Source organism: Elgaria multicarinata, chromosome 5 (genome assembly GCF_023053635.1).
Source record: "Elgaria multicarinata webbii isolate HBS135686 ecotype San Diego chromosome 5, rElgMul1.1.pri, whole genome shotgun sequence".
Classification (NCBI taxonomy): domain Eukaryota; kingdom Metazoa; phylum Chordata; class Lepidosauria; order Squamata; family Anguidae; genus Elgaria; species Elgaria multicarinata.
In genome coordinates, this window is record NC_086175.1 from 70,551,525 (window position 1) to 70,623,275 (window position 71,751).

Genomic DNA, 71,751 nt, shown 5'->3' on the forward strand with positions numbered 1-71,751 from the left:
CCTGGGTACATGTTGCTGACTCAGAAGGAAAGCATCTAGAAAGGTCTGGGTTTCAGCAAACAAACTCATGTGAAAAATGAATTCATGAGAAAGAAAATAGCAGTGTGTATTGTAAGATGAAAAGCTTTTTCTTTTTTTTAATAATTTATTGATTTTTTCTGTAGAACAGAACATTTGCCATTTGTATTGCTTTTTCTCTCTAGATATGTAATGTGTCATATCTAAGGTAAGAATAATACATAAACTTGGATCCAGACTAACAGTGCAATCTTATGCCTTTTCTATTCAGAAGGAAGTCCTATTGAGTTCAGTGGAACTTACTCCTGGGTAAAGTTGTGTAAGATTGCAGCCTAGTTATACTTGGGCCCTACTGATTTCAATGGAATCCAAGTTCAGCTAATTTAGGTTGCAATCTTCTAAACTAAGAACCATTGGACTCAGCAGGACTTCCTTTTGAGTAAACATAGTGTTGCCCAATTAGTCTGGCTCCAACCCATAGCATTTGTATTGTGCTATATAGTTTCATAGTACCACAGAAGGAAGTGTATGACTCTGACATTTTTATAAAACAAAACTTCAAAATACTGCAGTAAGCAAAACTGAATTCTATAACATGTGTAAATTATGTTTTTACATACATGTGTAAATTATGTTTTAGATAAACTTCCAGGTCAGCTTACAAACAGTATTTAAAATATAAAATAACGCAGCGGAGCTCAGACCAAATCACTATGGCATTGGTATGTAATAAACTCTCATTTAAATAGCATAAGCAAAATATTCTGCTAGCAAGTGATTGTAAAGATCTCTAAAGCCCTTGCCTGAGACCATTGGAAGTTCTATCCATATTCCTTATTTTGAAGATATCAGACTCTTTCAAGCTTGCCTTCATATTCAGTAAGGGCTAGAAACTTGTCTTTTCAAAGGAGACAAGGTATTCTCAGGCACATGGGAAAGCTTGTTATTCAACCCAGGACGTTTCAGAAAGAAATTTCCTTCCTTAGGGCTCCAAATATACCACAGAAAATCTTACCAATGCTTCCTCTCTTTCCATTTTTCACAGCAGCTGCACACTCAGTTGATAACTTCATTGAGTTGTCCACCACAATCCAAGATCTCTTTCTTGGCCAGTTACTGCTAGTTCAGTCCCATCAGCTTATAAGTTAATTAGGGATTTTTTGTCCCATATGCATCACTTTACACTTGCTTATGTTAAACTGTATTTCCCACTTCAATGCCTAGTCTCCCAGCTTGGAGGGATCCTATTGGAGTTCTTCACAATCTTTTTTGTTTTTACCACCCTAAATAATTTGGTGTCCTCACCAATATAATTGCTAAAGGTGTAAATGCTTGCATCTTTACATTGTTGACGTTTATCACAGCTGAACAAAGGGATCATTCTAGTAGTACAGCTAAATCAATGCCACATCACTAAAGCAGGCCTGTGGGTTCTTTTCGGTGCTATGGTATTATTGGATCTATTTGTATATGGTCTGCTACAGATTGCTCAAGTTATAAATCTGCCTTGGAACATATGCTGGCATTTGATAAGCATAAATATGCTAATTAAAAAATATCAGCACATTTGCATGGCTAACTGTGCCATAAACATATACAGATAAAAGCTAGGGCTGTGATCCACTTCTCCTCGGATTGGAGAAGCAGAAGCGGATCAGGGTGATCCACCTCCGCTACAGACGGAGGAGAAGTGAATCGGGGGGCTGGAGAAGCATGGCGAAAAGAAGCAACCATAAACTGATCACTCCTCTTTTTGCGGAGCGCTCCGCCCGTCATTTTGGATTTTTTTCGCCCATAGGATTGCATTGCAGAAAAGATTAGTGGATAACTTTTTTGTTTTTCAAGCTATCTATTTGAAACTCACAGTGCTTAGAGAGTCGTGGGTGGGGGTCATTTTGAGCCTATTTTCAGCACTTTGTGTGCTGCGGTTTGCTTGCAATATTTTTTTTTAAAATAGGGTAAAAACAGCGGGAGAGGTACCCTTTTGAAGTGCTGAGAGGCAGATTCAACTCCCAATCATGATCACCTGATGAAGCATCCTCCAATCCCAAAGTTGGAGGGGGGGATAAGCAAAATGGGATTCTTAGTAACTTGGGATACTGGGAAACCTTTCTTTCTTAGTCTCTGAACGGACTTTTCCCAGTGTTTTTTTAAATAGTAGCTCAACCAAACGCACAAACACTAGGGGTGTGCACGGACCCCCCGATCCGTTTTCTTCCAGATTCACAACTTCCAGATTGGGTCCGCTCCGATTTACCTATAGTCCACTCTGGCTCACTGCGAAGCTCCAGATCCAGATCGGAGCTCTGCTTCCCCCCCCCCCCCCATAGACTTGCATTTAAATCCAAAAAAGCCTACAACTTTTTTTTTCTGTTAAAGTTAGAAACCTCAAACTCAGCACCATGATAGCTTATCCATGTATACATATGCATGCCAAGCCTCAAGCAAATCCAAGCATACCCTGATTTTCGGGGAATTTTTGAAAATCTGACACCCCATTTTCAGACATGGGATTTACTCCAACATTTTGAAAGATAAAAACTTGAAAGCAGGCACCCTCACAGATGCCATCTAGATCCACGTTCATGGCAAGTTTCAAGCAAATCCCATCATCCCCTGATTTTTGGCGGGGCTTTAAGCTTTTAACTCACCCCATATCAAGTCCCATGCTAGAACTCCGTCACTTTTCACGTTAGAAATATCAAATTAGGCACCGTGACACCTGATGCATGTATACACATGCATGCCAAGCCTCAAGCAAATCCAAGCGTCCCCTGATTTTTGGGGAATTTTTGAAAATCGGACACCCAGTATCTCAGGGATTTAAAGCTGCAGACAGCTCAATGGGGCCGTTTCAAAGGAAATCCCAACATGCCATGAATTGGGGAGTAGATAAACCTAAATATGAATCTTCTTCCACACTTCCCTTGCTTGGCTTCGCCCATTTTCTTCTGCTGCCCCTTACGCCTGGAATGCTCTTCCAGAACATCTGAGATCCGCAAGTTCAATCGCAGCTTTTAAAGCTCAGCTAAAAACTTTTCTTTTTCCTAAAGCTTTTACAACTTGATGCTGTTTGGACTTTATACTGTTATACTGTTAGTTTTACCCTACCCTGCGCCTGTTTACCCTACCCAGTGCCTGTTTGCATTCTCTTCCCCTCCTTATCACTCTACTATGATTTTAATAGAATGTAAGCCTATGCGGCAGGGTCTTGCTATTTACTGTTTTACGCTGTACAGCACCATGTACATAGATGGTGCTAAATAAATAAATAATAATAATAATAAGTGAGCGCAGGAAGGACTTAGCCCCTGAGTCAAAGCAAGACACACACAAACCATCCCTGTGACGGGGGGAAAAAAGGAGGAGGACTGGGAGCAAGCATGCCGGAGGCTGGTGGGCACAAACCACAAAGCCCATCATGTAGTGCAGCTACCAGGCAGAGATGCAGGCAGAGATATGCCATAGATCTATGGGGGAGTCAGTCCCAGCAGATGCCCCTCCACAGCAGCACCCCGGGGGGAAGGCAGGCAGGCAGGCAGCAGACATTTCTGGGGGCACAAGGAAGTGAGCCAAGGATTGTTTGTTTCAAAGCCAGCAGTAATGCATTGCAAACCAACCCTGCGAGGCAGGAGCAGCACAGAGAGATGCCTTTTCTTTTGCATCCCAGAACAAGGAGGCTAGGAGGATAAGAGTAAAGCTTTGTGATCCTTTCTTCAGAGTTGATTGACTGCATTGTCATCACAGCCATTATTAAACAACAACAAAATAATAACGTTAATAATAGCAGTACTAATTAATATTAATAGCAATAATAATAACAAAAAGAATAAGGAGTTGAACCACAATGAAAGCCTGCCTGACTTCACTGAAGAGGAAAAGCCAGGAGAGCTTGGGCTATGGGGTGTATAAATATAAAATGTAATAAATAAATAAATAAACAAAGGAGGGGTGGAATTAAAAGCAGCAGTGTTGCTGAATAAACAAGAATTTTTTTTTAAAAAAGGCTATGTCTGTCTTTTACCAGTAAGAGGAAAGTGGACGTACCCAGGGGGTGGGGGATATGCCAATTTGACTGGCCCTAAGTAAGTACCAGTCTTTAAGAAGTTAGCTATCATTTCAACTCATGACAGGCATTAGCTTCTAGAAGTTCTAGACTGTTTGTTTAAGCTTTGGAGTGTTTGGATGACCGTCCAAGGGCAGGACAGTGTGTGCACTGGGCACGTCCACATACCCTAGGGGACTTCATCCCCTTGCACCGCATCTATTCAGTTGTTCACCAAGGTTAGGGTGGGTAGCAGTGCTGTGTTTCCTATCTGTTATTTATTTGCTTAGTATATGATTTCAGGTTGTGTTTGTGCATTTGGTGGGGCTACTGTTTAAAAAAAACACTGGGGAAAGTACGTTCAGAGACTAAGAAAGAAAAGTTTCCCGGTATCTCAAGTTACGAAGTATCCCGTTTTGCCTATCCCCCCCTCCAACTTTGGGATTGGAGGATGCTTCATCAGATGATCATGACTGGGAGTTGAATCTGCCTCTCAGCACTTCAAAAAAGGTACCTCTCCCGCTTTTTTTACCCTATTTTTTAAAAATTATAGAAAGCAAACCACACCACGCAGAGTGCTGAAAATAGGCTCAAAATGACCCCCACCCACGACTCTTTAAGCACACCGAGTTTCAAATAGATAGCTGGAAAAAACAAAAAAGTTATCCACTAATCGTTTCCGCAATGCAATCCTATGGGCGAAAAAATCCAAAATGGTGGGCGAATCGCTCCGCGAAAGGAGGAGTGCTCCGCTTATGGTCGCCTCTCTTCGCCATGCTTCTCCAGCCCCCCTCAAGTGGAGGAGGATAACCCCACTTTGCTGTTGCTTCTCTGATCCTAAGCGAAGCGGATCATACCCCTAACAAACACAACCTGAAATCATATACTAAGCAAATAAATAACAGATAGGAAATACAGCACTGCTACCCACCCTAACCTTGGTGAATAACTGAATAGATGTGGTACAAGGGGATGAGGTCCCCTAGGGCATGTGGACGTGCCCAGTGCACACACTCCTGTCCTTGGAGGGTCATCAGAACCCTCCAAAGATTAACCAGTGGAGAAGCTATGCCTGTCATGAGTTGAAGTGTCAGGTAGCTTCTTAAAGACTGGTACTTAGGGCCAGTCAAATTGGCACAGCTCCCCCTCCCCCTGGGCACGTCCACTTTCCTCTTACTGGTAAAAGACAGACATAGCCTTTTTTAAAAAAAATCTTCTTGTTGTTTAGTCAGCAACACTCCTGCTTTTAATTCCACCCCTCCTTTGTTTATTTATTTATTACATTTTATACTTATACACCCCATAGCCCAAGCTCTCCTGGCTTTTCCTCTTCAGTGAAGTCAGGCAGGCTTTCATTGTGGTTCAACTCCTTATTCTTATTGTTGTTGTTTAGAATAATTTCAAGATTCCATGCAAGGCATGAAGGAGAATTTACATCTTTAACAGCCCAAACATGACTGAACAACTGGTATTTAGGGCAAATAAATTATGACTACATTCTTAAATCCAAGCTTCAAAAGAGAAAAAACAAGTTTTCTAAAATGTTACTCAACCAAGGTGTTGCTACTTCACCCACTTGACAAAATTCTAGAACTGTGCCAGTGAGTAAAAACAGATAGGGCAGAAAATGGAGGCTCATTGCATTTCATTGCATATTCTGTGGGAGGAGAAAGGGTGTTCACCCACCACCCTGTCACTGTGATGCCATAGTTCGAACAGACAAATGTAATGCAGCTGTAATACCTAGACAAAAGCTTTACCAAATAGCCATGATGCATATAAGAACAGCTGTAGTAATTTTAAAAAGGAGCCAGTTAAGCCCAATGTCAGTGGTTGCTATGCGTTGGCACCTATAACAACTTACAGACCTACCAGGGGTCAACCAGAGATTTGTCAATCAATGAAGGCCAAAGGCATATGGTAGTGGTGTCATTGCTGGATGTTATTCCCAGGCTGGAATTGGCACCATCCACATAGCTTTCTTTGTACCTAAACCACCACCCCTCATCAGAGACAACTTTATTAGGAAAATAAACCTCTGGAGCTAAAGGTGAGGGGATACACCAAATACTAGTGTTCCCTGTGGGGGGGGGGGTCTCACCTCTGCTTCCCCCATCTGAGTGGTGGCCAATGGGAAGGGATGCAATCCTGGCACAGGAGGTGTGAGTTAGTATTAGAGGCAGTAGGCTTAGATACACCAGTTGCTGGAGGGTGCTTTTGCACTCATGTCCTGCTTGTGAATTTCCTGTTGGCCTGGTTGGCCACTGTGTGAATAATATGTTTGGCTAAATGGATCCCTTGGTCTGATTGGGCAATTCATATGTAGGCAGGGAGTGTAAGTGTTTAATAATGGAACCAGAGTCCAGTTTGTGACACTAGTGAGTGGGCTGTGGCTGAGGGGAACATGGCTCAGCTCTGCAGCAGCTCGATATATTCCACTGCCTGAGCCAAGTGTGGTCAAAAGTCTTTGTGATGCTTAAGAAATGAGGAACAATTCCCCATATTCAATTATACAATTGTTCCCTGGCTTATCGAGAGAATGTCTTTCCCATGGGGATATGCCTAGATAAGCTCGCTTGGTGTACCTTGGTGTCATTTTATGCTAGGCGAATACCTTTTATTTTCCAAAACCTTTTAATCAGTCTTAGCTTTTTACTCCCTGTAACTATTTTGAAGCTGCATTTATACCTTGAAACTGTCTTTGTGCTATTGATGTTGAATGTTTATATTGTTTCTTGTTGTGAACTACTCTGAGAACTTTGTTATAGGACAGCTTACAAATACTCTAAACAAATATGTGTTGGTTTGCTTGGTCACATGTCAAAATATCCTCTGCAGGAGTGAAGTGTAAACCACGCATGCTTTGCTTTAAACTTCTCTCGCATTTATAGATGTGATAGTCATCAACATTCCCCCAGCCCCCCTGTGATAGTCATCCCCCTCTCCGGGCAATGATTGGGGTATTAAGCTATGCAGATTCTATTCGTGGATATGAAAAATACTCTTGTTAAAATAGTTATCAAAATTTTGTAAGTTTACCTTGTTTGGTAATTAAAAATGCATCTTATCTGTCCAAAGGTTTATCACAAACTTGCCAAAGGTGTATTGCTGAATATCAAGATGGCATCAGATGAAGTAAGTGAATGTGTTTCAAAGCTTAGTATACCATATCATGTTGTTTTGTAAATGCGTTTCAGCAGGGAGAAGAGAATCTTACCAAAAGCAAGCTTTAATTTATGCTTATTGAAACCAAAAACAAACCCTGAAAAACAAACCAAAAGGAAATTTTACATTGCATATAAATCTGCCCCAAATCTGCTTTGAGTCATAGTGGTGCAAGCAATTGCTTATGCTAATTCACCTAGAGTGGCAAAGTTGTCCTAGAAAGTGTGTGGTGAGCCACAAATTTTTGGCTGACCTTGCTGCCAGTGAAGTCCAGAAGTGTGTTTGCATTGCTATGGCTCAGGCAGTTCCTTGCCAGATGTACGTGCAATTTAGAATTTCCTTTTGGTTTTCTGAACTGATTTTTAAAGTTGGCTTGGCCCTGCACACCATCAGCCTACCAGTCTTTTTCTACAAGAAAACTTGTCACAGCTTGTGCCACTTTGGTCCAGTGCCACTGACTCCTGCCTTCCTCCCATCCTTGGAGCTGGAGAGCAGGTCGATATCAGCATCCATTTGTCGGTACAATTTCCACCCACCACTGCAGCTCCAATACAGGGAGAAAGGCATGTCATGACTAGCATGGTGGGTGAAAATATGGACGCCTGCAAGTGGGCTCTGGCAGAGGCAGCACGGTCCTAAGCACGTCTACTTAGAAATAAGTCCCACTAAGTTTAGTCACAGGGGCTAGAGGTAAGGGTTATAGGATTGTAGCTCAAGTGTGTGGATTTGTAAAAGTTTCTTTTTAATCTTAGTGGCAAAAACGTTGGTAGGATGCAGTCATGTGGTGTTGGAGCCCCAGCAACACAGTGCAAAAGTACAAAGCTCTACTGACATTGAGAGGCATTGCTAAGCATTACAGTGAAAATTTAAAGATAAATAACGTTTTGCTGTGCATTTTTAGAGCAACCCCCCAAGACAAAGCTTTTAAGATCTAGTAGTTAAAGTATTCTTCTCAAATTCCATGAACATGTGCTTCTGAAAATAATGACACCCATTTACTGTAGACCATTGGCTTCTAAAATGAACATGAGTTGTGTGAACAAAACTGTTTGTTGACATAATATATTAACCTGTTCTTATATACTTTGGAAACGCTGCATTCCTGGTGCATTAGAACCACCTTCTTTCACTTCAGCTGTCTACTGCAGAGTAAGAGATGTTGGGATTGCTGCTTTTTGGATGGTTACCTGTGATGACTGTCCACTTTTGTACTCTTTGTTTTTCATGCAATTATCATGTTTGTTTTTTAGAGGCCACCTCCGTATTATGAAAACTATGCCTATCAGCCAGAAAATGCTGCTCCTCCAGGGTACATCAGTGGCCATAACATGTATCCATATTACCCTTCATCAGTGCCACGTTATGTCCCAAGAGTTTCTACTCAACAGTCAAGTCCAGTGCCAACAACAGTGCAGCCAAAGTCGTCTTTTGCAACATGCAGACCAGGTAAGCTTTGCTTCCAATTTATAAAAAATGAAATTTTATCTAGTCAGTCCTGTTGTGAAGGGTTTTTTTTTTAAAAAAAATCTTTGCACTGATGCATATATATTTAAAAATCCTTCATTGCTGCAACTGCATGGGGAAAGGAATGTATGGGCTGGGGCAACCCCATTGATTCCTGATCTCCAGAATCCTCTTCTTGCAATTTCTCTCCTTGAAGGGAAGACGTTGTATGAGTGGTGCATCTCACACGGATGCTCCAGCTTATAGTTTGCGTCTCCTATGTAGCTGTGGAAAGAGAGCCATTTCTCATGGGGGATATTTAAGCATATGATTTGAGCCTTTTGAGGAGAGGTCCAAATACTTGGCCGGCTTAGTATCTAAGCCAGAAATTTGGTTGCAGCGTCTGTCCACCTCCATGTTGGTTTGGCCGCTGTGCAGCCAAGGAAGCCCCTTTTCTGCTCCTGCTTCAGAGTAGAAAAGGTTGGTGGTGCACTTATCAGTTTGACGCAGTGTGAGTGAGGCTCTCTGGATATCTCAGCAGCCTGCAAACAGTACCCAGCCTTCCTCCCAATAGCTGCTGTGAGAGTTCCTGGGCACCTTCACGGATTGGAAAGAAGGTGGGTTTTGGCAGCCTCACCAGAAGACAGCAGAATTCTTGCCGTGGCTAGCAAGGCAAGCAAACTCGTGGAAGCATGGCTTTGAAGCTTATTTGAAGGAGGTCTCTCAAATACTTCAATGTGCAGATATGGCTGGAGTTAGTTTAAGTTTTCTTGACGAAGGAAGTTCAATGAGTTGGGAATGCTGTGGGAATTTTTTTAAGGTAGCTTTCCTTTAATTTGCTACATATTTGAAGGTAAGGATAGACTTCTTAGTCTAACAGTGCTTTCACTGTCACTCCCCCCCTTTTTTTTTATAATTGCAGGTATCAGCAAAGCTTGGTGTCTCCTCCTGTCAATTGCAATAATACTTCTAGGAGCTGGAATTGCTTTTGTTCTCATCTGGTACTTTGGTAAGGATGCATTTGTGCCGACAGAAGTTTTAGTGAAGGATTATGTAACTTTTTTTTTTGCCTTGGAAAACCTGAGTGGTTTTCTACTCACTAATTTCATCATTCTTAAATTATGATTTGCTTAAATTCTTGTATTATGGTTATGGCCTTTAGCCTTTGATGCCATCGCTTCATCCTTCTTCTTTTTCTCACCACATGTCTTCTGACACATTATGGGTTTTGTGGTTAGAATAAGCTTAAATTTAATGGTACCACAACAGTAATTTTGGGGGGAAATGTTTGCCATTAGTGTACATTAGTCCATGCATTATGGACAAAATGTGGTTTGGGGATTATCTAAAACACAAAGCAGGTAGAACACCTTACTATTTATTTATTTATTTATTACATTTTTATACCGCCCAATAGCCGAAGCTCTCTGGGCGGTTCACAAAAATTAAAACCACAGTAAAACACCCAACAGGTTAAAACACAATTACGAAATACAGTATAAAAAGCGCAACCAGGATAAAACCACACAGCAAAGTTGATATAAGATTAAAATACAGAGTTAAAACAGTAAAATTTAAATTTAAGTTAAAATTAAGTGTTAAAATACTGAGTGAATAAAAAGGTCTTCAGCTGACGACGAAAGCAGTACAGTGTAGGTGCCAGGCGGACCTAATCGTCCTTTTACTAAAGAAACCACTAGATCATCTGGAACAGAATGACTACCAGCTTGGTTTTGGCAAAATTCAAAGTGTTGGCTCTATAAAGCCGTAAATCACTTGAATCCTGTTTAGCAGAGGGAACATCCCCTTCTGAACCAGCCTTTCTAGATGGAATTCCATCTCATATGGAGGTTGGTTGACCTCTAATGGGAATAGGGCCTTTGCAGTAGCAGAAATAATTATAATTTAAATAGAAATACAGCAAATCTCACCATATTGTGGAAGACTGTGTCCAGATTATCAGTGTGCTTGCTTTTTCAGACTGCTGCCCAGGTGCTGTTGATGGACCCCATTTTTAAATGGCTATTTATTTGTTAAGCAGAACTGGACAGGAGAATGATTCAGATAAAGGAGGCCATCACATAGAAGACTGTCTCTTGTAAAAGAGGGCACTTGGTCAACCTAAAGCAAATAAGCTATTTCTAATGAAGGTGTTATGCCTCCAATATTGAGTTTAGCTTATCAAATTTTAAAATCGTGGTAGTTTCTTTCATAGTATTCATACTGCAGATGCACTCCTTTTAAAATATACTTTGCAAGTTCTTCAGGTTAAAATATTTGAGCTCTTAATGTATTTTAAAGGGACTTGGCATTTGCCTTCATAACAGAAATTGCCTGCTTGAGTAAACTTTGCAGTGCTTAAGCTGTGCTTGCTTCACTTCATAGTTGTCCTTTTTAGTTAATGAATAAGCAGAGTCTGCAACAAAAATTTCCAGGATACTCCATTTCCACCACCCATATTACACCCAGTTTTCCTGTTTTTCTGTGCCCACTCAGTATGTTCCATCTTTATTGGGTTGTTTTGGTTCCCCACCTCCCAGGTTCTCCCCCCACCCTCTATTTTTCTTTGTATTACCAACTCTCTTGTGTGTGAATGCTACATAAGGATCTACGGTTCTCACAGTTCTCTATTAGTATGATAAAGGTTGCCTTTCATAAAATATGCTGTACAGTACAAAGTATTAAATCCTGTTGGTTATTGCTCTTTGCCTTCTAGTATTCTTCCCCTGTAAAACAATGTGTCTTGACTTAACTGGCAACATCAGTGATCATGTATGTTTTAATTCATTTTGACCTTATTAATTAAACTAATAGTTTTGTTGTAAAATGCATATTTATTATCTGTTTATTACATTTCTAATCCCCTTGCTTTAAGAACTGACCTAAAACCCAAGGGAGTTGACTGTACTGGAAATCTTAATGAGTATGTTTATGTCACTGTTTATATGATGCTATTGAAGATAGAATATTAAACATAAGTTTTGAGCTAGAACTACTGTGCCTTTTCACTGGTCTTGTAGTTTCCATTTGGTGTTCTCATTGGATTCCTAAATCTGTTTATTTCTCTACAGTGACAAACACTTGTTTTGGCTCCAAGATACCATGTGGTGCTACAAGTGTATGTGTGACACCATCTCAGTGGTGTGATGGAGTGAAAGATTGCCCTAATGGTGAAGATGAAACACGTTGTGGTGAGTATAGACAATTTTTTTTATAACTTGGAATGATTTCTTGTATTCTCCTGCTACCTTTCCCCATCTTAATCACCCTGTGTAGCTGATAGTTAATGCAGTATGCAGTCTGAACTACAATTTCATCCTCTGTGGCAGCTGCTGGAATCATGCACAGTAGTGGAATGTTAAGACCATAATCGTACGTATATTTATGATCATATGTGCAGGATTCACTTGCTAAGGGGCAAGAACCTCAAAGTCATGCCCTACTGGAAGGGATTAGAATGCTGCTTTATTGATAGCAGAAACCATCTCTTTGGTTTCTTTTTAGTTTCAGGCAGTTACAAAAAATCTGGAATGAAGTGACAACTTCCAGAGGGATAGCTGTGATAGACTACTATAGCAAAAAAAACTGAGCCTTGTGGCACCTTAGAAACTAATAGTTTTATTGTAGCATAAGCTTTTGTGGACTAAAGACCCTTCTTCACCTTTTATGCAGAGATATTTTATTGAAGTGAATCCTCTGCTTTGTGGAGAACAATCTTTTATCGTATTCCTCTGGGTAATTTTCAATCTACCATTAGTCAACAATTTTAAATGGATATTGGGTTTTTTTATGCTTTTGATAGTTTTAAATTTTTGTATATTTGTTTTTAATGTTCACTGTTTTTAACCTTTGTAAATTGCCCAGAGAGCTTCGGCTATGGGGCAGTATATAAATGTAATAAATAAATGAATTGCTCGGACAACATGCTGGTCAGAATTAGGCTGCTAACCCTTTTGCAGCAAATGGTTAGTAAGCTTGTTTAAATCGTGGTTATGTAGCCACCATGGTTAGGAATGGTTCACACGACATATTAAGCCATGTTGACATGTTCAGACAACACACTAAGCCATGGTGGTTAAGCATTTTGAACTTAAAATTGACCGTATTCAGACAATACGCTAATTCATGTTAGTTAAGCAGTTTGAGATAAACACTGGGCTATCAGCCACATAATTTGACCAAGTCCCTACCTAGTTACTACAGCCATCCACAGAGTGCTCCTTCTAATGCTGGCGGTACTATCAGCAGTGCCTTGATATTTTCCCACTTATCCTCTGGCAGCATTTTGGTTCCTTTTTGCAGAAAGGGACAACAAAGTTTCCACCACTTTTTTCTTCCTCTTTTTGATGATGCCAGAAAATGCTAGAGAGTGATAGGCAACTTATGGTGGTACTGCGGTGTCTTCACCTGCGAAAACATGGCTTTTACAGGTACACACAAACTTTTGAACATGTGAAAATTGCCTGAAAACTGCTATGTGTACCAGCCCTTGAACTTATAAAAGTTTCAGATTCATGAAAGTCATGGACTGCAAATGTCAATGTCATTTATACATTTCTTTTATTGCAGTTAGACTTTATGGACCAGAGTTTCTCCTGGAAGTCTATTCATCTGGAAACAAAGACTGGTACCCTGTATGCTTTGATAACTGGAATAAAGAACATGGGAAGACTGCCTGTGAAGACATGGGATATAACTCGTAAGTAAAGTATTTTCATGGGGCTGCATCTAATGTTAATCTCACTTAAAGTCCATTCATTTCAGTGGGCATACGCTAAGCAGGTCAAACATTGGATACCGCCTATAGAGTAATATGTGTTGACATTATTATCATTTTTCATTCTTTTGCAGTAATTTACTAAGAATGAATTGCTAATTTCCCCCCCCATATTTCTTAATATGCATGTGGAAACATCCATAGATAAAAATGGCTTAATTTTAATAGAAATAAAATACCAAGACATGTATCTGTTCTACTCCCCATTGCCTTGGTTTAGAGAGAAAAGCAAAACTTTTGCCAAGAGGAGAGATGTGGCTTGTTATTTTTTATTGCAGCTGATAGTAAAGCTGATTTTAGCAAAAGTATTGCCTCTAATGCACTGTTGAGACTGGAGACCTTTTAAGACAGCCATTCTCAACCTGTGGGTCGCGACCCCTTTGGGGGTCGAACGACCCTTTCACAGGGGTCGCCTAAGACCATCGGAAAACACATATTTCCAATGGTCTTAGGAACCGAGCTACATAATTTTGCTACATAACAGTAGCAAAATTACAGTTATGAAGTAGCAACGAAAATAATTTTATGGTTGGGGGTCACCACAACATGAGGAACTGTATTAAAGGGTTGCGGCATTAGGAAGGTTGAGAACCACTGTTTTTAGAGAAGGATAACCTAAGTATGGAATTTGGATAGAAGGTGCACTTAACAAATATAAGCTTAGGTAGTGGGGCAAAAACTGCCTAGTGATGTAACCTACTAATGTGTTATGCCTGCACTCTGATTTAACAGATGATCTTCTGCTAGTACAGCAGTGCATGTTTGTATTTCTACAAGGTCCATAACAAGCTTTGCTATCTCCACTGTTATGCAAAATTGTAGCATCAGACAGAATTGAGTGAAGAGGAATGAAGTGCAAAATCTTTAAGTTTTGTTATTTATTTATTTTATTTATTGCATTTTTATACTGCCCAATAGCCGAAGCTCTCTGGGCAGTTAACAAATCCAAATGCTGGGAATATAAAATTATATAGCCCTTGTATATCTTCTGTCTTGTGGCACCTTAAAGACTAACACTTTTTTTTTTTATGGAGTAAGCTTTTGTGGACACTTCATTAGATGCATTGATGAGGTGGATAGTGTCCATGGAAGTATATGCCATAATACATTTGTTGGTCTTTAAGATGGCACAAGACGCTTTTGTTGCTTTTGCTGCAAAAGTCATGGTCTCCCCTCTGAAAATCATAGCACAATGCATGCTGTCATGCAGATACTGCTGTATAGTAGCTAAAGTTGATAAAGAAGTTACTAGTGGCATTGTTAATAGATTTTCTGGTTAAAAGGTGGTGTGTGTTTTTCTTTCTTTCTGGGATTTGACTGTACATGTTTCACTGTTTTCATCTTTTGACAGGGACACATATGACAGCAGCCAACCAATGCCACTCCCTGCTGGATCTATGAGCTTTATGAGGCTGAATACAAGTGCTGGAAATATAGATTTGTATAAGAAATTGTATAACAGGTGGTTCTCTTATACTTTTTTTTGCCTAATTTCATGATGTATGGCTCCCAGAACTATTATAATGCACAACTCTTTCATAATAGAACTGAAGTGAATGATTGTTAGCATAAACGGTGCTTTTATTAAAACTATAAAATACTTCTGCCTCTGCCTTAAAAAGGGTTTTCAGCTTCTACTTAATAGAATTAAATGGAATTCTATTCGAATAGAATTTGAAGCCATTAAATTATTTTCTGGTGATTTCTGTTTTGTGCACCTGAACACAAATGTCTCTAGTTCAGGAATACTGTCCCTGAGTGTTAACACACCACTATATCCATAATAGTGCTTTAGCATAGCTCTGGCTCTAATAAAACAACCACCATTTGGAGGCTTCTTTAAAATGTGGTGCTTGGAATGAAGCAAACCTTAAATCTGCAACAGCTCACTATGTTAATTGGAGAATTATTATTATTATTATTATTATTATGTATTTATATAGCACCATCTATGTACATGGTGCTGTACAGAGTAAAACAGTAATGTTCTCCATGGCACAGCAAACATTTTAAAGACTTGCTCTACATCCAGTGGTTGTAGTGATAATTCTGCGCCTTTGTCTTTCCTTCTGTTAAGGGCATTACTTTCTCCACTGGCTATTCTGTGAATGGTATGATAGCAGAAAAACATATCCAGGGGAGAGTTGTGAGCAAAGATTCCTCAAAGTGGGAGGGAAGATCAGTTCTTGTACGTGGGATTCATGACCCTCTTTTACACATGCACCTAGTAGTGGGAGCCAATTCAGCATGATTAGATTCCATGATGCAGGAATATGCATGTGAATTTTTTAATTATTATTATTTGCCATCCCATGAGTGGGCATTGGTACTCTGCTAGGAATAATGCCATCCCATGAGTGGGGCATTGGTACTCTGCTAGGACGCAGACTTCTGATTTATGGGAAGGATCTGTAGGATTAACCACACTCACCTGGTTGCATTATTACTCATCCACTATTGTAACATAGGATTGTACCATGCTGCAGTGGCTCCTACCCTGCTGATTCCGCATCTTCATACATAGTATAAGTCACATTCTGTTTCTTTGTGTTTCAGCTACTTGTGTCCATCAAAAAGTGTGGTATCTCTGCGATGTATAGGTAAGTGTTGTAATACTATTTTGCTCTTAATTAACCTTTCTCTTTTCTTTATTTGGATTGATGTTATGACCTTGTGTGCACATGATGACAACCCATTTGTTTAGTTCCTAAACAACCCATTGGTCTAGGATCACATGTTATGCTGCACAACCTACGAATGAGCCAAACACGGGTTATGAGCTAAAGTGGAAGAGGAGGATGCACAGCAGGCAGCACACCCTCTAGTGCATTGTTTTTTAATCCAATGGGTTGCTATTATGTGCAAACCATGTCTATCTATGTCATGGCCAACTTGCAATAATTACATTTTTCCAAAGCTGTAAATTACCATGATCAGGGTGTGTGTCTGTGTGTATAAGCTGACTATTACATTAATTCATTTGGAGATTCTGGGTTCCTATGTTATAGCCTCAATATAAAATCATGATTACTTTGAATAAGAACTAGCATCCTCTCTTCTGCTAAACTCTTTTTAAATGAAGAAACCCTCATTTCTAATGATCTGAGATCAAAAGTGAATCTGACTAGAGGCAGCATGGTTCTGATTTTAAAATAAGGGTACATATTCGATCTTTGGCTTCTAAAAGGAAGGGCAGGATATAAATATTGATGAGACTTGTCATCATGAGATAGTCTCAGCAATGACTACCACTAAAATATCCTCCTTAATTATGTTTTACAAGACTGTGGCAAGTCCAGTAAACGTATGAATCCTCGAAACAGAATTGTGGGTGGAAACGTTGCCTCCCTTGGAGACTGGCCGTGGCAAGTCAGTCTTCATGTCCGAAACACCCATCTATGTGGAGGGTCCATTATCACTCCTGAATGGGTAGTAACAGCAGCTCACTGTGTAGAAGGGTAAGTCCTGAACAATTTATGCCAGGGTGTTTTCCTAATATTTCATTAGTATTCTGCAAAAATGTTTCCCTTGGAATTTTGTATGTGTAGTGATTCTCATGGTGTCACTACACATTACCAGTTTAGGCAAGGGTAGGGAACATGGTGCCCATGGACACCATTCTTAGCACCTGGTAAGCACCTGCCCTACCCCTCCCATCTCTTAAAAAATTCAACTCATTTTATTACCGGTAGTGGGATTGCTATGAAATAAGCTTCTGTTGGTGCTAAAAATAGTGGGTTCAAAGGCATAGATAATTGGCTTGGGGCTCAGACCCCATCTCTGTCTTGTACTGCTTTTTGGGCAGGTTACTTATCCTTTGTCATACCTCTGATGGCGACCATTTTGTGGCAGTACCCAGGACTGTGCCCCTGTTTCTTTGTTTTTTGAGAGAGGGAGATATGTATAATATGCATTACTTGCTTATTTTTAGTCCTAGTGAAATGTAGTAGGTGTCCATCGAGAATGACAGAATCACAACTGGCTGATGTACCATGTAGAGTTCTTCCCTTTCGGTCAAATGTTCTCCATTTTTCTTTTGATGTTGCTGTTGCTCTTTCTCTTTCTGGGATCCTAACAAAGGCAACCACTCCCTCAAAATGTTTAATCTCTTTGGCACTTGCACATAGTTCCTTTGCTATCTATGTAGTGTTCTAAGCCAGGTATATTAGTTTCTGATAACAGACCTTGTCTATAGCAGACTCTGTTGATGCTGCAGTAACATGAGTTGTACTGAAGAAGAAACGACAATTGCTTCATTCTGTTTTGTAGGAAATATTCTCAGTCTCCCTACTGGAGAGTTTATGCTGGGATTCTGACACAGCCAGAAATGGTTGCTCGAAAGGGACGCAGAGTAGCCAAAATAATTCCTCATCCAAATTATGATCCAACTACTAAAAATAATGATGTTGCTCTTATGAAGCTACAGTCTCCTCTACTTTTTAATGGTATGTATTTACCTATTTATAAAAGTATAACTTGTCTTACTATTGACATGTTCAATTCTGCTAACAAAATCAACATTGCATAAAATGGTGCAATGAATCATAAAATGAATCATACTGAAGTAATAGAACAGAGATTATAATAAGATATGAATTGTATGACAAGAGTCACAATAACTTAATAGAAAATCCAGGATTCAGTTTGTCTTTCTTGTGCTGGCTGTTGACATTCATAACAGACATAATGATGGATTGGATAGACAGGTTTCCTCCAACAAACATAATACAGGCACTTTACATGACACATCAATTCATGTGATATGCTAGAAAATGAGCTTGAATTAAATGATGCCAATTCTGCCTTTAGTGGGCAGTATTGAACAGTCCCTGCTTTGTTACTTTTCAATCGTTGTTGCATAGTCATATACTGCTAGGGTAACATTCTGCTACTATCTAAAATGTTAGAGCTTCATCCAGTTGCATTAGCTGGCTTGAGACCTTGGACAGGTGTGTTAGATCAATGTTCTTTTCACCCAAGGACGAGATCCAAACAGCCCTTAAGCACGACTCCACCATTCCAGCGACAGAGGGTTCAAAAGCGCTTTATTGATTAGTAATCAAGGCCTGGTCTCTTCAAAGGGAGCAATCAGACAAAAGACATAGGGAATATGGTACAGTATTAAAGCTTTCAAGGGGCAGGGCCCAGTAGCAGCATTAACCAATCAGAACATAACACTGAGGCATAGCTAATTATGCTAAACAGTCCTGTAAACAATACCTTTGGCCTGACAGTAAGTTATAGAAGTTAACTTCGACACAGACAGCTGGAGCCAGAGCTCTTGTTTATATTAGTAATCAAGGATGCAAGGACGCACACAAGGAGACATTCTCATACAGGGCATTATGACATTTTGCTTGGTGTGCAATGGGGATTTTACAGTTTCCTGTTAAAAATGGAGGTGGTTATGCTAACATTCGGATGTAACAAAATGTAGAATTTTTTATCAACCTCAAATGACAACAGTGGTAACATTGAAAGTACACTCCAGCTCCCTTTATAATTGGGGAAATCTTTTCTACTTCATTTCTAGACCTTAACCTACAGCTGCTTCCCATATAGGAACCCATACCTAATTGGAGGTAGAGGTCACTTCCTGATTTAATTTGTATTTCTGATCGACTGTGGCCTTGCCTACACCAGCCATTTATTCTAGGGTAAGATTGTGGTTGTCCCTACCAGGTCACATGACATTCACCTACTGCTGCAGTGATCTTGGGTCGATCCCTCAGTTATATCAGGAATATCACTGACTGCTTTTGTCATGGGTTTTTTTTTTTTTTTTGGCTCTTTCGCTACAATCCTGATGTCTACAGCTGGTGTGTTCCCCCCTTCCCGAAGCTGTTACTGTTTAGCGCAAGCTCCCAAGTCAGCAAACAGCCAATCCGTTGTCAGGGTCATGTTCAGCGCTTTTGAAGGTCTGCGGGAATGGGTATCTGCCATTTTTGGCACATTTTGTGATTGGTTATTGGCATGTTTTGGTGCAACTCTGTGTGTGTGTGTGTGTGTGTGTGTGTGTGTGCTCTGCACAGCAGCACATTTTCAATACAGTACCTATCCCCCCTTTGTTGCCGTGTATTTGCACTGCTGTGCATCTCGGAGGACTTATTAAAAAACAAAAAATTCCTTGCCCCCTACCCACCTGTCCAGTCCTGCCCCTTCTGCCAATACACCTTCAGAACTGCCGTCATGAGGCACACGTGCTTCCCACAACGGCTCTCTTTACTTGCAGGAAACTTCCTTTGCGTGTGCCCCATGAGGGATGATCACTGAAGCAGAAAAAATTGCTATCATCCCTCCCCAGTCTCGAAAGGGCTCTAGGGGTAGATGAGCCCTATACGACTTGTGGACAGATCAAGAAAATGAACAGAAATTGGTAACAACCCCATGCTATGTGAAAAGAGTTGAAGTGGCCTCTTCCATTTCCAACTGTTATCTAGCCAAAGGCTATCCAGGAGGCTTAGAAATTTTAGCTAGCCTTGCATTGATTGAAGGTCTGTTTTCAGTTTCTAAAATGTAAGAGGATACATGAGACTCTTATGCTAGGAGAAGATCTTAAGGCAGTGACGTATGAAGCCCGAAATCTGTAACTGATTGTGAACAATCAATTGAAATTGAAATAAACCACTTCCGTCGGGCCAGCCCCTGTGTATAGGGAAAAGAAAAGAGAGATGAGCATCCATCGGTGATAGCTGTGACTTCATTTGCAAACAGGTTGCCCTTCAAACAGGTACAACTTTGAGGCTGCAACCTAATGGGCACTTGCATCTGACTAAACATACATAGGATTGTGCTGCACATGTGGTAGCACCATGCTAAATTGCACTTTCATCAACTTCCAAGAGCAGGGTCAGGTGAGGATTGCTAGTGACTGATGCATGCTAAACTACTAGTGTAGACAAGGGCTCTTTAAATAGTCTGGTGGCACTGTCCTAAAATAATTTCTGCTGATGGAAAGTAACATCTTTTGAGTCAGTTGATTTTAACTGGTGTACTAGAGAAAGACATTTGAAAAGCCTTTTCCCCTAAGGAAGATGATCAGTTAAATGACACTGGGCAGTCTTGTAGATTGCTACTTCCAATCACCAACTTGAGGCTTGCCTTTCTCCTTGCTCTTCCTGCTGGAATGGACATATCTATTCCATAAGTATCTCTGCGCTGCATTGCTTAGGGTTTAAGATGTGGTGCCCTATTTAGTAAATATTCTGAGCCCACTTGGAAAAGTCACATTCTAGGCAAAACACTATTGAAATTAAAGTGCCAGTACTCCGTATGAAGTAAAAATTTGCATGCCCTCTGCAGTGCAGCATCCCTCTCCCTGCTCTTTATGTGTGGGGTGGAGGAGAAATCTTGTAAACACAGTTTGAAGGGTAGCAACTGCTTTTATTACAGCCATCTTCATGACAGCTTTAGTCACAATTGCACTTCTGTCAAAAGTATGTACCTGGTGGATAAAAGTTTCTTGTCTTATCAGCTCTTGCACTGCAGCTTTTTGTATCCCAAACCTTTGGTTATCCTCTAGGAAATGAGTGGGCTGGAAATCAGCACTATATCTAAAAGACCTTAGGCTGTCCTTGAATTTTTTTATTTTTTTTTTCATGTTTAGAGTACCGAGACTGCTGTTCTGGGAACTTCCTACCAAACTCTCTGTTCTGATGTAGTTACTGATTAATATGTTCTTGCTTCATAGAATTTATAGGGCCAGTTTGTTTGCCCAATCCTGGAATGATGTTCCAGCCCAATCAACAGGCTTTGATATCTGGATGGGGAGCAAGAAGCCAAGGAGGTAAAATTGGTTCCTGTCAATTAAATCAAAAGATTGTGTATAGTAGATACCCAGTGGAAAATGTGTGCTTTTGGAATTGCTGCTAAATACTTTAAAAAGTTGATTTTGCTGATGTTGGCTCAAGGACTACCTTGTGTTGGAACTAGATGACTTAGCTAATCACAATCTTAACTCCCATCCATTAAAAAAAAGGATATAGAATGTGGGAACTGAAAAGTACTTTACAAATCATAACACACTGAACTTTGTGAAAAGTGTTAGCTGTATTCACCTGCTATAGCAAAAATAATTAAGAGTCTTGAGTGTCACAGTACTCTGTGTTGTATTATTTTATTATTATAGTTTATTGCATTTTCATACTGCCGTGTTCTATAGGTAATATTTTTATATTGTTATGGATACTGGCCTGACCCAAACGTTTTGACAGGAAAATTGATTGGCTAAGAATTTCTTTTTATGGGCGTTGCGATTGTTAAAAGGTGTTTTAATATATATTGAGATCAATATTTATTTATTTGATATTGACATATTGAGATTTGGAATCTTCTGAATGGGAAAAAAAAGCAAAACTTTGATTTCCCGAGATGTCCTGACTGAAGGGATGGAGGTGTGTGTGTGTGTGTGTGTGTGTGTGTGTGTGTGTGTGTGTGTTATATGAAGGATTAAAGAAAATGCCATTTCAGACCAACCCAGAAGGGAGAGGCAGAGAATTAGCTAAAGCCTCGAAGGCATCATGAGGTGGGGAAGGAGCTTCTCTCTCCTTTTTTTCAAGGCAAAAGATTATTGGTGGCACCTTGCAGTGTTGCTTTTTTTTTAAAAAAAAAAAATTAAATTTCTCAAACATATTGTATAGGTCTAAATATTGTTGGAACTTTTTAGTAGCTGCTATTTGAATTGCTTATAATGTGTCAGTTTTGTGCTTCCCCCTCAACCTCAGGTAACACTTCAAAAGAACTGAATGAAGCAGTTGTACAAATAATACCATCAGATACATGTAATGCAAGATTTATATATAACGGACACATCTTGCCTACTATGATTTGTGCTGGCTATCTATCAGGAGTTGTGGATTCTTGTCAGGTAATGTTTCTTTCTTTAAGCTGTGAAGTGTGAAGCACTTGGATTCTAGCTAACAGCTGTGGCCGATGTCTGTTGGGAATGGTGGGGTGGAGGGCAGGGCATCCAACAGTAAGTGGAGCCAGGGGTAATAGGTAAGCGTAATTGAAGGAGTCAGAGACAAGAACAGGCAGGCACATTCTCATGTGTACACACGGCTGAGGAGCATCTGAGATTGGCGCAATGTTATATTTAAACTTAAAAGGAAGCTCTTTGAACTTAATGACAAGCAAACATTGTTCTGGTCTCGGCTGCTCTGTAGCTGTTTTTGAAGTCATCAGCTGATATGGGGGGTGGGATTGAGAAGGATATCATAGGGAAAACTAGAAAAACTGCTGAGCAGTATGGAAAATGGGACACCTTCCCCTTCCTCCTGCTGCCTTCAGGAACTGTTACTTCGAGGCACCCCATATCCCTTCTGCCAACAATCTTGCTGCTTCGCTGCCTCAATGGGTGGCTTTAGGGGCCTTCCCCTCCTCAAAGCGGCTTCCAGTGCTTCCAGGGGGATGCAACATTTGGAAGACCCTCAAAGCCTGAGGTAAAGACTTCCTCCCTGCTCTTTCCCAGTCTGTTTCGCTCCTTCATTATTGCTTCTCTAGCCTTAAGGAGAGTGACTGAGTGGAGTGAAGCAGGGAATTGCTAAGCAAGCAGCACCAAGATTGGCTGGGGCATCCCTCTAGGAACAAAGGTGGGCCACTTGTAGCCTCCAGATGTTTTGGCCTACAACTGCCATCTGCCCAAGCCAGTATAGCCAATGGTGAGGGACGATGTGAGTTATAGGCCAAAACATCTGAATTAAATATTCCTACATATTTTCCTTTTCTAAAACTCTGACTAAAAGCTAGAGAGGGAAGCTGCGAGAAATCATTTTAATAGAGTTTAAAAGAGTTGGGAATTTGCAGAGCTCTTGCAAGACTACATTGACACCACAACTAGGAAGATCCTACTCTATATCTTGACAGGTTATTATTATTCCTAAAAAAGAAAGATTAGAAAATAATTCACAACATAGAAGACACAACCCAAAAGGAAACAGTTATTGGGAGAGAAGAGGGAAACAAACTAATTCAAATACTAAAACTCCAGTTACATAATGACCAAATTGAATGGGCTACTGAGGAGACAGTTCTGGGGTAAGAGAAGCTAAATAGCAATTGATTCCAGCCAAGCCAATGGAAGGGAATTATGTGGCATAAATGGAATTTTAAGCACAGCCTCCATTCCTGTCCTTTAGTGTTAGAGAGAACACAAAAAGGGTGTGTTTGGATGACAATTTAGAATAGTTCACTCCATGGATGACCATTTACATGCCACACTTGGGCAACATGGAAGTAGTCATGCATGGAGTAGAGTATTCACACTTCATTGACTAATTGTCTCTCTCTCACACATACACTGTGCACCCCACCCACCCACCGAATGGCATCGCTGGTTCCTGTTTACTTGATCAGGGTGCCGCCATTCCATGGGTAGGAGTGTAGGGAGGGGAGAGACGCAGCATGAAGGGAGAGACGCAGCATGCAGAGATGTGCCATGGCTGATGCACCCGCTGGTGTTCGCTGCATCAGCCGTGGAGGGAAAGGCAATGTGGGCCATGATGCATCCTTCCATCTCCTCAAGCTGATCTCCAGGTGAATTGCAGGATGGGGTGGGGGAAGGGACATGCATGTCCCTGGGAATGCGTGGGGCACTGCAGTTAGTGCACCCCATGCAGAGACAGCATGTGCCCATCCTCGGAAGTACATGAGCCTCTGATCGTGCCACCACTCCAAGGGACAGGATTGGTAGCTCCCCATGCCCTTCCCAGGATGAGATTATTTCCCATGCCATTAGAGCTCCACTGGGCAAGAGCAGCAGGGGGTTCTGCTGCTCTTGCCTCATAACTCTGTAAGCATGGGAAATAATCCACGGAGCCTGCCACATGACACGATAATCAACAGTTGTGCAGATAATCAACTCTGCATACCATTGGTTGTCTCCATTGGTTATTTCTAGAAAATAACTAACTGTGTTGTGGTTTCCCCCCAACAGATGACACATCAGTCAACAGGGGACTATTTAAGCAACAGTTGCTTAAATAGTCCACTGTTGACTAATGTGTTGTCCAAACCTACTCACAGAGAGAATTTCAGGAAAGTGGGATCTAGAGATGAGGTTGGCAACCTGGTACCTTCCGGATATTTTGGACTTCAATTCCCATCAGACACATCCAGCATGGTAAGTTATGGGAATAGTAATCCAAAACATCTGAAAGGCACCAGGTTGTTTACATCTAATCTATAGACTGCTAGAGCTTTTACAGTCAAAACAAGCAGCTAGAAGATAGCAGATTGCTAGTGTAAATGCCATAAATCTCTTTAAATATGTTCACACTGTTTTGCCCCTTTAGTAGGCAAGATGTTTCACTCTATACTAGCTAAAACAATTTTTTTTAAAGCAGGTAGTAAATCATTTGCCAGATCTCTCTGCTCCAGAAAAAGCTGTAACTGATTAACTGGATGTAACTGTAGAATAGGGGTGTTCAAAATGGGTCTTCTCTGCCTCAAAATCCTATCTGGAGCTCCATAGAGGTGATTCTCTGCCTCTTTTGGAGCCCATCCCATCTCTCTGCCTAGTCGAATTACCCTTGAAGAACCATTCAGGTAACTGGTATTAACAGAAATGCTTACAGCTCCCTCATTTTTAAAGATAAAGAGATAAAACTTGGGACAGTGATAGCTCTTAAGGGGAGCTTTAGCTCGTCCAAGTTTTAACCAAATCGGTTCATGCTTTGATTTTTTAGAAATTTTTAAATGGAAATTAACAAAATGCTTCCATCTGCGTAATTTTTATAGATAAAGAGATGAAACATGGCAAGGTGATAGCTCTTAAGGTGGGCTTTAGCTCCACCAAGTTTGAATTAGATCGGTTTATGCCTTGAGTTTTTAGGATTTTTTTTTTTAAAAAATCCCCACTCCAGCCTTCTCTAACTGTTGGATGGACCCCCACCCCTTACACCCAGCCACTGAAATAAAGAGCCTGCTAACCCTTCTCACTCACCAGCCAGCCCAGCAGCACTTTCACACTGTGGAAATGTGGATGATTGACTTCTAGGAGTCCAAGCAGAAACACCCTCCCTCTCTCCCTTCCCCCACCCTCAGTATCAGCAGCCACCAGTTAGTGTTTCCCACTTTGACTGCGACTGGAGGAGAACACCGCTGTGGCCATTCCTATTGGTTAGCCACAGGAGTCAATATCAAAGCTACCCCTCACCCCACTCAGCGTCTTCCAAATACACAGAGAGAGAGAGAGAGAGCAGGATAATTCCGGAGACTTTAGAAGTTCCAATTGGGCATGTCTCCACTCTGATATTAATCGATGGGTTTGGAAGCAGCCTCCCCAATCTACAGCCTCCTCCTGATTTTAGATTGCAATCTCCTTTGGACGAAGGCTTCTCTTGCTTGTTGCTTTGTAAAATGCCTGGCACAAACCTGGTACTAGAGTAAAAAGTCAATTGTTTTAATGAATTCATGCTCTACCCTGTGATTTGACCATGAAAGAGAGTATGTAAATATTTTAAAATGCATGCATATATAATAAAGACATTTTAATAATAGATACTGCCTTCACCCGAGGTTGCATGCAGAGCATGTTGAGATTGGACACACGTTTTTAATCTGTAGGTCTGTTTAATTAGTGTGGATTAACCTCATTGATAACAGGGCTCCAATCCTTTCTGCTATTCCTGGTACCTTTCATCCTAAGGGGTAGCCTTTCATTGTACCATGCCTGCTTTCTTGTTAACATTTGATATCTTGGTTAGAGTCGCATCTGAAATGTTTGTATGTTTCCCCAAATTACTAGATGCTTTTTCCAAGTTAATTGTGACAAAATTGGAACAAATTAATGTCTTTCTCCCCCCACTTTTTATTTTTATTTTAGGGTGACAGTGGTGGTCCATTGGTAACTTTGAAAAACACTCTGTGGTGGTTAGTGGGTGACACCAGTTGGGGAACAGGCTGTGCTAGTCAATTTAAACCTGGAGTTTATGGTAACATGACTGTGTTCACAGACTGGATTTACCGAAATATGCAGGTAACTTTCTCTCTAATCTGTTTTTGATAGCACTTACTAAAGTTGGGTTCAATGGCTCATTGTCAAATGTAATAAATGTTTTGATAAAAGGAAAATGGCTGCTGCGCTGGTGGGCAAGAGGAAGGGAGGCGTAGAAGAAGAAGGGCTACCCTGCCTTATTATTTGTCCTCCAGCTTACTCCTAGGCAACAGATAAGCAAGTCAGCTGCCACAGGGAACACGAGGCTGGTCTGTGAGGCCAGAGGGTGCACTATGTGTGGGGATGGGTGGGTGAAATTCTTCTGGCCACTCTAGAACTTGACCAAAAGATGGAAGCTAGGAAGCGGCCCTATGCAGGCAAAGGCTATGAAACAGGAATGAAAACATCTTCTTCCACATCCCTTCTTTCCTATCACGCCATTTGTGGACTGGTGAAGTCCCAACGTGACTCTTGCGCCAAATGGCACCCAAGACAGTTGGGGAAAGTGAGTTGACACCGTGCATTCTGCAGAGCTGGGCTTTTCCCAGTGGCTCTCTCTCTCCCAGTTTGCCCCTACCCATGCCTTGCAGGAAAAGAGCTAGAGAATGTCACTTACTGAAATGTATTTTCATGTCTAGATATTAGTACTCTTTCTGTTTCCCATTGAGTGAAATAATAGGCAGTAGATACAGCGGTGGCATGGAGTATGATGATACAGCAGTGACATGGGGACCTAAGAGAAAGGAGGGAGGGAGCAGCTAGTTTTCTCCCCCACCGCCATGCAAGTTCTTGCTACGAGAAGCAAGCAATGAATTGAGTGCCTTGGCATGTCTCTCCCACCCTGGAATCGTTTGTCCACTTCTGTTATACTTGGATCTCGAGGCACGATATTGTTTAATTTGATTGCTCATACTAACTTACAGTTGGGGTGGATGTTTGCACAATTAAGATGCAGAGAAATTCTTGTGCAACAGTCCCTCTCTCTGTAGGGAAGGAATTCAATGGTGTACAGACACACCCTTTGCCACTGCCTTACGTTACCTACAGGTCATTATGTCTTGAGAATTTGTAGCTCAACTTTGCTATTGAGTATACCAGCCTTGCCCAACCTGATGCCCTCCAGATGTGTTGGACTACAACTCCCATCATCAGGTTGGAGAAGGCTGGTGTATATTATCATATCCCCAGGTATGAAGAAACAGTAGTTACCTCTGATCCTGCTGGGGTTTATTAATGCTACTTGATTCAGCCTCTGGTTTTCCTCTTGAATATGTTGCCAATCTTGAAATAGTTTTTGGGGCTATATGTTAAGTAATCATGCAAACACTCTCTATAAAAACACACAAATGCAGTACTTTGGGGTAGGGGATGCTGAAACTTTGTGTCTTTTTTCTAACAGGCAAATCGATGACGATGATATTCTGCCATGTATCACCCCTGTAGAATGATTGGTGCCTCAGTGATGTATTGGATTACTTCAATCAGTGGTGGATCAAATGGATTTTTTGGTCTTCCTAATTTTTGTATTAAGTACCTTTTAAAAATGACTTCTAGGTCCTCAACACTTCATTTAATGACTATAACCCGAATGTTTGCACCAAGCAAATGGCTTGGTGCCATTGCACTGACTGGCTTCTTACCAAGTGCAGTTTAGGTTTCACAAGATTCTATCTTTCTTAATGTGACGCTAACAGTCATGTGGCCAACACTCCCTTTTACCAACTACTTGCTGACGTTTCCTTTATTCTTGAGGATTCCCAGCTAATTTTAGCTTTTTTAAAAGTTATAACCACATTTGTAAAGTGCTATTTCTATTTTTGGTATGCAAGCAAAACATCTTGTTACTTTTAGTGTTTAGAATTTAGTATTTTTTTAGTGTTTAATATTTAGTATATTAGTGATGTGAATATCTGGGCTGCTGGCTAGTCCAGTTTTTCAAGAATTGAAGGGAAAACAGGTTTCTCCAAACTTTTACTGACAGATGGAAAATGAATAGCATGTATTCAGGTACCCATAATTCTTCTTGATCTTTACAGGTGTTATTGATTCTAAAATCAAGTGTATATCCAATTTGAATTGAATTTGTTTCCTTTCCCCAATATGTACATGTAATCAAGATCAGTTGGGTTCAGCTTCATTTTTTTGAAGAGATTATTCCAGGATTGTATGGCTAATGCAGGAAGAATAAAGTAAGTAGGATTCTTAAGTCAGAGTAACAGTTTGGCTTGGCAGGTAAAAGTGTTCTAGATACATCTTTAGTTGTTGAAGCCAGAAGCAGTGAAAAATGAATAATTCAACACTTTCCTGCCATTTTTCTAAGCAAAGGATAAAGATTCTCTTGTGAAGCTATGCTACAAATATTCAGTACAAGAAAGTAAAAATAACTTAATCTTATGACTACCTCATTTTGTAAAGCGTTGACAAAATTGAGTGTATTAAGCAGGAAATTGCCCTACCCTTGTTCTTTAAATTAATACTTTATTTTAAGATTTATGGTTCTAATGAAGACAGAAGCAAAAACATAGGTATCTTGCTGTGTAGAAAAACTGGCTCCATATCTATAATGGCAGTGAAGTTTCTTCTCTTCCCTCTGATTCCCACGGACTGAAATAATATTGCTGCTATTGAAATGCACTTTTAAAAAATGTGCCTGTTGGTGAACGAACTTCCACTTCAGGTTTCAGAGATGCAATAAGTTCTGTAGTAAAGCGCCATTCACATTATTATTTATTTTAATACAGACATACTGATAAGAAAAATGAATTTAAATCATGCAGAATTGTTAACTATTTGTGTCACTACAATTTTAGGCAGGAAGTGTTTTGTTAGCTTCAGAAACACAATGTGTATCTTGTATACAAGTGACAAGGAATAAACTTTTTGCAATCTTTCCCTGCCTACAGCGAATAATTTTGTGCTTCCTTGAAAAGCACTCATGTTTTTTCCTGAAGTCTACTCAGGACTCAAATCTTATAAGAAGGGAGATAAAATTCTGTTTCTGTATACAATGCAGACTTTCTCAGAACAAGAGCAAAACATGAACAAAATGCTTTTCTTTATACAATCACTTTGTGTATTACTGAGAACATTTGATCTATTCATTTGGAATTTCTTTTAGAGACTTCTTGACTTCTTATGATCTAGCACTGCACCCTTTACATGGTTCAGGCTACGGTGAGGCAATGGTAGAATGTTTCCTGAAACTTGGATGTGATATTGACCCTGTTCAGACAACACATTAAGCCACAGTGGTTAAGCATGTCATGTGAATCATTCCTAACCATGGTGGCTACATAACCACGGTTTAAACATGTTCACTAACCAGTTACTGCAAAAGGGTTAGCAGCCTAACCATGAACAGACCCATTGGCTGCAGTCCTGTACACCAGGGTTGAAGCCAGTAGTGGGCTGGGCCAGAGCCTATAGTAAGAATGCTGGCAGCTGTAGTCCAAAATATCTGGAGGACACCAGGTTGGGAAAGGCTATGTAAGGTTTTAAAGGTAACCACTATTCCCCCTGCCTCCCACTGCCCTATATGTATCAAGTCAATCAGGTTGTTACAGTGTTAAAACCAGGCTGAAATGGATCAAGATAATTATGCCAACAATGACTGGAGGTGGGCAGCCACTACACATTTCAACATCTTGCCACCAAAAGGATATTTGCAACTTGTCATAACAATTCCAGAAGTCCAGGGGGTTTCATCAGGAGTATTCTCGTGCCTGCCTCTTTCAAAGCAACCAGGACAGCCTCTTCCCAAGGAGACATTCAGAGCCAGCTGGTCAAACCCTTCCTGCTAGGTATTATAAGGGCTGAGCAAACAGGAGGGTCAGCTGTATCTCACCAAGCCCGTCTTCCATATTTTCAGACCACCACAACATAAAATCACGCAATGAAACTGGACCAGACTACTTCCTGGACATAACCATAGAAGCGTTGCTCCATTAGTTTTAACAGTCCAAACTAGTGATATTTAAATCAAGATGAATGTGAGCAGGTTTTTCCTTGAGGTGCTTAGCAAATAAGGCACAGCGGGCCACTAAGGGCCCTTTTGAATAATTTTGTATGCCAAGCTGGGGAAGGCTGTGAAACACTCAGAAAAGCTCAGCATACAAAATAATTACAAGTAAAAAAATACAGCTTATTTTTAAACAGCTGAATGCGATCTGCAGCGATAACTGTCTAGCCAACTAGCTTTTCAGAAATGGTGCTTAGCCATACATCCTTTTTAATCAGAAAATGTTGCTAAGTGGTTCCGAGCTTCAGACAGACGATGAATGCGGTCGCTTAGCAACTGCCTCTGTTCAGCAGCATCTCTGCGCTCCTGGAGTAAAACTTCCAGCTTCTCTTTGTCTTGCAATAGGTGCAGCATTTCTTTCTGCAGCTCATCTCCATATTCCTTGAGGACGTTGTACTGGATTATCAGAGGAATTTGACATGAGAGACGGCCACCTGCACTCTGAAATGAAAAAGGTCACAAAATGGAATCAGTAACATTCATGTCAGTGTTTGAGGCTGAAGGGCCACTAGTGGCACTGTGCCGCTCTCACTCTATATGTTTTTTTTTTCTTACAGTAGCTGCTCGCTCTCTAATTTGACATCTTGTTTGCTTTGGTGCTGGGCTAGCTGCTATGATCTGGGCTACCAGAGGTGGCTACAGGTGTGGAGGAGTCAGGAGTTTTGTTGCTTGCCAATTACCAAGGCAGGTGGAGGAGCAATCAGCCAACTAGCTGCAAACAGGAAGGAGCCCAAGACCCATAGAGCAACGTGATTGGCTAGCTGCAGTGGGCACTGGAGGTGGAAGGGAAATTGAATGCATGCAAGAGAGGAAGAGCAATGTGGACCTGTGTTTGGAGATTTTCCAGTATTGAGTAGAACACAGTATCTGACAAGAAAAAGATCTATCCCAATCCAAGGACCAAGTTATCTTATCAGAATTGGCCTGCTTGGTGCCTGACTGATGAGACCTTGCATGTACGGTATATAATGTGTCCTGTACAATTCAAACAATAGTATGTTAAGATAATGCAGATGGCTTCACAGAAAAAAAGCTAACTCCCCACCCACTAGTTCTCTGTGTGTCTCATTCACTCTTTCCCAACCTGGTGCCGAGATGGGTCAGATCTGGAGGCTCGACTAGACCACCTGACCTGAGGGGGAATTCCTTTCTGCTTCCAAGAATAAGCATAGATTATTCCATTCAGGAAAGAACATCCTTAACTCTCTTTGTACAAATCTTCCAATATCTTATAGGAACCCTATAGAGAGTCTGTGTGCTTCCATGCTTGGACCCCCTTATAAGTCATTAGTAAGTAGGATTAGAATGGAGGTTAGTTTCTTGAACCTTAATGCTAAAACACTAAACCACACCATAAAACGTGGGCAAATGATACATATGTATTTACTTGTAGATCTCTGTGATTCACAGTAGATCAGCAAGGATTTCTAACTTCCAATGGTTTAGCAATAGCAGCAACAACCAAGCTCTAGGTAGTGGTTTTAATAATTAAAAAACAAGGTAAATCCTGCAAGCCTAAAGTCTGCTCACCCCTGCTGTAGATTGGTAACTGCTGCTGCCACTTAGGTTTCCTGCCTCAGTGATTCCTATGACCTGCCAGGCTGAAGCCAGCAGGGTGGGAAGAGCAGCAGAGGCGATCTTTGCCTCTCCGTTTTCCCACGGGTCAGGATTTTCAGCCTACTTAGTGAGGGTATTACGGAAGAGGAGGGTGGAGGAGGCACAACATAAATTGTATCCTGGTTTCTGGTCTCCATCACTCCTGCCCACAGGAATTTCCCTCCTCCCCCATTTCCCTCTCCAAGGTCATTTTTCCAACCTGGGAGAGCGACCATATTGGTTCTTTCTGTCCTGGCTGCAAGGGAGTGGTGTTGGATCTCAAACTTCCCCTTCCAAGTTGGACCACTATCTCTGATCTCATTGGGGGAATCTAAACCATCCTATGGTCCTTGGAAGACTCACCCAGGAACAATAGGCTTGCTCTTTTATTGTATCACAGAGCAGTAGGATTTAGAGATGTACTGAAGTGTCATAATTTTCCACTTCTGAATTTATTTATTTTACATATTTGCTATTGCAGATAAATGTGCCAAACAAATAGGTTGCAATTCTATGAATGCTTAGACAGAAAATAGACCTACTACACCCAGCATTCCCCAGTGAGTGATCAAGGCTAAAAGACTGTTCTAGGATGAATATTTTAACTGCCTTCCATTCTGTATTTAGGAATTTGTATTAACTATTAGCAAACTGTGACTAACAACAGGTTACCAGTCAAAAGACACACAGTAAAATTAGGTATTATGGCACACGTATTCTTAAACTATGCCAGTGGATATGGCAGAACATTCATCTAGGGATGTAAAAGATCATATTTTCAGGGGACTCAGTCTATCACCTTTGAAAGATAACAGAGATTACTAACTCACATTGTAGTATGTCTTCAAATGATGAGCTATTTCTGTGATTGAAGTGTCTTCAGCAAGAGTGGATCCAAGAGGAATTTGTAGTTTCAAGGGGGCAGGGACTATGGAGTCTGGATGACTTTTTGCTTTTTCATCTTTTTCCTTTTCATCACTTAAGTGTATCCTGTAGACATTGTCCTGGCAGAATAAGATCTGTTCCATTGCAAACTGGATTCTGATGATATCTTCCGCTTTATTTACACACTGCTCCTTAATACTTTCAATTCTATTCTGTGACAGGCAAAAACAGAATTTCCAAAATGTAGCAGGTCAGGATCACACCTGAGAGTACATACAGAAATATTGATACAAAAACCTTGTGTGTATTCTCTGCAAGTGGAAACGTGTGCACTTATTTATGGCTTTAAAATTATATATAGTCTTGTCTATAGCTTTGCATGTTCCAGCAGTCAAAGAACAAAGTTTACTAGGAAACATACAAAGTAACTGACAAGATAGGACTGCATCTAGGCTAGTTTGACAGCTGTTGACAGGTTGGGGAAAAGGGACCAGATCATGAGTTTTGAAGTGTAGAACTGAGCGTTGCTCCCCACCAGTTGCATTGCACATCTCTGTTTATCCAGCAAGTGGTTTTAAGGGTGATCTATGGTCCACCCAATTTTCGCAGCTCCCTTGTTACTGTGATTGGGAGTTGGAAAAACCCAACTTTGCAACAAAAGAAGCCAACTTCTTTGAACTGAATTCCTTTGTACATGATGGAAGGGCTGTGAGATGAGAGGATTGTTGCAGAAAGGAACACTATTACTAGCTGAGCCTTGAGTGTGTTTCTCTGCCTCACCTTCCACACAGATATTTGAGTTTGTATTGCTGGAGCCTTGAGTGAGAAGCACCTAAACAGAGGCTGCTACCATATTGGTTCATACTAAGCTACCTTTGTATTTAACAACTCACCTGATAGCCATAGGTTATTAGGCATTTCATGTAGGCAACTAAATACGCTGGTAAAAGGGGGTAAATCTCTCTGGCCCTCCTTTGCCAGTGCTAGCAGAGGAGAAAGAAAAGCCGCAGGGAAAGCCAATCAGGCTGCCCCAACCTTCCTCCCCTAGTCCACTTGATATGAGGCATTTTTTGTTGTTGCCTACTAAAAGGCTAGTAGCCTGCATTTCCATGTTGGCTTTGGAGGGGGCTTCCCTTCCTCTGCAACCAGGATGGGAATGAGGTGACCAGCCTCTTAGCAGGCAAGTAAATGGCTTGACAGGCTAGAAACTTTGGTGGACTTCTGTACGAGACTGTACTAAGCAATTCTGCTCTTTTTTTCTTTTTTTTTTGCATGACTCTGCATTGTACAGACTTTATTTTTTTGCTTTTGCTAGCTGCAAGGCACCGAAGCTCTACCCCCAAGAAGACTTTCTCCAGCCCCTCCTCTGATTTGTGATATTTTATCAGACACCTGACCATCCATTTCCAAAAAAATGCTAGAGTGAAAAGAAAGTAGAGATTTCTCAGATGCTGCATACAGCAATTGCAGACATGTGGGATATACACCACTCTGACTCCAGAGACTTCCTTCTTTTCCTCCTCTTAAGAGATTCTGAAAAATAACTGGAAGTGGCTTGGCAGGAGATAAAACAATCCTACTTAGATGAGATTTTGACAAAAAAAAAACCCTCTCTTCTATCTCCATCATGAAATTAAAAAGAAAAGCAACTTGGGCCAGTTTGGCATGTGTTACTGGAAGGTTACAATCCTAAGTATACTTACTTGAGAGTGAAAACTAAGGCCTGAAGAAAAAAACACAAAGTAACATGCCTTATATGAGCTGCCCCTCTCAGATTTGCTTGTGAAACTAGCCATTGTCTAATAATTCAACAAAAAGAAATGGTTGTGCATGACCAAAGCAGTCTCTGTCCCATAACCAGGCCTGAAGCCAGACTGCAATGGATCTAGATAATCAGCCTTATCTTTCTTGAGCTGAGAAGCCACTATGGGCTCCAGCACCTTGCCCAAGAATGGAATATTGGAGACTAGCTGGAAAGTATCCCATATAGTGGGGTTCAGAGAAATGGGGGGGCAGTTTGTCAACAATGGTCTTATGACCATCGCCTTTAGGCAAGATGGAATCGCACCTTGCCATAAACAGGTGTTCACCAGTACCCTTACCCACTCAGCCAGTCCCTGCTCCTGTTCCCCCCTCGAAGGGCAAGTGTCCAGCACACAAGTGGTTTCTTTGCATCATATAATGTGTCCTTACCTTAGCTTGTATATGAAGATGGGGGAAACCTTCAAAATTCTCTTTAGCAACCTCCATAAAAGCTTGACGAACTATTTCTGAGAGGATAACATAAAATGATCAGGATTAGTGAGATAAAATAAGCCCTTGTCTTTCCAGTACACCTATTGTCAGACTACCCCAAACCATCAGCAATTCCATTCATTTCCCCATAGTCCCTGATTTTTAAGATCTCATTGCCAAAGCATGAAACATAAATGCTGAACATCAGGACCTAAATACAACATTTCTTCCATTAGCAAGAAACCTGTTAATAAATAGACTTGCCTGTCACTTTATTCAGCATTTCAATAGAGGGCATTTCAAGTACCACAATATGCTTCCTCATAATACCCTCAAATGTTTTGTAATTGATGAACCCAGGAAGCTCTCGGCCACGATACTGATGTTCAAATTTCCACTCCTCAGGTTTTAGAGATTTTTGAACTGCAGAATGTAAAACAAACCAACCCACTGTCACATGGAATTATGGCAAACACAATAACATTGCAACCTTAGGTACGTCTACTCAGAAGTCACACTGAGTTCAATGGGGCTTGATCAGCCTAAATTCAGCTTTGGGAACTATTGAAGGGTGGTAAATACATAAAATAAAGTTCAGGGTAGCATCATTAGCATTCTTACTAGGTGACATGAATTACTAGCTCCTTTTAGTGGTATTTCACATACTGTGATAATTTCTTGCACGGAGGGAGATCTTTTCCCCTGCACCATTTACACAATAACCCTTCTCCAAAAGCGCCTGTCCTGGTAGCAACAAAAAAAATATTTATTTATTTATTTATTTATTTATTACATTTTTATACCGCCCAATAGCCGAAGCTCTCTGGGCGGTTCACAAAAATTAAATGGGAGGGGGGGAAAGGGTACACTATAGTGTAACCCTCAGGGAAACCCAAATGAATAATATGCAGACTCTCTGAAGCAGGCTAGGACTTTTAAAAAATAAACTGGATAAAAATACTGATCCAGCATACAAAAAACAGTGTCAATGATACCTTTGATTAGAAGCAATGGGGGTTCAAAATACAACATGAGAGCTTTCTTCCTGTTCTATGAGTCCCAAAGGATTTGTGAATTTAAATCAGGGGCAGGCAACTTGTATGGCCCCAAGGCCCACATGAGGTATTGGGTGGGCGACCAGGGGCTACACAACCCACATTCCTCGGTGGAAGGGGGCAAGGAGAAATACCCGCACACAAACATAGGCTTCCCCTCACCTAGTCCCTCTCCCCCATACAGGCACACACTCTCTCCTCATGGACACCTGGACTTCCCCATTCACAAACAGATGACCCACCTACCTCTCCTCGGAATCATAAACCTCCCAGCTCCAGGCAGGGAACACTTTCCTCTCCTTGCTAGTAGAAGAGTGGTGGCTGCTCCAGCCCACCAAACTCTGGTTTCTCTCTGAAGAACATCTGAGAGACAAACCAGAGAGTTCCACAGAATAGAGTCACCACCTTTCTGCTCCTTGAGAGAAATCATGGAGTATAGCAAGTTAGAGTGGTCTAGCTCCCCATACTATTGTGGTTTCCCCTTCAATAATGTTATTCTTCAGAGATAAACCATAGAGTTCAGTAGGCTGGAGCAGCAGAATGTCTATTTTAGACTCCCAAAGAAAAAAAAGGGTGCAGTAAGAGAGGGACTCTGTGTGTGTGTGTGTGGGGGGGGGGGGGTGTTAATAGCTATGGCACCCATGGGCCACAGGGTATAGTTTGTGGTTGCACAGACCCTGGGCTGCCCACCCTGGTTTCCACAGACAGGAATGAACAAGCCTTGCAGCTGATTTTTGTAGTATTATTTTATCTCAGGAGGATTTTGTGTAATTAACTGAAATCTTAGGACATCTTTAACCTAACCATGGTCTGCATTTTCCTTCACCTCTTTCATTTAAAGTCTGGTTAGATTTCCAGGCAAAAATAAACTGAACAGTTCTTTGTTCAATATTTAATGTTTTCCATACATCTATTGCAACTACCTTTTTTAAAAGTTTTTAATCCTGAAGTCTGTCAATACAGAATGGCCATGTAACGTTATCAAAATAGAAATTAATATATTGTGGAGCTATTCTGAACATGAACTACTTTGTACTTACTCTTCTTGCCATACTCAGCAATTATTAGGCCCCATTTATGAAATTCTTTACGAATTTTTGTGCACAGCCTGGTATCGTTTTCAGACAATTTTTCTTCTCCTTGTACTACACGTGTGATATCCTCATTAAACATTTTGATTTTCTGCAAAGATAATTTTTTTAAAAAAGATACAAAAGGGCAGTTTGATTATAAAGACAAAGTGATATGTGTGTTTAAATTGTGAACAAGATCATTGTTTTAGTCATGTTCATGAGCTGTTTTGTTGCAGTGCTAACAATTTTAAGTACGCCACAATACACCCACCCACATTTCTGATCTCAAACAGAACTAGACCATAGCATCAGAAAGGATGAGCATTTCTTTTCTATTGAGTATTTTCTATTGAGCTTTTATTGTGTATTTCTTACAAAACTGTGGGGCTGAGCACACAAGTCCCACTCCCAGTGTCTCCATCCCAAATAAAGAACTTTGGGGGGAGGTGCTTAGAACCTCACTTCAGATGTTACACACTCCGCATGAATAGGACTGAAGTAAGCAATGAGAAAAGCAATTAATTTCAGAATGGAATGGCTCACATTAAAAACAACTGCATATATCTAAGATTAATTGAGTATATACAGTTTAAGTCATTGTTGATCTCATAAAATAGATAAGAGACTATGGGCAGTATCCAATATGCTGCTGTGCCTCTGTTCACTCTGTTAAACCAGCAGGTCCCATGCTAGTGCAGCAGGAAGGTAGCAGCATCTCGTGCTGCTGCAGGGGCAGCATTGGATACTGTCCTGATAGTGCAATCTTATACCAGTTTCCTGCCCCCCTCTTTGTTTTCCTCCAGATGTTTCAATCCACTTTTGGTGTGGGGTTGATTTAACTACTGTTCTTGTTTTATAGTATTTCTGTTTTGCTTTGTTTTAATATTGGAAATTTATGATATCCGCGCAACTCCATTTTTTTTAGTAGGCCTCCATTTTCTGACAACTCTTCTTGGTGCTAATTAGAATTATGAGAGGCCCCAGAGTGAGGAGCAGGCACGTAGGCCTTTCACCCCACCTGAAGGGTGTACAGGACTGGCTTTTTAGTTCTGAAAATTGACATTAAAATCTCACAAATAAATAAATAAAATTAGTAGTTCCATTGAGTACAATGGGGCTTACTCCAAACTGTGAGTGGCTATAGAAATGCTGCCAAACTTTTATCAAGTGAATTCCTGTTGGCATACAGAGTCTTCTCATACTGAAAGTTCTTATTATACAGAGCTTTCCAGTAGGCAGAATAGAGAAGTAGCTAAATCAGGCGTAATGCTATACATCAGAAATGTTGTGAAATATCTTTGACTTGTAACAAAACATGTTTGTGACATACATTTTGTGTTTATTAAAAATGTTGCATGCCTCCAAATTTCACAAACTCTTATGTTAACAGGTATTGACCATATAAAAGATGTGATTTATCAATACTAGAAAGATTTAGCACATGCATGCATGCACACACATTAAGCTACTTACATCAGTTAAAAAATACAGCCTTTCACCAGTCGTTTTTGGCATGCCTTTGCCGAATCTCCGCATCTCATCATTTGCTTTTTGAAGCTGAAAGCTTATTTGCTCATCTAATGAAGGTAAAGATTTCTAGAAGAAGAAAAGATTTATTTAAATTGTAAACAAAAATACAGTCCTGAGAAAGCATAAACTTGAGGGTCGATATTTCGTGTGTTGCATTTTTTGAGGTGTCAGTCACTGATGATACAAAGGTATTTGCTAACTTACATAGATGTGTCTCACAAGTTCAGTTGTAAGTTTCTCAGCCAGTAAGGAAATTGTGGCTTTTTTCTCCAGTAGAAGCGTACTATAAGGGAAAAAGTAAAACGTTCACTAGAAAGTATGAAGGTAACATTTGAAGTAAAGATGATGGTGTTTATTTTGTCTATAGAAGGACTGTCTGATGCAGGTCAATGAAAACAGATTTGTGTACACATTCCCTTGCGCTCAAAGAACTGCCTCCTCTGAAATAAATGAGGCAACTCATGAGCATGTGCTCCGTAAGTGTGCTAGTAGTTAAGAGTACACAGGACTCTGGGTTAGAAAGTAGCAAATCTTCTTGTAGTGGTACAGTGAATCTGAAAATGAATACTTTTGATTTATAAGACCCTGTCCAAAAAGTGAAAAGTTGAGACTTAAGCTAGTTGAAACTTGTCATGAAATTCGCAAAAGGAAAAATTCTCAGAAACCCATATAAAATCAGGGTGTTTCATATTTTTTCCAGAAAAAAAGGCCTCATTTATTGAAATATGAGCCATTAAGAATTCATGTGCATTAAGTATGATCCTTCCTGAGCAGACATGGTGGGATACCATGGGCCAGGGTTGCTGAACTTCAGCCCCCTGAGGTCACAATCGGGCCCTCTGGGGGTCCTCAGAAGGCAATGCCTTGTGTGAAAGGCGGGTGAGCATCCAAGATGTGCACAACAGGGGAGAAAAGTCTCAGGATGCTATAGAAAGGTTTATTGTACAAAAGCCCAACGTGTTTCGGCATCTTGTTTTCTAGGCCTTCTTCATGGGGTTGTTCTAGTTGCCATCACCGGACAATTTGTTGTTAATAATTTCTGTAGACGTTATAACAACCCCCTGAAGAAGGTCTAAAAAACCAAGAGGCTGAAATGCACCAGGCTTTTGTGTAATAAACCTTTCTTAAGCATCTTGAGACTTCTGTCCCCTTTTGTGCCCCTTCTCCTTGGCCCTATCCCTTCCCCCAGCCAATGATCTTTGGGTGATTTCCCAACTTTTGTGCAGTTTTCCCCATTCTAGAAGGTTGAAACCTCTATCCTAAGGCTTAGGTACTGGCAGTAAAAGGTTTACACAAAAATATGCTGGTATTATTATTTTTTACATGTAGAGCCTGCTTCTTTGCCTTTGGCCATGGCCTCCACCGGAATTCTCCAAAACGGAATTTGGCCCTTGGGCTGAAAGAGCTTTTGCATCCATGTCACAGGGAACAATGTTTCCTGCTTCCTTCCCCCGTCCGCCACAAAGTTCAAGTGTATATGCAGGCGTTGCACTTGAATAGTCTATGACAACCTTCCCCAACTTGGTGCCTCCTGATGTTTTGAACTACAACTCCTATCAGCCTTGATCATTGGCCATGCCGGTGGGGACTGATGGGAATTGGAATCCAAACCATCTGGGGGACACAAAGTTGAAAGCGGGTCTGTGAAATGGGATGCCTCTTACATCTCCACCCCTCCACTTTCTCAAGGAACACAAGATTGGACTTTGTGTCCCTTGCCTGAGCAGAATGTGGAAGGCTAGATATGGGAGGACTCAGCATGGCATGCTGTCTGTGCATTACCCTAAGAAGGAGAGAGAAAAACGGGGCCCCATAGGATCTCTCCTCACGTGAGCACTTTTCTTGAGAGCAAAAGCAGGATGTTCACTGTTTGCAACTTTAGGAATTTAATAATAGTAAAATCAAGCACATACTGAAATATATCATGATTTAGTACTAATGGGTACTATCACAGAATATGCTCAATCATAATGAGAAAGAAAAAATTAAAAACTGGAAACCACTGCCATACAATAAACTGATAGATAGCATTCTTTATCCCATGAGTACCTAAAATATTTATGATTCTCAAAAAATGCTTTCTCCTTCTGGATTGCAGAGGCAAGGCTCGTGTTGGACTGGATGTCTTGCTGCCCACGGCATTTCACAATCATATATCCCTTTTTCAGAGGGATGACTAAGTTCCTCACTATGTTCAGAACACTCCCCTCAGTTCCTTTGTCTATCAGGTCAGGCTTTGTCAGGATCCCTGTCATGAAATATGAGAAGGTTAGACAAGATAAGAAAAGTACAGAATAAAAAAAGCAGAAAGATGAAGGTACCCAACCTAAGAAATGAGATTGTATTCATAAAAATCAGCAGGCTGAATTTGCAAAATCCAGGGTTGGGAACGGTTCTATGGATTGATAATGATCTTCCTCCCTATAACAGAACTAGACAAACTCTTATGCCTTTAACCCAAGGAGGTGCCGGTAGCAGCTCCTAATTGCCCTGGCATCCTAAGCAGCACACAGGGCCTATCAGTGTATGAAGGTTGACTTTCGAGATGACAAGGCAGCTAAGAGGCCTGCTTTGTCATTGCCAATTTCTCAAATAAGAGTCCTTTTAATAATTAGATTTCAAAATAAATGCAGGCTTCTTTTTGTCTTTTCCTGGCCTGACTTTGACTCCTAAAGGCCTAGATAATATCTGTCTCCTCTTTCCTAACAAGGCCTCCTAAAACAGCAGTCCTATTTACTATATGGTAAATATAGTAAAGTTAGACAGTTAAATAGATAGTAGGATATTTTTAAAGGCAAGCTAACCAAAAAAAGGAAACAGATAGTAAGACGTATTTTTAAGGCAAGCTAACCACAAATAGGAAACAGATGGAGATGTATTTCCTGTAACTATTGCAATACCCATTATAGTATTCTAGTCAGAGAAGTACTTGAACTCTGTATATGCCTAAATGCTTTGCTTCTCATTGGTTATTGTATTGCAGAGATGTATTATGATTGGTGGGAAGGTTCTGCCATTGTATCTGAGGGGACCTGACCCTATAAATATGTTAACCTTTCCTGAAATTGTTGGACAGTTCCTCAGACTGTCACCCTGCAGTGCTGCTTGTAATAAATCTTCTAAGGAGAGAGAAATTGTGTCTTGAGAGTCTGTGACCACCACTCAGCGAACCATGGGGACCTGCTCTTTCGGGTTCCACCACAAAATCCATGTGCACATTTAACAATGCAAGAGCATCAACGCCAAAGCAGCTTCCTTGCCTCCTTACCAAGTGTTCTGTCTCCATCTGGATCCACCTCCTGAGCCATCTTCAATGCTTCTGTTGTGGCAATATCCACAGTACTTGGAACCACCACTAAATTGATTGTCTCTTCTTTATCAATGAATTTTTTAATCATCTTTTTGATCTGCAATAAGACAAAGCAAGACAAAACTGCTGGTAGGGTCATTGTGAATTTTACAGTTTGACAATAAGCACTCATTATTAGCGGTATAGTTGAACCATTGGGGCTTTTAGATTCAATTAAAATTCCTGGCCAAATAACAATGTCTTGACCTGGCACTGAACAGCTGTAATGTTGATGGCACTCAAACTACCTTAAGGAGGGTATTCCAAAGTCAGGGCACCATCACAGAAGAAGTTCTCTCTTTTATATCCACGTAATATACTTCCACTGATAATACTGTGAGAGCCTCATCTGACAAGTATGAGGGGTGGTGTTTCCTTTAGGTAATTGAGTCCCAAACTGTTTAAGGCTTTAAGTGCCAGAATCTTGAATTGAGCCCAGAAACAAATAGGCAGCCAATATAATACTTCCAGAATTATTGTAATATGGCTCCAGTCGGAATTCTAGCTGCTGAATTCTCCACTAATTGAAGCTTCTGAATCACCTTCAAGGGCAAACCCTGTATAACATTACAGTAATCCAACCAGAAGGTTACCAGAACATGGATCAGCATAGACGAGGACGTGTTGGAAGATTCAATCTGAATGGGTGGCAGCCCTATTATAATTATTTTGATGGGGGGGACCCTTATGCAGAAAGCTGGTGCACCAGTAGGGAAAGACCCTTTCTCAGATCCACCACAGAGAGCTTCTCTACATGAGCAATTTATTGCATGCTCATGATTGGCTGCTTATGGAAATTTGCAGGATGTTGTCAGCCTCCAAGATGTCTCTCATGCTTTCCTCTGTAATCTCACTTTTATAAAAATCAGAGATAATGCAGTAATTAAAATGACTGTGGGATATCCACAGTGTGTAAAGCCAGCATTGTACTATAATACAGTCACTAGATGGTGCTGTTTGACTAGAGCATTGCTATGAGGGGAAATTTTCAATTTCAAATCACGTGGTTCCCATCTAAAGGAACCCACTGTAAACCTGGAAAGATTCTGGAAGAAGAAGGCCTGGTAAGAGTGCAGGATTTTTCTTTAATGTAGAGACACCCAAATACTCTACAAGCAAACTGCTGAAAACTTCCCAGCAGCTTCTTTCTGCTTCCCTTCACAAAATATGTTTGGCAGCTGAACCAGTGAATGCAGGGCAGAGGTGCAATGGGTTGAAGTTAAGTAAATCATGAAACAGGTTGCCTTCTAAGATGGCAAAGTAGCTGGAGAACTTCATGCCAGAACACAACATATCATTGTTCAACTTTCCAGCATGCAAGAAGAGCCCACATCTTGCCAGAAAACTATAAATTAACATATCTTGCTCATAAGATCAGCACTGCTTAATCTTATGGATTTCCCAGCCAGACCCCAAACATGATCAACCCCGTTACCTGATCTCCGATATCTTGTGGCTGGTTACCCATAGCCACTCTTGCAATCCCTGGTAGATCGATTAGTGTCAAGTCTGGAACCTCCGGAGAGTTAATTTCTAGGCTAATTAATTCATAGCTAATGCCCACACCTTCACCAGCCATTAGGTTTTGAGCTAGAAAGAAGAACACCAGAAAAAATTGCAAAAGCAACATTTAGACATTTAACACCAACAGTTTGTATACAAATGTAATAGTACCAGTAAGCAGCTTTTGCAAATCTTTGCTTTATTATCATGGATGTCAAATGTAGGGTGAACAACTTTTTGGAAAATCAATACCTTCTTATAACAAATGGTATGTTAAGAACTGACAGCTTAATATGGATATATTCAATAAACAAAACACCTACGGTTTACAAAACAACGTTAAAGGCTCTACAGTTTTCAACCAAACTCCAAAAAGCAGGGAAATTGGAAGTTAAGGCTCACAAGCCTTTAACGCCACATCCTCCCTAAGGAAGCAGAAAGTGCCAGTGAAATTCTCATTCTCCCAAAGCAGATATAAACCATGAGGACAGGATGGAGAATAGGATATGCAGAGGTGACTGTGGGGTGTGGAAAACTGATGACGAACGACTTAGTGCCACCTACTCTTTTTTTGTTTAGAGCAGCCCTTCCCCAACCTGGTGCCCTCCAAAGGTGTTGGACTAAAACTCCCATCATTACAAGTCAGTATGTCCCATGGTCAGGAAAGCTGGGACAGCAGGATAGGGAACGCTGTTCTATATCCTTACCAAATACAGGGGATGCACAATATTTTTTTCTCACACACATCTCGCATAGAGCAGCACGATTTATAACAGAAGGGGCACTATTTGAAGGAGATGTAGAACTAGAGCAAGGGCTGGCACTTTCAGCTTTTGGTAAATACCCTGCCCTTCAAAGAACCAATGTTTTTTCTTAAAATGTGTTCATACAAAATATACTGTTCACTCCTCACAATCCCTCCACAATACATCATCTCATCAGAGTGACAGAGGAATAGAAAAGGATTAGTCTGGGTGTCTTGAACTCCTTTCAGATGAGATTAGTTTGCAATCCTATACCACTTGGGGGGAAGCCCTAGTAAATTCAGTGGCACTAGCTTCTGAGAAGACATGTATAGGATCCAAGTATAAACCATCCTTCTCCAGCCTGGTGCTCTCCAGATGTGCTGCACTGCAACTCCCATGTTATGGTGAGGACAAAAATCATTTTCATCAATAGTTTTGAAAATAATCCTTCCTTACACATGAATCTATTAGGTGGTAGCTCTGCCTTTGATCTCACAGTGCTGAACACGTAAGAAAAATTCTCTGCGGTCACAGCATTCTTGATCACTGTCCATGCTGACAGAGACTTTTATGAGTTGAATGCCAAAACATCTAGAGATCTACATTTTGCCTACCCTTGCTCTAGAACAGCATTCCCCAATCAGTTTTCCAGAACCTCACAGTCACCTCTGCATATGATAGCCTGCTGCCCTCCACATGTTTGAGAGTACAAGTCGCAGTATTGAGAGTACAAGTCGCAGTTTGAGAGTACAAGTCGCATCATTGCAAGTCAGTATTGGACATACTGACTTGCAATGATGGGAGTTGTAGTCCAACACTTTTGAAGGGCACCAGGTTCAGGAAGGGCTTCCTTTCTCTGTGTACCTGCTTCTTATAAGCTAAATCTGCTGCTTTATGTTTGTATGTAAGGAAAACATTTTCTAAAATGTACATCCATGAATCTTATACCCAAAACATTACTTCACACCAGAGAAATGGTTAAGGGACCTAGTTTTTGAATCATACAATTCAAGAGTTCTTCAATGAGTATTATTATTATTATTATTATTTATTTATTTATTTATATAGCACCATCAATGTACATGGTGCTGTACAGAGTAAAACAATAAATAGCAAGACCCTGCCGCATAGGCTTACAACCATCCCTGAGAAACATGTGGCAGTCATTACCAATCTTTTCCTGAAAGAAATGGACATGGAAGTGAGTTGGATAAGTTCTAGGATGCACTCTCAGTTCATAAAGAAAGACTTTATGAAAGGCGAAAAGGCCTGGTCAACACTCCCAGAATCCTTTGCTACATGAATTGATTCCATGACAGATCTGCAAGGATTCCTCAGTGAACTGATCAATGTGGAAAGGGTTCCCAGGAGTTTGAACAGTAGTGTGCTGGAGGATCTGTGTGCTCCCTTGGTGATTTTTTAGACTATAACTCCCAAGATTCCTGACCAATAGCCATGCTGGTTGGAGCTGATGGGAGTTGAAGTCCAAAACATCTGGAGGGTACCAGATTGGGAAAGGCTGGGAAAATTGTAAACCTGGACTCCACATTTCCAATCCATAACTTAAAGCTATTCTTGATGTACTTCCCTGTGGGTACATGGACATACACAAGGTGCTTCTGAATGAAAGATCTTCCTAATTCTCTTGGACAGAAGGAGTAGCTCTGTTCCCTGATGTCGACCAGCACATTCGACTAAGTGAATGGGGAACTCCAATTATGCATTGAAGTCCCTGTAATGGCAAGAATTGCTGAAAGGAGGCAATTGGGTGCTTTCATTTTATTATCTGTTAATCATTGCTGCTCAATGGACCACTCTGGTTGAGAAAGATTTACTATGGGGATAAGAGAGCACAACTCCAATTAAGTCAAGTCAGAACTGTCAGTTCATGACTTTGTCCTCCCTCCCCACAACTTTAACCATACTTTGTTGTTCTGGGACTATAAATATCATTTGGTTGAAGAAGTGTTATAGTTTATAACAGTTGAAAATTAAAAATTTAAAGGGAAAAATCAGTTGGATTGATTACAATGGGACCAAAACCACTCACCTTTTCTTATTTCTTTTTCCACCTCTGAAGGATTTGAGAGTTCCATATTTTTATTCAGATAACTAATTTTCCCTTTCCATTTATGACCAGAAGGAAGTTTCTTCAGCTTGAGTGCTAAGGGGCATCTCGTGACAATACCTATTCAGAAAGAGACTCAACTGTAATAAAACCAGATATTAGACGTAGAATGACCAAACCCTCCCAAAGATGATGGAAAACTGGTACTATCCAAAGTTGAAATCAGTCCCTAAGACTGTCCTTCTGAATTCTCCAAGCAATATTGCAAATGTGAGGAGCTCTCATTGAAGGTAATGTCAAGATATCTATAGATATAGATATAGATATTCTAAAAATGCCTTGGTGCTTAATCTTATGGACAAACAGTACCATTTTTCTGATAACAATACAGCAAGTTGGATCTCATTTTTTGTTTTTGTTTTTAAAATCCATTTAGTGTCTCACGAATTGCCAATATTTTATCTAATTGGTAACATTGCTTCCTTTGAAGTATATCCACAAATTCTTTGAGGTGACAAAATAATGCAGGCAGCATTAGAAAATAAAAACACCTACAGGCTCTCTCTTATAATGAGAAGCACTTGTCAGGAATCAGGAAATCATTGGCCTCCAAACATTGCTGGACTCCAATTCCCATCACCTCTCATTATTGGCAATGCTGGCTGAGGCTAATGTGAGTTAGAGTGCAACATCATCCGGAGGATCAGAGGTTCCCCATCCCTGACTCCAGTACAAATCTTTGGATTTGCAGGATTCCATCATATCACTGGAGTCCAATGAAATCTCATAGATTTCAAAGAGGAAAAGCTGAGAGGATCTTCTTACCACTGCCCCTAGGAAGAGCGACTCCAGATAGTGCTTCTAGAACAGAGCTTTTCCCAGAGCTCTGGTCTCCAATCACAGCAATTGCCGGCAACGCCAAGTCCTTTTCCACTCCAAGGGCCCTCAGAGAATCAATGAGGTCAATACAAGGGCGGATCTTCTCTTCATATTGATTGTATAAAGTGTTTTCTGGTTTCTACAAGAACAAAAGTTGCATTCAGTTTTAGCCCGTGCCACGTTGCAGGTAATTAGGCAAACGTAGGGCGCAAGGGAAGAAGTCACAGTGGCTTCTTTCCCCCTGCTGACCATGTGAAACGGGTCACTGAGAAAGAGAAGCTGGGGGGTGGGAGAGATAGCGAGAAGGGGAAAGTAAAAAGAAGATCAAGACACAACAAGAGAGAGAGAAGCGTACCATGTCTGAATGCCTTACATGTACAAATGCCCTTTTTTGACTAGCAGCCTTCTTGGTAAAGGAGACAATACACCAAGCAGGCTGTTGCTCATGAGAAAGGCTCCCTCTGGCTTAAGAGAACTGCTTGCTGGGGAGAGAAGACAGTTATTTACTTTGTGGAACTTGTGCCATTATCTGGCTTCTATACTCCCACACCAGCTCTTCTGGCTATGAACCTATGCTTAATAGCGGGTGGGCAATTCCTGTAAAATCCTCCAAAGCCACAGAGGGCAAGAATAAGATTTCCATGGGTTACAGGCCTGAGTAAACTGTCCTGCATAACTTCTCGCTGTGCCTGAAGACTAACAGACACAGAATAAATTGTGCAAAATGGCAGAATTTGCATATTTCATACAAGTCACCAAATACACATTTTTTGGCACAGAACTTGGATTGCCTGAGCACAGAATTCTAATTTTCTTTACTATTGAGTATACACAAAAATGACTGAACCATTGGCTTGAAATGCAGGATTTTAGTGGTCACAAGGGCCTAATCTACACCAAGCAGGATATTGCACTATGAAAGTGGCACATAAAAGGCAGGATCCACACTACTACTTCATAGTGGTATCCTGCTTGGTGTGGCTCCTGCCTTTTATATGCCGCTTTCATAGTGGAATTTCCTGCTTGGTATAGATAAGGCCCAAGATACATCACAGTTTTTCTCAGGATAAGCAACAAGGGATTTTCTTTACCTTGCCTTGTTGCTTTTGTTCTCCCAGATCATTCACATCTTCCCTTTGTATAGTTGATGGGTGGAAATTGAAGCCTTCATTTTTCTTTGGAAGATATACATTGGGTATGGCAAAAGACGGTGTAGGTTTAGTTTCTTCCCAAACTTTTGGTACAGGAAAGTTCCAAACCCCTCTTTGCTGCTCAGATTTCAATGGAAAATCCATCTCCTCCTCTGAAGAGAGACCGCTTGTTCTCTCAAGCTTCCGACTGCGTCTTTCAGATGGAGTCTCACGCCAGGCACGGGATTTGGACATTTAGGAATGTGTAACTTTTCTTTATTGATCCTGAAAAAAAGCAGAAGTTTTAATACTGCTAAATCTGCAATGGTATTAGTAAGATATTAAGGGCACAATCCTATGCATGGTTTAGGCAGGAAAAATGTCCTATAGTTACCAGCATTCCCCATGCATAGGATGACACCCTAAGATAACTCAAAGCAGTGCTGGGGAAGGAAGTGTTGCAGTGGAATTGAGGATGTAGCTGGGTGAATCCATTGGGCAGAGATGGGTAAGCCGCTGGCTGCATATGGCCATTTCCCCCTCTTGCTGCATAAAATAGCTCTGCATTTTAATTTTTAAAAATTGCAGCTTGTCATTGAAAAATTCCCTTTTTGCAGCTACCATGGATTTCAGTGGCAAACCACAACATTTTCCTTGAAAACAGGAGGTTAATCTGAAGTGACCGCTGGGGGGGGGGGGGCAGGGATGCTGGAGAAATTCGAGACAGACAGAATTTCGAGTTTGGATTTCTAAGAAACAGACTTGCTGAACCCGCTGTGGACTGGCCTCCCCAGGCTGCACAGAATCCACAGACGGATGCATTTGTTTTGTTTTTTTACTTTCCTGAAATTTACACAAATTCATTCTCCAGAAAATACACACATTTCTGCTGAGACATATTAGGGTGAGCATATGAAAAGGAGGACAGGGCTCCTGTATCTAACAGTTGTATAGAAAAGGGAATTTCAGCAGGTGTCATTTGTATATATGGAGAACCCGGTGAAATTCCCTCTTCATCACAACAGTTGTGATGGCCTTTCTCTTCTCCCAGGCATTTAACAGCATTTAACAACATATGCTAAGTTTGTTTGTTTTTTAATGGACCCCAGAACTGTTGTTGTTTAAATGGATACTGTTGTTTTATACTGTTGTTTTTATATTTTTGATTGTTTTAACTTTTGTATACTTTTAAATGTTCACTGTTTTAAACTTTTGTAAACCGCCCAGAGAGTTTCGGCTACGGGGCGGTATATAAATTTAAGAAATAAATAAACAGTTAAAGCTGCAGGAGCTATACTAGAGTGACCAGATTTAAAAGAGGGTAGGGCTCCTGCAGCTTTAACTGGTGTGATGAAGAGGAAATTTCACCAGGTTCCCCATATATAAAAATGACACCTGCTGAAATTTCCTTTTCAATACAACTGTTAAAGATACAGGAGCCTTGTCCTCCTTTTCATATGGTCACCCTAAGACATATGCCATGCTGGAAAACATGCCATGAGGGGCGGTGGGAGGTGAATGGAATGGGGGACAACGCACTAAATGTTATGTACTAACATAACTTATGTAAATTGTTGCGAACTTTCTTACAGAATTATTTGCAGATTTTTCTGCATAACAGAAAAGTCATTCAAATCTGTCTGTGAACAGACAACACTGCACAATTCATGAAACACAGATGGAACAGATTTTACACAATCTGCATGTCTGTAGACAGGGGTACAGCCTGCAGTAGGGTTGGGATGGGTGGGGCAATGTGGTCTTCCGTCCCCTGCTGTTGGGTATAAGTTAGTTTGGGATGGTACTAAGATTGGGAGAACCAGAGGCACTTTGGAAGCAGGAGAGACCCAAGGAAAACTTTCCCCACTCTTGTTACAAGTTAACGATTTAGATACAAGTTATCTAAATAAACACAGGGAAAGTATAACATCTGCATGGTGCTTTAAATTCCATCTGCATGCAAGAGAGATGGGTACTTGCACTAGATTCTCACCCCACAGTATTTAATATTTAAATATACATGTAATGCAATCATATTACTTGGAAGCAAGTCCCAGTGTATTCAATGGGGAAGTCTTACTTCCCAGAAAGTGGCCTTAGTGTAATCCTATGAATGTTTAGACAGAAAAAAGTCCTACAACTCCCAGCATTCCCAGCCAGGCTGATTAGGGAATGCTGGGAGTTGTAGGACTTTTTCTGTCTGAACATGCATACGATTGCACCCTTAATTAGATGAAGGCACTGTGATCTCCCAGGAACAAACGGAGAGAGCTTTGACTTTGCAGGATACCCTTCATAAATCAGAATAAATAAAATGCATAGCATCTATTTCCACACATACACACATCATGTGCTGCTTGCTGTTGTGTACTTATTTATTTAACCAGTCCCATCAATGTGCATAGTGCTTGACAGAGAGGCAAAAGAGACAAGTTTTTGCTCCAAGGAACTTTCCATGGGGACAGTGGGGTAGAAAGAGGGCAGGGAAGGAAAGGGTAATGGAGCAGAATATGCACAAAATAGGGGCTAAGCCAAAGGCGGCGGCGGCGGCTGCTGCTGCTGCTGGTGGTAGTGATTATGGCAAGTACTATAAGCCTTATAGGAAGCAGTCCTGTGTTTGTCTAGACAAAAACAAAAAGATCTACAACTCCCAGGAGGATTCCCCAGTCAGCATTGTACGCCACCATTTTGTCTAACCATAGATAGGTTTACCTCCTAGGCCGTAAAGAATTACTCATTTCCTCTGGCCTTCCCCTGATCATGTTTTGATCCCCTGATCATGTGGACTGTTCTAGGTTGCAGCTTCAGATGTAGTGCCAGCTCTAGGCCAGATGTTTTATCCTGGCATTTGCTGTTTTTATGAAGCTTGGCTGCTTTATTACTGTATTAGTAATACTGTAGTCTTTTATTTTAATCAATTTTATGGATGTAAGCTGCCTTGGGAGGTTTCCTGCCCTGAAAGCTGGCCAAGAGATATTTTAAATAATAAAAGAGAATAAAATAAAATAAATTTCAAATCCTAATCTCACAGAGATTGTCATGTTAAACCGTTGCAGCAAAACCAGCAAATAGTCTTGTGACTCTTCAATGTGGACTCTAGCCTACAAAAGCTTTCGCTTTAATCTTTAAGGGGCCACCAGACTCTTGTTTATTCCCATATTACAGATATGCTGCTGAAGCTGAGAGAGTGGTCAGAATTCTGGGAGTCGCAGACAGTCCAACACATCTGGAGAGCCCCAGGTTGGGGAAGGCTGAGCTACAGCTGTTGAACAATCACCATGCTCCTATACTACTCAGAAGGAATGAGTTTAATAAGGCTTATCCCCAGGTAAGTGGGATTATAGCATTACTATATCTTCTGAGGCCTATTTATCTGATTTCCTAGACCACACTTATCACTTTCAAGACCACAAACTATGTAAAAACAACATAAAGTTTAGGTCCTGCAGATAAAGCAGAAAACATATCCGTTGCAGATAGTCCAATCTTCAGAGTCCTCTCCTGTTTAAAGGCAATGTTAATAATTCAATCTTTGCCCATTAGGTGGCAGGCTTTTATTTTCTCTTGTAGTCTCTCAATATCTCTTCTCCTTTAGAAGTTGCTAGAATGAACTCAGGGCCTGACTAGACACAACAGAGGAGTTCTGTGACCAGGCTATCCTACACGTCTATTTTTTTTTTAAAAAAAAAATAACAATAAAAATATATAAATACATTATGATGTGCCATAACATATATACATATAAATCAAAATCTTTGCAATGAGGAGAAAAAAACATATATGGCCAGTAATTATAATATAATTTGTTGTTCCAGGACAATTCAAATAAAGTTTATTTTTCTACATATTAATCTGTCTGATGTTAACTATCCTTCAGTAGTTAAGTCTGTTTCAATAACATGGCAATTTTATAAATTTTGTTGTACCATGCAAAACCTGAGGGAGTTCTCTCACATAAATAATCAGCTAAATATAGTGAATCCAATCAGGACTATGATGCTGAGAAAGGGGCAGTTAACCGAATTAAAATGGCCACCCCTCAAAAGTGTCTGTTTGCCTATATAGCAGCTTTGAGGGCAGGGGAAAATTTCAACTGGGAAAACTGCGAAGGTGGTCAAAAGACCCCCACCAAAAGACCCCCTTTCTGGGGGAAAAGTGTACACCAAGCACTCAGGGCTCTGCCACCAGACCCCTCCCTTTCCCCTTTCATTAATAAAGAGTCATCAGAATGCAGTTGGCCAGTTGCTCAAGGCTGCTCTGCACTTTCTAACCCTGCAGGGAATGCCCCTAATCTGCCTGGTCAAATGTAGAAGTTTCCAAAAACACAACTGCTAAGGCTTGGATCCTGGATCCAAGTTGCCATTATCCCAGACACTTCGGCGCACCACTCCTTGTTATCACCCCCCCCCCCCAATGGGCAGAAAAGTCAGCTTCGCCTGCCCTTGCATGGGGGGCTTATCTGGTACAGTAAGTTACATAAACAGGGAATAGTTGTCACAATATTATGTGTTGTTAGTTGTTAGAAATAGTTTCATGTATGGAAAATGTATAACTCTGCATTCAATAAGGGATGGGAGGAGGGAGAAGCCATGAGCTCATCAGGAGGGGCATGGGATGTTATAAAAGATGTTGGTTGTGGAGATGGGTAGAGAAGCTCGTCTTCAATCCATCGAGGGTGAGTTTCCTCCTACACGTGCAGTTCAATAAAGAATGGTCACTGAATCTGGACTTGATTGGTTTTCCTGTTCCCTCCCTTCTGGTTGGTTTTTTTTACCCTAACAGGCAGTTCTGACATAGCCCTCCTTCCCACTCTATTGCTATTAAATTTGAAGAGAAACAGAGAAGATCTTAATTATGATTCTCCTATGTTACTGCTATTTGTGTCCTATGCACAATGGATGGAAAAGCTAGTCCAGACACTGACTGGCCGTGGCTCTCCAGGATTTCAGGCAGGATTGTTTTCCTGACCCTACCAGGAAAAGCCAGGGATTGAACCTGGGACCTTTTGCATGTTACTGAGCTGTGGCTCCTTCCCATGGCCCTTTCTCTTAAAAGAAAAGGAAAAGAAATCTTTGAAGGAGTGGGAATTACAATACAGACAGATAAGTGAGATTTGGAAATGGACTAAACAGGCACGCATCAGCTTAATAAACCAAAAAAATATATTAAAGCAGGCTTGGGCAACTTGTGGCCATTTCTGGCATTTCTTATCTCAGAAAATGCCTGTGCTGTTGGTCTTTGAATATTAAAGTCTAACTAGATGTGAGGGCAGCACAACCACTGATTATGGTAAACATGTATTAAGTCAGAAGCGGCAGGGTGAGGAACCTCCCAAGAGCTCTACTCATAAGTAAGTGCCTCACAGTGCAGACCTATGAATGTCTCCTTGGAATTAAGTGTGTATAGAATTGCAGTCTCAGTCTCTTCTCTCGATCTACAAAGTTGAATTGTACTTCCCTGCAGGGTGCGGATGAGGAAAATAGCAGGGAAGCAAGTGTCCCAGGGATGCTTCCAGGCAGCTCCTAATGCTACTGATCAACATATGTGGAGCTATTCTTATAATATGGAAGGAGCAGTGGAAAAACATGGCAGTTGCAAATGGAAGACAACATCTGTAGGAGCACCCACAGTCTAGCAAATTCTCCCTCGTGCAGTCCAGGAGGCAGAAAATGTAACATCCTTTAAATGCCTCCTGAAAACACATCTTTTCACACAGGCTTTCCCTGGGCTGTTATTTCTGCTGGGTTTATTTTGGTTTCACGTGGTGTTTTTAAAGCTTTATATTATGTTTTGATCTCTTGTATTTTATCATTTTATTTTATGGTATGTGAACTGCCCAGAGAGCCTCGGCTACTGAGTAGTATAAAAATGAATTTTATTTTTTTAATTTATTACATTTATATCAAATCTTTTTTTTTTTCCTTTTTAAGGAACTCAAGGCAACATATACATCCTCACAACAACCACCCTGTGAGGTGGCTGGGCTGAGAGTCTGTGACTGGCTCAAAGTCACTTGGTAAACTTCTATGGCCTGGTGGGAACTAGGATCTCCCGACTCCCAGCCTAACCACTACATCACATCTCCCGACTCCCAGCCTAACCACCACACTGGTTCCATCGTTTGGACTTCCTGTAAAATTCTGAGGAGGAGGGCCAAAAAAGATGTTACTTTAAGTCTATGCCTCCCATTTTTACCCTAGAGTAAATCTGGATCAGGCCCCAAACATGGGGGGAGGGAGAGAGAAGCTTTTAAGATCTGTATTGGGCCTCCCTTAATCTACTCTAGGGTAAAATGAAAAGGAGGGAGGCGTAGCTGCTTGTTACAGATTTAAAGTTATGTCTGTTTTGGCCCCAAGGCAGGGCAATTCAATTGCATGATCAAAGCCTCATCTGCAGTCACCTGCTGGGAAAACAGCGGCTGCGCACTTACCAAACCCCGGTCACGTGTGAAATGCAAACCACTTTAATAAAGGCATGCTGCCATTAGGCATTGTTTACTTCGGCTTCCGTTTTCCACACCCTCCACGATCAATGGGCATTCAATTGGAAAGAGAGCAAAGACCCAGCAGACTGGAACCGCCCACCCCCACCTCGGCTAACATCATCTTCCTGTTAAATCTTCTTGCGGAATTTCAACTTGTTCTCTTAAAGCGTGAGGCAATGTTTATTTTGATTCTCTCATAAGAAAAGTAAACTCGGGGTGTAGAAAGATCGTTTGCCCTCCCATTGCTTTTCTTGTTTTTATAATCCCCTTGAGAACGTGTCTGGAAAATTTCCCACGTTCTAGGGCAGGGACGGGCGATGGTAGATCCCGATCTCTGTGTGACTGATTTGTTGTAGATCGGCAAGGATTTCTGATAGTGAAGGCTGGTGGCTCCAATTTCGGTGGGGCTCTGAATCCATTCTGCGCCAATCGACACCAAGCAGGATATAACACTTTAAAAACAGTACATGCAATGTGTCCTGGGCCTGAACAGTTGTCATAACCCTTATAAACTGTTATAAGCAGTAGTGTAGATCCTGCTCAGAACTCTAAAGGGCCTAAGCCAAGGTTCTGAACCCGCCCACCCCCAAAATGGGTTCAGAACCTTCGATAGCTCCTTCAGAGTTCTGGCTAATTCTGACTGAAACCCAGAATGAATTTCTAGCCCTACCCAAATCGGAGCCACCAGCCTCCTCTGATTTTTGACCCCCCCCCCCCCGATGGTTTAACAGGAGAAGCAAGAAAATGCCCCCCTCCTCCCACGCCCTACCTTATCCTGCTGAAATGAAGAGAGCTCGGGGGAACCACCAGGCGCAGATTTTTGTGCGGCAGGGCTTCGAGCTCAGTTCAGTGCTGGGACTCAAATCCTGGGGCTCCGAATCCTGTTCTTCGGAGTGTTTGTCTTCTGTACTAGGCTCCAGTTGGTGGATCTTCGGGATCTAGTAAAAAACAAAGTCAATCTCCCAAACCTGACGTCTGCCCAACCCTATCCTTAGAGTGACCTTCCAAAAGCATCGAAAGGAAAGGGGAGAGAGTTTTACCTCGCTGGAGTCCGGAGTGAGCAACAGGCGGTCTTCCTGCCGTACCCGGGTGTTGTTACCAGTTCCCCCTTACCCCATCCCTCCTCCCGCCGCCAAAATCCGAGAAAACGAAACCGAAGAAGCCAGGGGTGGGATTGTCTCGCAACATCACTCCGGCTGCTGCTCTGCGGTTTCATCACTAGGATCCGCTTCCTCACCAAACGAAACGTCGGGGAAAAGAAACTCAAGAAACACTCAGCCCGTTAATCGGTCTGGAGAAATGAAACAACGTGGTGTCTTTGAAATCGTACCCATTTCCTGTTACTTTCTGACCCAAACTTACTCCGGCCTTCCCCAACCTTGTGCCCACCTGACGTTTTGGACTCCCACTCCCATCAGTCCTTGATCAATTGTTAGGAATGCTGGAAATTGTAGTCCAAAACATCTACCCCACCCCCCCACCCCCAACGGTATATTCTCCCACACTCCCTACCTCCTTTGTGTATCGTGAATGTGGGTGGGCATAAAACCTGTCTGTACATAAGCCTAACATTAATCTGGAGGGAAATGTGTTCTAGGATGGGGAAAATATTGAGGTCAAAGTAAAATTGGAATCTAGTAAATAAAAACAATTGATTCCACCCCCTCAGAAAAAGATCAGACGGTTGATCCTTTCCTTTAGGGTGGCCCTCATATCAGCAGCATCTTTCCGCTCCTGAAGCAGAATCCCATACTGATCTTTATCTTGCAAGAGCTTCAACATGGCATTCTGTAACTTCTCGGCATAGTCCTGGAGAATGTATGTCTGAACTATCATGGGAACCTGGACGCCAAGACGGGTTCCAGCACTCTTGAGTCTCTGTGCCTTCCCTATCAGGTTGGGGAATTTCCCTAACATGGCCATAGGCATGCCCTAGCAAAACTGGTTTTGACTCTGGAAGTGCCAAAGACAAGTTCAGACAAAAATTGCATGCTGGTCCATTAAAAAAATAAAATAAATCCAAAAGTGAGTGGTATAAATACCGTTATTAGGAGAAACAGAAATGTTTGGGGAACCCCAAACTCCACTTCTTTGTATGATTTTAGTTGGCCTTTTAAGAGTGTTACAGTATTGTGGCTTAACAATACTTCAGGAATTCTAAATTAAAACTGTTGAAGTCATGGCATGTTTCTTCCAATCCAAGTTAATCCCTACTTCCCACAAAAGCAAAAGTATTGTCTTGTGTCTCTCCTTTACTTAAATTAACCCAGACCATCCCAAGGTGAATCATGCTGTGAATCAAAGAAAATACATGTGTGTTTTTTAAAAAATAAATAATTCAATTTCTCCAGTGCCTCACCCTGTTAAATTTTGCTTTATCACAAGCAACTCCCAACATTAAAAAATACCTTAAGAATCTGGCAGTGGTGAGTAAATATAATAGTGGATGCTGATAATGATGAAAAACCTATTAATAATTAAAATGTACTACTTTTTCTGGGTTTAGTCAAGATGGCCTCATTCATATTTGTGATACACATACCTGAAATATAAGGAAAATATATTGGGTGGATGGCACTTTTAAAAAATAGCCTGTCAAACTAATTTTAAAATTACTCAAGGGTGGCCCATACTTCACAGTTAATTTAAAACTTGAAGTTCTGCCACAAGACTAAAACTGAGGAAAAAATTACATTCTGGACAAGGTCTTCTTTTTTAACAAAACAGATGCATACTAGGACTGGAACAGATGTTGGCATAGATGGACCCTTGGTCTGATCCAGCATGGCTCTACTTATGATGTTGTGACACTCTAGGTGCCACACTCTGCCTCTGGACACTAGTTTATGCATGCACCTGGCTACCTCTTCTTCTCACTCTACCCTGAGAGAGACTGTGGTCATAGATAGACCTAAGGTTTATCCCTGGATCATCCAGGGGTCAAACCTGTTCATCTAGGTGACACACAGGGGATCCAGTGCTCAGGCAGGGGCGAACCCTGGATGATCCCAGGATAAACCTTAGGTCTAGCTGTGGCCTGTGACTGGGTTCGCATGATCACTGCCCTTTCAAGCTGCAGTGGGAGGTCATGGTAGCTTATCATGTTGTGCAAATCCAGCAAGGGTGGTTTATGCAATGGTTAAAAAAGCCTTGTATAATCCTAAAACAGACCATGGCTTGAATATTCAAAATGGCCACCAGTACTCACTGCAATCCACCAGGCCTTAAATAAACCATGGTGGACTGTGGTGATTGTATGAAATAGCCATATGTGAGAAGGGGGGCAAATGAACAGGTGTGTGTGTGTGAGAGAGAGAGAATGATTGAATGAAATGAGAGAATGAAGGATGAAAATTGTGTGTGTGTGAAAGAGAGAGAGAGAAGATGGATTGGTGATTAAAGAAAAAGTAGGGGGGAAGAGAGAAAGGGTGTCTGCCTCTACATTTGGCTTTGGTCTCACCCACTTTTGGTTCTGGCCCCAGCCTGTGCTAATATGTGGCTGCCATCTACTCTCCCCGAGGAAATAAAGCCCTGAATTTTAAAAAATGTCACCCACCCATGTTGAGCTCATATAGCAGTGGCACGGTGTATCAATCACGATACACCAAAGTCTGTACAAATAGACCAGTTTTGGACATCTTCAGCTAATAAAGTGAACTTGCAACAATTAGCTCATAAACAATGAAGTGCTGGGTCCCTTTTGGTTGTTTCACTAATCACTTGAAGTGGTATAGTCTTCAGTAAAGAGGTTGCTGCTGCAGAAATGTAGAGAAATTATAACAAGCAGGAAGGTGAAGAAATCAGTGGCAAGACTGAGGAGGCTGATGAATTATTACACATCTGAACTGGCAGCTGAGCAAGGTAGCACCCAGTCTTTCGTAGTATTTTCAAATGATACCACTGTAGTAGTACTGCTGCTACTGCCCATGACAGTGCTTAACATCAAACAGCACTATGGATTCAGTTTGGAACAATGGAGGCTGGTGGCTCTGATTTTGGTGGGTCTGTAATTCTATTATGGGTTTTAGTCCGAGCCAATCAATGCTAAAGGAACTATCCAAGATGCTGAACCTATTTTGGGGATAGGGTTAAATGTCTTGGATAGTTCCTTTAGTTCTGAGTAAAACCCAGAATGGATTCACAGCCCCAACCAAATCAGAGCCACCAGCTGCCACTGGTTTGGAACTGGGATAAAATGACACTTTACTGTGTATCTGTACAGTGCATGCCCTCCCCCCACAGGGCTCCTAGGTTGCACTAGACTGCCCTTCTCAACACAGACATGATTTATCCATGTTTTACTTAAGATACAATCTCATGGTCCCTGGGAGAGTATCCCAGGGACAGTGTTCCGTCTCCTGAAACCGTTCACACTCCTATGACTCCGGAATGGGACTTCAAGGTCTGATCCCTCCACCGCCCACGCAGAAAGATCCACAGTGCCTGCTTTCCAAGGTCGCACCTCAGAGTTCTGGTGTATGGTGGAGGGGAGAGGCTGGGATCTGCAGGATCATATGGTTTCTCCAGGCCCACCCCCAGCAGTGTGACTTCTCAAGAAGGCTCAGAGGCCTGTCTAAGGGAAACTTTAAAAAAGGACAGAAAGGTGAAAAACATCTTTGTCTCTCCTCCCAGCCTGATAGCAAAAGTGGAGGTTTTTGTCTAGCGGGCAGCAACCCCATAGGCTTACACCCTTAGTAAGCATTTTATGCACTATGATATTATTTCAAATAATCAGTCATCTAATTCAAATGGAGAAGGAGAAATGAAACATCAAAATCTCAAACTAAGAATATGGGGAGAAATATCAATTTGAGACAAGTCCAGCAATGATAACTTTATTTTAAAAGGTAAGCACATTCTTTCCACAGCAAATACACAACTCTCAGCCTTTGAAGTCACAGGGCTAACTCACAGGATCAATAAATGCATGGAATGTTTAAAAAAGAATTCTGTCAAGTTATAAATTCAAATCCACATTTTCCAGGAGGAAAACACACATGCAGGTTAACAATTTGGCCACTTTTTTCATTTTTTTGTAATTTGATCATATCTAGAATTGGTTCACGATTTCATTTTTACAGAATGTAAATGTTTAGTCATTTCTAGATTTGGAAACCAGTCTGTACACAGTGATAAGTTATATACCCTGGTACACCATGTGTATCCCATGAAGGGGAGATCACTGTTTTCCAGTGGTTTCTTCCCATATATAAAATGGTCTGTACGCTTGAAAATCATATGTAATAATAATTAGTAGTTATTACAGTTTGTTTGGATATCACCTTCTTTGTTATGTCACACATCTGATTTTGAATGCATTCTTCAAGTGTGATAATTAGGGTATTAGCGCCTAATTTTGTATTTTAAAAAACAATTTTTGATTAGGAAAAAAACCCTTTATGCATTACTCAAGCACTGAATGGGACTCCCTACCACCTGCTACTGGAAACATGGAAACACCTCTCATTTAAACAGGGAATTTTGCTAAGCGCTGTCGAGCTTTGGTAAGACGGTCGATCCTTTCCTTTAGGGTGGCCCTCATATCAGCAGCATCTTTCTGCTCCTGAAGCAGAGTCCCATACTGATCTTTATCTTGCAAGAGCGTCAACATGGCATTCTGTAACTTCTCGGCATAATCCTGGAGAATGTATGTCTGAACTATCATGGGAACCTGGGTGCCAAGACGGGTTCCAGCACTCTGAAAATAGAACGAGATTTAAAAAGAAAAAAACCTGAACAAAAAAATCAACAAACCAGGAAGCATTGCAAATAGAGCACCATCATTAAACATGGATTCTTGGTCAAAAAAAAAAGAAAGCAAAGAATAAAACAAAGCGAGCAGCATGAAGGCCAAACCAGATCATACCTATCCAAATCCATAACAAGACTTCTACTCCCCTACTCATAGATCATCTTTCCCTAATACACTACATCTAGAGCAGGGATAGGCAATGTGGTCCCTGTGGGCATCAATGCGTCCCAGACAGTCTTCTTGGCACCCTACTCTTTCCACCTTTTCTTTTTAATTAACACACTTTCTTATTGGCAGCTGGGATTGCTGTGAAATATCTTTTGTTGGTACTGAAAAGCATGGGTTTAAAAAAGTTGTTTACTGGCGGGGAAGGCAACGGCAAACCACAGACATGGTGTTGTCATGGCAACCATAAAATCCCCAGCTGCTCCAGTGGTCTTGTAGGTTTGAAGGAGTTGTTTTTTGTGTTGGGTCTCAAACTCCATCTTGGTCTTATACTCAGGGTAGGTTATCTGTTATTTGCTATGTCTGCCATGACAGCTATTTTCTCATGGTTCCCAGGACAGTTTCTCAAGTTGCCCAATGTGCCAATTCTCCCAAAAGGTTGCCAACTCCTGATCTATGGAGACAGGCCTATTGTTGTCAAGGCAGCCAGGAAATCCAGACAAAGTGATCTTGTTGTGTATGGTGCTGATGATGTTCTACAAGACCAAAAGCCTTGCGGTCCTCAACACCACTTCTGAGGCAATCTGTATGCTCAGGCTGGGTGACGGTCCACAGTAGACTATCGGACAAGCCATCTGAGCAGGAAGATGGAATATTTATGGACAATAGCTACTCTGCCTCCTCGGATTGGACAGCTCCACTGCTATTCTCAGTGCCCTGAACTATGACTTTGGGACACCTGGTCAGGTGGGATACTGAGCTACACAACAGGGAGAGTAGGAACAGGACAGATAAGCTATTTTGTTTCTTGACCCAGGCAAGAGGCTGAAAAATTGGCCGCATTTCCCCCCCCCCGCCTCTTTTTTAGCATTAAGCCTTATGGAGACACAACCAGGCCACGAAGGCAAAGCGGGGAACAGCAGAACAACTTTTTTCATTGCACTGGCCAGCAGTGCTTTTATGTTTTATTTATTTTAAAACCCCAAAATTAAATTAATAAAAGTATGATATGTATAAAAATTATCTCAAGCACCAGAAAAGAAGCAAGAAGCGATTTCTTGTAAGAACAAGTGAATCCAAAGAAATAACCTGAATATCAGAGTTCAGACATTCTAGAGTGGAGGATGGATATCAACTTATTTGTTTAGTTTTAAGTTTTGGTTAAGGAATTCTGCTTCATTATTTTTTTGGTGGGTCTGTTTGTATTTTGTTCTGGCCTCAACACATGTTGGGCTATGTATCAACTACCTAAGCAGCAAAATTCATGTCCAATCCACTGCTGTATAACTCAGATTTTCATCTTCAGTGAAACACAACATAAACAGTATACAGGATACGCGGGAGAAATACTTAGCAGTAAAAGGAAGAGGCGGCATGGCATGAAAACAAGGTATGATCAGTTGCCAATGGATTCATATAGGGAAAATTAAAGCAGTAACATATGCAAATCTAGAGGACAACATAACAAATAACATAATGCCCAGCTGGAGCAGAGCATGCTGTATTATATGTTATTGATAGCATTAAGACTGTTCCAAGTTGCAATTTTGTGAGATATGGCTATAAGAAAAACAGCTGGAACTCACTTTGAAGTAGGCATTCAAGTGGTAGGCCATTTCTTCCATGGAGCATTGCTTTGCAGCAGTCAGAACACGGTGTGCCCTTAAAGCTAGAAAAGTTGTACTTTGGGCTCTAACATCCTTTAAATCTCCACTGTATATATCATCCTGACAGTACACAATACTTTCCAGTTTAAATTGAGAGTTGATCATAATTTCTGCTTCGTCCTCTTGCTTCAGTTTTATATCTTCAATATTGTTCTGCATGATAAAAAAAATCCTTTCTTATTTTTTTTGTCCCAGGTGAATTGGAAGATTAGAACTCATTCAGTGTACCAAGTATGTAAAAGTGAGGCTCAAATATGAACATATAAAAGTGCTGTACCAAGATGGGCTATCATTGGTTCATTTAGCCATTCCCAATGTGGTGCCCTGCACATGTTTTGGACTACAACTCCTATCAGCCCTAGCCAACACGGCCAGTGCTTTGTAATTCTGGGAGTTGTAGGCCAGAACATCTGTAGGAGAAGACTGTTTTAGCTCAGTGATGTCTACTTCAGGGATGGGCAACTTTTTCAGCCACAAGGGTGGCACACACACACACACACACACACACACACACACACACACCCCTTAGCATGGAGGAATGAGGAGGTTTAAACTCCCTCTCATCTGCTGAGATCAGGGTATAGGTTTCAGTTCTCTCTCTTCAGATTGCTGGAGGAGGTTGAGAGGCTTTAACCTCATCTTCTTTGCACAATCCCAATGCAGATTGCTAATGCATATGGGGAAACAGCGATCTGCAGTCTGCAGGTTGCCCATATATAATCTACACCAACTGACAGCAGCTACTTAGTCTCTAGTAGAGGTAATCCCCAAAGATGCTTGGAACTGGAGGTGCTAGGAAATGAGCTCTAGCTATTTTTCAAACATTGGTGACTGCAACATATGAAGATAAATATATGCATTATAAAGCACTTTTGTACACTGGAAAGAATAGGAGATGGACAAGGTCATACTCCTGTGCAAACATTTGCAATGCACTGATTACAGCTACATTTCATGATACAAATGACAAAACATGTTAAAAGTTGTTTTGGACTCAGAAGTCCATTCTGGAGAGACATCTCAGAAAGATAACATGGTTAATGGTACTGAAAGCCACTGAGAAATACAAACAGGGACATACTCCCCACCATCATTTTCGTGGCCTAGATTGTCCACCAAGGGGACCAAATCAGTCTCCACCCATAACCAGGCCTGAAGCCAGACTGCAATGGGTCTAGACAATCCTCCTAATCCAAAGCCCTTGGAGCTGAGAATCCACCATATGCTTGCTGAAGAATAACATGTAACCGGAAGTCGTCTGCCAGCAAAGCAAAACAATCTACACATTTCAGGACCTCACAGATCATATCTCTAGGCAATGAGTCAAATCCTAGCTGCAGCTCTAGACTATGCCTTAATTAATATGTTCAACAAATTAAACCCATCAGCACACACACACACTCATTCTCTCATGGTTCAAGCATACTCATGCACAGAGAGGGACCTAAACTGAGAGGGACATACAGAGACAGATGATGATAGTTGGCCCTGACCTCAAATAGCTGCTGCGGCATGCTCTAGGATGCCCCACTGTGACCGCTTATCTTCCCCAGACAGTAGTGACCAGGTTTATCATGTAAGAGTTGGCCTGGCCAGGACCAAAAGGTTCAGGGAGATCCTACCATCATGCTTTGGGCAGGGACATGTACCACTGATGGTCTTGTTCACGGACAGCTGCTGCCCACTGCCCAGTCCCTAGATCTCCATGAACCTCTTCGCTGCTCTTAGCCATCATAGCATTACCTTCAGCAACAGATGACAGCAGTTTACATTTTTCATCCAGTCAGCCCACTTGCACACAAACTGACTTTTCCCTGGCCTTAATCTCCCCTCAGTATGTATCCTCAACAAAATGTATTAAAATTGAAAATAAATACATTATTTGGAAGGGAAAACCTCAGCTGTCCCCACTTTTGCTCAGCAACCAAATCTGAAAGCAAAAAAGCCTCACTGTTCCGTCTTCCTCATCCCGCTCCTTATATTAGTTGGCAACCCTAGATGCAGCAGAGCTAGCACTGGATAGTGGCAAGCAGACGTACAGGGCTAACCAGGTCTTTGTAGATCTGTTGCAAGTTCTTTGATTGTCTAGGAAAGCCCTTCATTCATGGTATGACAAACTGTATCACCTCTTACCTGAGCGGCTCTGCGGAGATAGTGAAAGTTATTAAAGTGTTGGTTGGCAGTTTCAACAAATGCGTCCCGCACGAGTTCTAGAAATCAGAGAGAATGACAGAAGCATTAAAAGAAGAACTGTGGCTGTAACTTCCAAGCAATACCTGGAAGGTTCAACACTATGGAAATGTGCTCAACTCACATTCTACCCACACACATATATTCAAATCAGGAGAACTGTACAATGTGGGGGAAGGAGCAAAGCCTCTTAGTACCATCTTATTTTTGTATTATTATTTTAATCTGCCCAATAACAAGTCTTCTCTGTGTGGATTACAAACAGTTAAAATAATCAATTACATTACAAAAAAACCCCAAACCCAACAGCACAGGAACATATATATATATGAACAACCATGAAAATCTAAAAACTAAATGTTTAAAATGCCTGGAATAAAAGAAGTCTTCACCTGGTGCAGATGTCAGGTGAGGCTCCTTATGGAGTGCATCCTGTAAATGGGGTGCCACAACTGAGAAGGCCTTTCTCTCGTAGCCACCCACCAACTTCATTTGGTAGGGTCACCCAGAGCAGGGTTTCCAAAGACAACCCAGGTGTTGTTAGTACATACGGGAGGAGAGATTCCTTTAGATACTCTGGCCCCAAGCCATTTAGGGCTTTAAAGGCCAACACCAGCACTTTGGATCGAGCTCAGAAGCTAACTGGAAGCCAGTACGCTAGTGAAACACTGGTGTCATGTGATCATATAGCCTAGCGGCTCTGTTTTGAACTAACTGAAGTTTCCCAGTCATCTTCAAAGGTATCTCCCATGTACAAAGCATTGCAATAATCCAACCAGGAATTTGCCAGGCTATCTCTGTCCAGATAAGAACATAGCTGGTATATCAGCATAAGTTGAAAAAAGGCGTTCCTTGTCACCTCAAGTGACAATGACAGATCCAGGAGCATTTGTGCACCTGTTCTTTTAGGGGAAAGAGGGTGAACACTGCCCAATTGTGCAGATGAACCACTTGGTTACAGAACCATCTTGTCTGGGTTGCGCTTCAGTTTATTTACTCTCATTCATTATCCTGCTCAGACAGATTTAGGAGATCCACTGTCTCATAAGAACATAAGAAGAGCCATGCTGGATCAGACCGAGGGTCCATCTAGCCAATACTCTATTCACACAGCGGCCAACCAACTGTTGGCCAATGACCAATAAAGCAGGACATGGTGCAACAGCAGCCTCCCACCCATGTTCCCCAGCAACTGGTGCATATAGGCTTAATGCCTCAGATACTGGAGATAGCACAAAGCCATCTTGGCTAGAAGCCATTGATAAGCCTTCTCCTCCAGGAATTTAGGTTAGAGAAAAAGTTCAGGAAGAGCTGGGTGTCATCCGCATACTCATGATGTCTCAGCCCACATTCTCAGCAAACCTTTCCCAGTGGTTCATGTAGATGTTGAACATCTTGGATAAAACTGAGCCCTGTGGAACCCTGTGACATAATTGCCATGGAACAGAGCAGTAAGCGCCCAGCACCATCTTCTAGAAACAGCCAGCTAAGTAGGAATGGAAGCACTGAAAACCAATGTCCCCAACTCCCAACTCAGACAGCCATTCCAGAAGGATACCATGTTTGATGGTATCAAACACCACTGTCTAATGGCATCAAAAGTTGTTTTCTTACCCCCGCCTCCCAAAATAGGTAGTCAAGGCAGCTATAATTACTCCCTCAGGCTGCAATCCAATACACACTTACAAAACATCGAAATTATACACTCCAGACTACATGATACAGTCACTCACGAAAGTACTTTACATAAATCAGATGTTAGGAATGGGACCCAAGTTACTGCTGCAGAACTTACCCGCGACATCCTTCAACATCTCAAGAGCTGGCGACCGTAACATCACAATGTGCTGCCTTACGATGTCCTCAAAGGTCTTGTAACTGACAAACCCTGGGAGTTCTTTGCCACGATATTTCTTTTCAAAGCTATGTACTTCTTCGTTCATAATGTCTCTGACTGTAAGAGTAAGACAACTTGTATTAATTATTTAGCCTTGAAGTCACAAGGCCCAAATCGGGCATATGTTAATAATGATTGCCCCTGTGAAAACTGTAGGGCATTCAAGGAACCCAGGTCATTGCTGCAGCCCTTCAGCTTTGGAATACTTTCATTCTGCAGCTATGACCACGACCCTGGTCCATCCGCAAAGGAGTGTGCCATGACGCACAACCACAATAAACCTGGAAAAAATCTGGTTGTTCAGAACCTCTTCTTGTGAATGGGATGGAGGAGCGGTGTGTGTGCACTGCTGGGCAGTTCCATACCCTCTTCCCCTGGTTGCGTCACATTATAACCAACTTAGGTCAGAATGAGTAAACGTAAACACTTGTTTAGGGGGGGGTATTCAACCTGAATATATGAGTGCTCAGGGTGAAACAAGGTATCTGTTTGTAGAGAAAAATGTAAGATCTTCAAAACTGGGTTTACCATTTTGCGCATTTTGATTTACCTCCTCCTGCCAGTCATTAAAGAATTGTCGCATTGTTGTGAACAATCTTGTTTTTTTCTTATCCCTTAAAACTTCTTGTCCTTCCGCTTTTTCTGTGAGATCCTTATTAAAAATCTTGATTTTCTATAAAAAGAGAGGAAAGTGCAGGCTTTAAAAAAATATGTCTGCGCAGCTAAAATGTGCACACTTTGAAATCCCCCCAAATGTGAGACATTATGCAGAAAAGATCTAGGTTTGCAATCAAATGCTATGTGCAAATGAAGTTTTACATAGGATAAGTAGATGGGGGAAGAGAATCTACAATGGGTAGAGTCCCTTTGTATCTAGGTCAAAAGCACGGCTCCCATCGCTTCTCTGTCACCGCTCCGACATCACTTCCTGAAAACAGGAAGTCATTAGCCCCATTCAGTCCGGTATGAGAGAACAGCAACCGGACTTTCTCTGGGGATTTTTGTGGCGCAACAAAGATCAGAAGGGGCTGAAGATGCGCGAGAGGTAGTCAACGTCATGTGAGCAATCCGTGAGTGCCCAGGAACGAGCGTGCAGTAAAACGCTCATCGGATGGAGCTTTCTATTGCAGAACAACAACAACAGTGGAGTCTCTTCAAGCTATTAAAGGGACAGCCGGGGATACAGACAGCAGGTAGCCTCCCTATTAGCTTTTTGGGCAACTCAGCTGAAGGGTTATGGCATAGAGCTGGAGTCTCCGAAGTGCTACCTGTAGACACCTCTCTTGGTGCCTCCTGAATTTTGTTTTATTTTATAACCGAGAGACTGGCATTCTTAAAAGCACTGTGCTGGTGTCCAGCACCATTTTTATTCCCAAGAATATATCAGAGTGCTAACCCACACCTGCAGGCATTTTGGCACGGGAGAGGGATGCTTCTGAATGTTCCCCGCTTCCGTGATTGGCACTCACGGGACACATGGCAGTGATGTGTACCAGGAGCACGTGCAGCCCGTGACACTGCTTGAGCATGTGGATCAGCAGAAGTGGGCGGTGCTGGCCAGATGGTGTTGCTAAGGGGTGCAGATTTTTTTTACTGACTTGTAAATCTGCACAAGCGCAGATGCACAGCAACACATGGGGGGGATACAAACACTGCTGAATATGTGCTCCTGCGAGGAGATATGTTTGTATTTAAAAAAAAAAAAGCACACTCAGCCACAAAACACCACGATACCCATCCAAAACATGTGGCAGAAATGGTGGACAGGTCCACTCTTGCACACCTCCGATACACATGCACATGCCCCTCACAGCTGATTGGCTGTTTGCTGAGCCCAGAACTCACGGCAAACAGCAACAACTTCACAACGGAGAGACATGGTGTGGACTGCTGGCAACAAATACTGTATTTCTGTTAAATAAATCATGACACGTTGTAATATGTCACGTGTTGTTGTTGTTCATCTGAGGTTGTATTTACCTAGTTTTTAGACCTGTTAAGGAGCAGATGATTGTTATTATGTCCTGATATGTAAAATCATACAATTCCAAGAGGGTCTACTTTCTTTTTCACACGACTGTATGTGAAAGGGTGGATTACTTGTACAACAAGAAATGAACGCCTGCAGCTGGGTCCCTAGAACTTCACATTGTTCCAGAGTTTTCAGTGCCACTGAAGCACATGTTTCTCAGAGCACTGAACAGGCAGTTCGTGTGTTTGGCCTTTCGTTACTTCAAAGATATGCAAATTGCAGTGAAGTCGGGAAACATCTAATAGTCTTCAAAGCCTAGAATTCTTCTAAAAAAGTTACATATTGATTTCTAGACAAGTAATTCTACATTTCCTAGTGTTTTGCATTTAGTATTTCAGGCATTCTAGGAATATAATTTGAAAGCCCACATTTCTTTATTGCCCCACCCGTGATGGTGCTTACTTCTACGAGGAAAAGCATCTTTTCGTCCATAGTTTCAGGCACACCTTGGCCACATTGCTGCAGCTTCGCATTTGCTGCCTCAAGTTTGTCCTTTATTTGCTTTTCTAACGTTGGTAGCGATTTCTGAATGAAAGAGAAAGAACGACGTTCAGTCTTAATCCCATGAAATAGTGTTTCAACATCACTTATTAGGATGGATTCACAGCATCATTTCTGGATCAATCTGACATTTTGACTGAGATTGGTGTTATTGCACCTGCTGGACGCTGGTGAGGTAGAGAAACCGCTAATTTCCTTCCAGATTAGTAGTTGCCAAAGCATGCTAACAACCTCCTTTGTTCCCAAAAAGACTGGGCCCACGGACCGGTCTTATGACCTGAGCAAATCAAGATGAAGAAGCAAGAGACAACTTGTGTAGGCACCACCACTGCCCTGTCCTCTTGCTGCCGGACCCTCCCCCCCCCTTACACTTGCTGCTGTGCGGCTGGAGGAAGCGGCCCCCTGGGATCTTGCAAGGCCTGGCCGGGCTCCTGTGCGATCTCTTGGGACCGCTTCTTCCAACTGTGTGGCATTCACTGAGAGCGACATGTGGGCGGTGGGTATTCCAGGCACCCCTGCCAGCTGCTTGATGGGTTCAGCAAATGCCTTGCTGGAAGAGCTGCTAGTGATGCTTTCTGGCAGACCTGCTGGTGGAGGAGAAGGCAGTGGCCCATCCACGATAGGGTGAGGGGTGGGGTGGGCAGCACAATTTGCTGTTCCTCTGCCTGATGTAAGCCCATGTAATGGTAGAGCCAGCCCTGTGCATGTGTGAGCAAGCACACACACAAACACACATACCATGAATTGCCTAAGAGAAGTTGGCTTGGGCAGGAAATTGTCCCCTCTTCAAACTATTTTCTTTTTATATAAATAATTGTTCTGATGTGTGCTTTTACTTGAAACACATAGTTAAGAGACATATAGCTTTATCACACCAGCGTTATACTGTGCAATCACTGCGAATAGCATGCAAAGGACTCAGAAGTTTTCCACCTTATAATCTGCTTTGATTGTGAAGTACTCCCATGCATCCTGCTTTAATTGTGCTTCAAAGCCAAAAGATTCACCATATTTAGCCCCTACTTTTTGAGCGTATCTTCCGAGCTGCAGCTGGAGTGCAAGATCAGGATTTTAAAGAAATGCTTACATCTGCGTAAGCTTTAAGATAAAAACACCAAAATTGGCACAGTAATAGATATTAGGGAGAGCTTTAAGCGTACCAAATTTGAATTGAATTGGGTCATCTGTTGATTTTTTAATATATTTTTTTTACATTTCCCCCCTTAAACTCACTTCCTGGTATGCAAAGGGTCGCTGTCGCCCGGTAGCAAAAACAACAACCGTGAAAGCTTAGCGCTATGGGGATAATCCGAGGGAAGCAGGTACGTGGGATGAAGCTCTTAGACAGAAACCACACCTGACATACAGTATATCACCATTTTAATTTATTTATTTATTCTTTTAAAAAAGTGAGTTCAAAATAAGTTTTGGGAGGGGCTGTTTAATATTTCTGTCCTCTACCCATTTTTCTACTCAGGATTTCTCCTTCCAAGCTGCTTCCCCCATCCCACCCCTGCCCCCAAAAATCCAAGGGAAAAGCTGCTGGGAAGAGGTGCAATTTTAAATAGAAAAAGAACCATAAGGGAAAGGGTAAATTAACCCCTCCACTCATCTTCTCTCAAGATAGTAGCTTCAAAAAACAAATAAAAAGCTGGAGGAAGATACATTCAGCCACCTGTCATATGTAGTTTCAGCCTCAGAGACAAACTATATTTGACCAGAAAGATCCACAAAGCAGTTGCGGGGAGGGATTTGGGACCAATTTGGGCCACGGTGTGGTAGGAAGTGAAGTTTCCATCTGTGCTCATTCCCCAGACCTAATTAACCTTCCTCCACTGCTGCTGGGGGGGAAATATACAAACACAATATGAGGGCCTGTGTATTTCCCCCTCTGCAGCTAACAGCAGCCCCAAAGGAGGAAACTTGTTCTGGGGAATGGGTGGCAGGAGGAGGGTTAAGCCCCTTCCCCAGCTGCAGCCCCAATCCAAAATCACCTGCACCGGAAAATAAAAGAGCAAACAGGAGCAAAGATCGTAAATTATTATTATAATAGTTAATTTTGTATAAAGCAGATAATATTTCTGTAACCCTTACTAGAAGGATAGCTGTATTAGCAGAAAAAACAATGAAGAGTCTGGTGGCACCTGAAAAACTAACACCTTTATTCTGGTATAAATATCTGGCACAAACCTATTCCACAAAAAATTATGCCGGAATAGATTTGTTATAACATATTGGTGTTGGTCCCACCAAAGAGAGAAACTAGTGCTTACTTTGACTGAGCAAAGGTCTGTAATCAAAAGTATGTGAATGTTCACTTCACAATATAAGTTAGGTGTTTCCACATTTTCGTTTGAAAAGTGCAATATCAAGTCGGGAAGTTTCCACACAGTTATACCAAGGTATGATATTACGAGAAACCACCTTTGTTTGACAAATTCTATACATGAGCAGATGCTCACACATAACTTCCTTTATTCACATCTATAGGCAGGACCAGCAGAATACCCAGTAGCATAGCCACACACACCCCAGTAATAGTTACTTTGTATCTTCTGGAATTCCAAATGTTGTAAACCGCCCAGAGAGCTTCGGCTGTGGGGCGGTATATAAA

General features: G+C 41.5%; 3 protein-coding genes across 4 annotated transcripts in view; 1 reads left to right on the top strand and 2 right to left on the bottom strand.

The window, feature by feature from the left end:
* Positions 1-7,154: 7,154 nt before the first annotated feature.
* On the top strand, positions 7,155-29,013 carry TMPRSS2 (transmembrane serine protease 2). The gene is made up of 13 exons (XM_063126604.1): positions 7,155-7,198; positions 8,479-8,674; positions 9,594-9,680; positions 11,743-11,862; positions 13,241-13,370; positions 14,800-14,910; positions 16,005-16,048; positions 16,732-16,906; positions 17,718-17,893; positions 21,139-21,234; positions 22,172-22,314; positions 26,272-26,424; positions 27,782-29,013. Exons 1-13 carry the CDS (start codon positions 7,184-7,186, stop codon positions 27,791-27,793), a joined length of 1,458 nt encoding a protein of 485 aa, XP_062982674.1. The 5' UTR covers positions 7,155-7,183; the 3' UTR covers positions 27,794-29,013.
* A 73-nt stretch (positions 29,014-29,086) lies between these two features.
* LOC134398938 (interferon-induced GTP-binding protein Mx1-like) lies at positions 29,087-56,306 on the bottom strand. Of its 2 annotated transcripts, XM_063126602.1 has the most exons (16): positions 55,974-56,306; positions 55,703-55,871; positions 48,411-48,734; positions 47,266-47,458; positions 46,423-46,560; positions 43,559-43,713; positions 42,043-42,181; positions 40,824-41,022; positions 38,979-39,057; positions 38,718-38,840; positions 37,212-37,353; positions 36,418-36,534; positions 35,381-35,539; positions 35,075-35,151; positions 32,827-33,093; positions 29,087-30,841 (listed from the first exon to the last, which is right to left on the bottom strand). In XM_063126602.1, exons 3-16 carry the CDS (start codon positions 48,702-48,704, stop codon positions 30,611-30,613), a joined length of 2,313 nt encoding a protein of 770 aa, XP_062982672.1. In that variant the 5' UTR covers positions 48,705-48,734; positions 55,703-55,871; positions 55,974-56,306; the 3' UTR covers positions 29,087-30,610. The 2 variants fall into 2 exon arrangements, with proteins under 2 accessions (XP_062982672.1, XP_062982673.1); XM_063126603.1 differs by lacking the exon at positions 36,418-36,534 and having other exon boundaries at positions 55,974-56,303.
* A 3,446-nt stretch (positions 56,307-59,752) lies between these two features.
* The window catches only part of LOC134398941 (interferon-induced GTP-binding protein Mx2-like), a 22,247-nt gene continuing 10,248 nt past the window's right edge, over positions 59,753-71,751 (bottom strand). The window contains exons 9-14 of the mRNA XM_063126608.1: positions 69,039-69,161; positions 67,133-67,277; positions 66,503-66,661; positions 64,651-64,727; positions 62,437-62,670; positions 59,753-60,631 (exon numbers count right to left, since the gene is read on the bottom strand). Of these exons, the coding sequence (XP_062982678.1) occupies positions 60,401-60,631; positions 62,437-62,670; positions 64,651-64,727; positions 66,503-66,661; positions 67,133-67,277; positions 69,039-69,161 (969 nt within the window). The 3' untranslated portion in view covers positions 59,753-60,400. The remainder of the gene's footprint in view (positions 60,632-62,436; positions 62,671-64,650; positions 64,728-66,502; positions 66,662-67,132; positions 67,278-69,038; positions 69,162-71,751) is intronic.

Coding starts and splice junctions, on each gene's coding strand:
- TMPRSS2 (XM_063126604.1), top strand. Junction 9,681..11,742: donor TGTTCTCATCTGGTACTTTG/GTAAGGATGCAT, acceptor ATTTCTCTACAG/TGACAAACACTTGTTTTGGC. Junction 14,911..16,004: donor TATAAGAAATTGTATAACAG/GTGGTTCTCTTA, acceptor TTTGTGTTTCAG/CTACTTGTGTCCATCAAAAA.
- LOC134398938 (XM_063126602.1), bottom strand. CDS start 48,704: ATGTCCAAATCCCGTGCCTGGCGTGAGACTCCATCTGAAAGACGCAGT. Junction 39,058..40,823: donor GAGAATCATAAATATTTTAG/GTACTCATGGGA, acceptor TTTCCCTTATAG/TACGCTTCTACTGGAGAAAA. Junction 35,152..35,380: donor AATGCTGAATAAAGTGACAG/GCAAGTCTATTT, acceptor TTATCCTCTCAG/AAATAGTTCGTCAAGCTTTT.